Below are 72,089 nucleotides of genomic sequence, written 5' to 3'. Positions count from 1 at the left end.
CTTTCTGAATGTCTACCTTAGTATAACCCCTCTTTATAAAACGTTTACCAATGATCTCACATTGTTTATCGTATAGATTAGGCGTGGTACATGTTCTTTTTGCTCTTACAACCTCCCCTGTAGGTATATTGGCTATAACATGCCGTGGATGGCAGCTAGATGCGTGTAACAGTGAATTACCTGCCGTAGGTTTTCTAAAAATATCACAATCAATCTTTTTTTCTTCCAAATTTGCCGACAAAAGAATATCCAAAAACGAAATAATCCTGGCATCAAATTGATATGTGAAACTTATATTGCATGGATTATTATTAATATAGAACATGAAATTCTCAATATTAAATACATCACCATCCCACACAATTATAACATCATCAATGAATCTCAGAAAAAGAAAAGTATCAGAAGAAAAAGGATTTTTTTCAGAAAAAATATACTCCTCCTCCCACCAGGCCATAAAGATGTCAGCAAGAGACGGTGAAAACTTGGAACGCATGGAACAGCCTTGCACCTGTAAATAAAGATCATCCAAAAAAGAAAAAAAATTGTTTTTTAACAAAAAATAAGTCACTTCAATCAAATACATCTGTAAATCTTCTGAAAAATTACTGTATTTCTGTAAATAAGTAGTAAGAGCCAAAATAACCAAATCGTGTGGGATGGAAGTGTACAAACTTTGTACATCACAAGTGAGCCAACAAAAGGAACTTCGCCATTCCACCTGAGAAAAAATACTAAGAACATGCTTGGAATCCTGCACATAGCTAGGTGAAATAGTGGCTAGAGGTTTTAATCTTGCATCCAACCATTCCGATAAGTTTTCATTAAGAGATCCGATGCCCGATATGATAGGACGGAACAAAGGTGGAAAAACCTCCTTATGAACTTTTGGAAGTGCATGTAACAAAGGAACTCTGGGATATAAAGGACAGAAAAATTCACATTGTTTTTGATTAATAATTCCCAAACTAAAACCCCTAAGTAACAATTCCTGTAATTCCATTCTGATGTTATCTGTAGGGTTATAATTAATTCCCTTGTATACCTCACTATTAAAAAGCATAGTCCTCACCTCTCTTTCATACAGCCCAGTATCTAATATGGTCACAGATCCCCCCTTGTCAGAATTTCTTATCACGATATTGACATTGGCAGATAACAAATCAAGTGCCTGTTTCTCAGTACGAGAAATGTTAGAACGACCCTTCTGATTAGCATTATAGATTTTCATAAGTTCATCCTCAACAAGAAATTGAAAATCATCCATAACTTGTAATTTTGACTGCTCAGGATAATATCTAGGATTAGGGACTCTAGAGGAAAAATTAACATCAGTTAAATACATTAATTTAGAACCAGATTCAGACAAATCCCTCAAATTCTTTAGGGTAACTTGCTCCTGGAAAGAAGTAGGCATAAATTCCTCGGGAACTTTATCAACATATTCATCATTAAGGCTGGTTTCACATTAGCGCATTTTCAGCGCGCGCACGGCCGGGGTAGCTCCGCCCCCGAGCCGGCTCTCTGCCCGGCGTGCCCGCCCCTTGCTTGTAGCGCCGCCTACTAGCGGACAGCGGCGCCTGCGATCGGCGCACCCTATCTTTAGCATAGGGTGCGCAGATCGTGCGCAGGCCGTGCGCTAGTTGCGCTTTGACCTGCGCTGCGCACTTTTGACGGTGCGCCGTGCGCGCCAAAATCCGAAAAGTTTGATTTTGGCGCGCACGGCGCACCGTCAAAAGTGCGCAGCGCAGGTCAAAGCGCAACTAGCGCACGACCTGCGCACGATCTGCGCACCCTATGCTAAAGATAGGGTGCGCCGATCGCAGGCGCCGCTGTCCTTCAGTAGGCGGCGCTACAAGCAAGGGGCGGGCACGCCGGGCAGAGAGCCGGCTCGGGGGCGGAGCTACCCTCGGCCGTGCGCGCGCTGAAAATGCGCTAATGTGAAACCAGCCTAATATTGGAAATTTTTTCATGTTCCACATCCTCTGCAAAAAAATGTCTCCTAAGAGTCAATCTTCTCATAAAGTGATTAACATCAAGCATAGTGTTGAATGAATAAGTCCATTTTCACTGTAGGCACAAAATTAAGACCCCTTTCAAGGATATTAATTTGATCATTCGATAAAATCGATGCAGAAAGGTTCAGGACTGTAAAATTATCAGTTGTATCTAAGCATGCTTGTTCCGCACAAAACCTTACAAGCTTATATGAACAGCAATATGATTCCAAGAGGTTTGCGCATCAAGAAGCGCCCTACTACGGAATATGACCCTGAATTTGTAAAAGAATGGGACAATATTCTTAGTGACTGTTCTACTAAGCTGATGAATTTGGTTGTGAAGAGAGAGGAAGCCAAGATGTCAACTTTGGAGGAATCTATTAAAATGATTGAAAGTGATTTGGTGAAATATAAAGATTCTTCTTCTTTTATAATGACTAGAGATAAAATTAATGACAATCTGAGTAAAATGGAGGACTCTATTACAGTGATAAAGGAAAAGATAAAACTGATTACCAGAATAATCATATTTATGACTGGCATGATTATAGAAGAAAACGTAATAACATTCACCCTTCTATTCTCAAACGCAGAGATAATAGGGTAAGCTTTTTCTCAACGGATATGGATAATACGGATGTTAATACTGACACTTCTGATACTGAGAATTTACCATCTAACAGTTCCACGTATGCACGGGATGTGGGGCAGCGGATTCCACAAAGCAGTAGTTTTCCAAAAAACGGTTCAGGAAAAAGAAAAAACGTCAAAGGAGATCAGGGAGGAAACACTCCCATCATAAGAGAATTCAGGAGATCAGCGCGGAACAAGCATGCTTAGATACAACTGACGATTTTACAGTCCTGAACCTTTCTGCATCGATTTTATCGAATGATCAAATTAATATCCTTGAAAGGGGTCTTAATTTTGTGCCTACAGCGAAAATGGACTTATTCAACACTATGCTTGATGTTAATCACTTTATGAGAAGATTGACTCTTAGGAGACATTTTTTTGCAGAAGATGTGGAACATGAAAAAATTTCTAATATTAATGATGAATATGTTGATAAAGTTCCTGAGGAATTTATGCCTACTTCTTTCCAGGAGCAAGTTACCCTAAAGAATTTGAGGGACTTGTCTGATTCTGGTTCGAAGTTAATGTATTTAACTGATGTTAATTTTTCCTCTAGAGTCCCTGATCCTAGATATTATCCTGAGCAGTCAAAATTACGAGTTATGGATGATTTTCAATTTCTTGTTGAGGATGAACTTATGAAAATCTATAATGCTAATCAGAATGGTCGTTCTAACATTTCTCGTACTGAGAAACAGGCACTTGATTTGTTATCTGCCAATGTCAATATCGTGGTAAGAAATTCTGACAAGGGGGGATCTGTGACCATATTAGATACTGGGCTGTATGAAAGAGAGGTGAGGGCTATGCTTTTTAATAGTGAGGTATACAAGGGAATTAATTATAACCCTACAGATAACATCAGAATGGAATTACAGGAATTGTTACATAGGGGTTTTAGTTTGGGAATTATTAATCAAAAACAATGTGAATTTTTCTGTCCTTTATATCCCAGAGTTCCTTTGTTACATGCACTTCCAAAAGTTCATAAGGAGGTTTTTCCACCTTTGTTCCGTCCTATCATATCGGGCATCGGATCTCTTAATGAAAACTTATCGGAATGGTTGGATGCAAGATTAAAACCTCTAGCCACTATTTCACCTAGCTATGTGCGGGATTCCAAGCATGTTCTTAGTATTTTTTCTCAGGTGGAATGGTGAAGTTCCTTTTGTTGGCTTACTTGTGATGTACAAAGTTTGTACACTTCCCTCCCACACGATTTGGCCATTTTGGCTCTTACTACTTATTTACAGAAATACAGTAATTTTTCGGAAGATTTACAGATGTATTTGATTGAAGTGACTTATTTTTTGTTAAAAAACAATTTTTTTTCTTTTTTGGATGATCTTTATTTACAGGTGCAAGGCTGTTCCATGGGTTCCAAGTTTTCACCGTCTCTTGCTAACATCTTTATGGCCTGGTGGGAGGAGGAGTATATTTTTTCTGAAAAAATCCTTTTTCTTCTGATATTTTTCTTTTTCTGAGATTCATTGATGATGTTATAATTGTGTGGGATGGTGATGTATTTAATATTGAGAATTTCATGTTCTATATTAATAATAATCCATGCAATATACGTTTCACACATCAATTTGATGCCAAGACAATTTCGTTTTTGGATATTCTTTTGTCGGCAAATTTGGAAGAAAGAAAGATTGATTGTGATATTTTTAGAAAACCTACGGCAGGTAATTCACTGTTACACGCATCTAGCTGCCATCCACGGCATGTTATAGCCAATATACCTACAGGGGAGGTTGTAAGAGCAAAAAGAACATGTACCACGCCTAATCTATACGATAAACAATGTGAGATCATTGGTAAACGTTTTATAAAGAGGGGTTATACTAAGGTAGACATTCAGAAAGCTAAGCACAGAACGGATGAAAAAAGTAGAGAGGATTATTTGCAGAAGGAAAGCAGAAAAACACCAAATTCTGTGGAGGGTCGGTCACCTATTGTTTTTCAACTAATTTTAGTACTGACTACTACAGGATTGTTCATATTATTAAAAAATTCCTCCCTATTTTGTATGTTGATGATACATTGAAGAATATACTGAAGGATGGGATCAGATTTGTTTCAAGGAGGAATAAAACTATTGCTAATAAGGTATCTCCAAGTGATCATACTAGTGTCAATAGACATGCTAACAAATATTTTTCTGACAGTTCAGCAAGTATAACTAATTGGTTACCCACTTGTGGATCTTTTAAATGTGCTCAGAAAAACTGTGGGCTATGTAGGTTTATGTGCAACACAGAAAAAATAGTATCTTCTGTTAATGGAAAGGAATTTAAAATAAAATCTTTTTTGAACTGTGGTTCTACTGGTGTGATCTATGTCATAACATGCGTGGATTGTAATATTCAGTATGTGGGAAATACTTCACGCACCTTGAGACGTCGTATTTCCGAGCACGTTTATGACGTAGGTCACACTACCACACGCAGTTTGTCTGCTGCTTCTCGACATTTTTTGCATATACATAATGGAGATCTCAGCAACTTTAGGGTTAATGCCATAGAGAAGGTGCAGACAAAGAGGGTAGGTGGAAATTTAAATGATTTATTATTACGCCGAGAGGCAAAATGGATGTTATTGTTACAAAGCAGAGTTCCAACGGGTATGAATATTAGGAGTGAGATTTTGAGTGTTTTGTAAGTGTGATTGTGACTTACTACCCTCTATTAATCAGCTGGCTATGTTTAGTCTTGATTGTTCCTTGACTTCCTTTGTTTCCCTTTATAAGCATGTGTTCAGATGTATTATGTGTTGTCTTAGAATAAGGACTGGTTTTTTGTCCGAAACGCGTCCAACTACACGTCCTGATGCGTCTCTTATCATGATGGAGAATCTTATGATTTTTTTAAATTTTGGAATAAAGGAATAAAATTTTTTTTTATCTAATTACTGATCTGGATGCTGGAATTTTTTCCATATTACGCAGTGCGGAAAATAAGTATTTGATACGCTGCCGATTTTGCAAGTTTTCCCTCCTACAAGGAATGGAGAAGTCTGTAATATTTATCACAGGTACACTTCAACGGTGACAGAAAATCTAAAAATAAAAAAAACAGAAAATCACATTGTATGATTTTAAAATAATGAAATTGCATGTTATTGCATGAAATAAGTATATGATCACCAACCAACCACCAAGAATTCAGACTCTCACAGCCCTGTTAGTTTTTCTTTAAAAAGCCCTTCTACTCTGCTCTCACCTGTATTAATTGCATCCGGTTTGAAATTGTTGCCTATATAAAAGACACCTTTCCAGATAATCAGTCACATGCCAACCTCTCCACCATGGCCAAGACCAAAGAGCTGTCTAAGGACACCAGGGACAAAATTGTAGACCTGCACAAGGCTGGGGTGGGCTGCAGCACAATAGGCAAGCAGCTTGGTGAAAAGGCAACAATTGTTGACAAAATTATTAGAAAATGGAAGAAACACATGTTGACTGTCAGTCTTCTTCGGTCTGGGGCTACATGCAAGATCTCATCTCGTGGGGTAAGGAAGATTCTGAGAAAGGTCAGAAATCAGCCCAGAACTACATGGTAAGACTTGCTCAATGACCTGAAGAGAGCTGGGATCACAGGACCGGGCCTGCTCAGGAAGTGTGCATAGCTACCTAGTGTTCACTGGTGGATACAGACTGACCTGCAGGTAGCCGCCAGGTACCACTCCTGGGCAATATTGCAGCTGCAGACCCCAGGGGTCAGGTTCGCTGACATTGAATAGGGATATGTCTCTGTTCAGACTAGTAAGTTCTGGTACCTCTACAGAATGGTTACTGACACTGATTAGGGCAAGGTTAAGACACTCTGGTCTATGATACTGGAACAGGGTTTGGCCGAACACAGACCAGATGACAATGTTCAGCCACTGGCCACTCATGGACAAGCTTCAAGCACTGGCCGCTTCGGGAATGAGATTCAGGCCCTGGCCTTTCTGGATCCAGGGGACTATGGATACAGGACTTGCCACACTGGAATGAGTTTCAGACACTGGCTGCTCTGGGACCAGGGGATGACTGATTCAGGACTGGCCACACTGAGGCAAGGAATACAGGTTTAGGACACTGGCCAAACCAGGACCAGGGGACCTCATAACTCACTAGTAGTACACCTTACTGACTAATGATTCTACACGTTGCATGGCGAATCCCTAAGGGAGAGGGAGTCTTTTATATAGGATGACTCCCAGCAATTAGCTGGAAGCCATCTTCCAGGTGTAGTAATTATACTAAACATCTCTGAGCAACAAGCTAAGAGTATTTAGTATATACTTGCTCTGCCCCTTTAAGAATGGGGGAGTGCGCGCATGTGTGTACTAGGTGCATCGCTTGGAGCTGCGGCTTTCACACAACCAGGAAGCAGGAGAACGCTGAGGATTGTGCCGAGGGACTGAGGCAGTAAGCTGGCATCCCACCATGCAGGGGTGCCCGTAATAGAGCTACAGGCACACTATGCCATCATGGATTAAAATCTTTCCGGGCACACAAGGTCCTGCTACTCACACCAGCATATGTCAAGGCCCATTAGAAGTTTGCCAAAGGCCATCTGGATGATCCAGATAAGACCAAAATAGATAGTCAGATAAGACCAAAATAGAACTTTTAGCTATCATCACCACCTGCCATGTTTGGAGGAAGAAGAAGGATGAGTGCAAATCCAAGAACACCGTCCCAACCATGAAGCACGGTGAGGGGGAAACATCATACTTTAGGGGTGTCTGTCTGCAAAACAGACAAGATGACTTCACCGTATTTAAGGGAGGATGGATGGGTCAAGGATCGAGAGATTTTAGCCAAACACCTCCTTCCCTCAGTTGGAGCATAGAAAATGGGTCGTGGCTGGGTCCTCCAGCATGGCAATCACCCAAAACACACAAGAGGAACTAAGAAGCATTTCAAGGTCCTGGCGTGGCCTAGCCAAACTCTAATCCTGAACCCAATAGAAAATCTTTGGAGGGAGGTTAAAATCAATGTTGCCCAGCGACAGCCCTGAAACCTAAAGGATTAGGAGAAGATCTGTATGGAAGTATGGGCCAAAATCCCTGCTGCAGTGTGTGCAAACTTGGTCAAGAACTACAGGAAACGTCTGACCTCTGTAATTACAAACAAAGGTTTCTGTACCAAATATTAAAACAGTTATCCACTACCCTAATTCGTTTAATTTTGTATTCATTAATCTTACTATTATGTGCCAGTAATGGATCCATACTCTTATTATAGTAATATATACCTTTATAAGGCAGATAGCCTCACTTGGTGTCTGCCAGATGCAGCTCTGATGTTTATCAATCACTTCTTGTCCCCCGGCGTACTTGTCCTCCCTTCAGTGATTGGTCTCCCCAGGACTATGAGCTTCCATCTCAGTCTCCACAGGCTGCTGCTTTACCAGTGAGCCACAGCTCACAATGCTGGAGATGGGAGAATTTGGTCATATTGACCGCTATATTGCCGGCAATGAACTCAGAAGCAGAGTAAACATATCCATAGCAATACATTGTGTATAAGAATGTTTTTTATGGTGCCTGTATACTGAGGGGAAGAAAAATATATTTTTTTGTTCCTATAAAAGTATTAAAAATAATAAGCAATTACAAAAATGTATTTTTTAGCATTACACTCCCAGATCCCAAACCCACAGCCTCAACATTACTGACAGGCACTGTAAGCTGCTGAGCCACAAGCTCCGGTGAAGTGACTACAGGATTGTGTGCACTTGATCCATATTCCAGGCTCTGACTACAGGCAGATTATTCAGATAGAAATACACTGCTGTCTACAATGGATGTTTCTGTATTCTAGAGGAGAATAAGAGATTTTTTCATCCTATAAAATTACTAATAATAATGAAAAACACTTGATAATGAAAAAAATGTCATTGTTAGTTTTATTTAAAATAATAAGCATCACAGATCAGTGAATAACCCGGACATAGCTGTGTCAATATAACTGTAATGACCCGCAGAACACAGCGATCAGATTATTTACAGGAATCGGTAAATTACGGGAGAAACAAAATGGCGTAATGCGGAGGACGTGTTCACACGTAGCGTAAATGCTGCGTTCTTTCTTCTGTAAATGTCTGACCCAGATGACGTAGTGACAATCCTCCCTGATTATTGCGCGTTTGCTGCGTTTCTTCTTTTTTGCATTTTCCCCCATATTTGATGTTATTTGGCAGATATGAAGCCGCGTTTAACACTTGTATAATCGTACAGAAAAGCTTTGATTCTGCGCTTATAAATGTGACGGCGGTTTTCTCTTCATACATTTTTTCTCTTAATACGTTTTTTTCAGAAGAAGCCTATAAAGGGAAAATGCATCAAAGCCCCAGAGGTCCGCAGGGTCTTCAGACCACAGAGAGCGCAGATTTCATGAGAACTGCGGCGCTATCAGACTCCAACACTCAGTATCTTCCATGGTGTAACAGTCAGGATTCCTCTAGATTCTCGTCTCTCCGCCTGGTTACAGCTGTTCTTCCTTTCTCCCCTTTTCTTTCCTCGCCTTTCCCATTCCTTCTCTTCCCCTCCCGCCTCTTAAATGTTTTATATATAAGGTATTACATGTGTCCCGTAACCCCTTTCCCGGCCTATCCGGTGCAGACCAATCTTTTTCATTTTCTTTCTATCCCTTTCATTTTTCCCTTTTCGTCATGTTCCTTAACCCCTTTACGACCGTACTAGTACGGTGCAGGTAACTTCTCTCCCTTTGATGTCGGCTCCGGTGGTGAGCCCGCATCTTTCCCAGCACACGTCAGCTCAAGTGAGGTATTCTGCTACATAGAGGAGATCTGATCATCGCCTGTACGTAGCAGAGCCGACCGAGTTATGGCAGCTTCTAGTCTCCCATGGAAACTATTGAAGCAGGCCAAAAGTAAAAAAAAAGTTTTTAAAAATATATAAAATATATAAAAGTTCAAATCCCCCCCTTTCACCCCACTCAAAATAAAACAATAGAAAAACCAAACATACACAAATTTGGGATCGCCGCGTTCAGAATCGCCCGGTCTATCAATAAAGAAAGGAACAACCCGATCACTAGACGGCGTAGTGAGAAAAAAAGGCAAAATGCCAGAATTAAGGTTTTTTGGTCGCCGCGACATTGAATTAAAATGTAATAACGGATGATCAAAAGATCGTATCTGCACCAAAATGGTATCAATAAAAACCTCAGCTCAGCGCACAAACAATAAGCCCTCACCCAACCCGAGATCATGAAAAATGTAGATGCTACGGGCCTCAGAAAATGGTGCAATATTTTTTTCTCAACAAATTTTAGATTTTGTTTCACCACAAAGGAACTGAGACCTGTCTGGTGTCTATGAACCTGTAATGACTTGGAGAATCATAATGGCAGGGCAGTCTTAGCATTTGGGGAATATGGCAAAAAGAAAACCCCAAAAAAGTTGTGGAGTTGCACTGTGTTTGCAATTTCATTGCACTTGGAAATTTTTTTCCCATTTTTGAGTACACGATATGGTAAAACCAATGATGTCGTTCATTGTAAATACCCCCCTGTCCTCTGTATCTCCCCTCCTCATTGTAGAGTGTGAGCTCTCACCAGCAGGGGCGGCTGATTCTGCTTTATTATTGTATCAACGTTGCTACTTATGACTTGTGTTTTGAAACTGTAAGGCCGGGGTCACACTAACTGACGCAAAATACGGTCCGTAGTTTACATGCGTAATACGGATGAATGTCCCCTAAATAGTGCTCCGTTTGTCATCCGTAATCAAGGTGTGTTCCGTGTGTAATCCGTATTTTTTGCGCACCCATAGACTTGCATTGGCGTACTATGGCCGTAATACGCTGACAATCGCAGCATGCTGTGATTGGCACGGAGCGTAGAATACGGATGAGAAATATACGGCTGGTGCGAGTGACCCCATAGAGAATCATTGGTCCGTGTGTAATGCGTGCTTTTAGCGCCTCTCACTCGGCCGTATTCCTCGCCAGTGTGACCCCGGCCTTAGGCTGTGTGCCCACTCTGAGGATATCTAGCGGATCCGCAGCGGATTTTTCCGTGCAGAAACGTTACATATCCGCATTGTGATGTACAGTAGCATTAAAATCAATGTAAAAAAAACGCTGTGCAGACGGTGCGGATTTTTCCGCGCGGTTTTCCTGCGGTACAAAATCCGCAGCATGTCACTTCTTTTGTGCGGTTTTCCACCTCCCCTGTCTCCAAATCCGCAGGGGGGAATCCGCAGTGGAAAACCGCACAAAAACCGCAAGAAAACCGTATTAAAAATGGAAGAAATCCGCAGGAAAAATGCAGGTCATTCGTCCTGCGGATTTCTTCCAATCTGCGTGGAAAAATCCGCAGGGCAAAAAGTACGTGTGCACTCAGCCTTAGGCAGTGTGCGCACGCTGCGGATTCTGCTGCGGTGTACAGTAACATTATTCCCTATGGGAAATGGAAACCGCAGTGCAGACGCTGCGGAATTTTCCACGCGGATTATCTGCGGTTTCTAAACCGCAGAAAGAATTGACATGTCAATTCTTTCTGTGGATTCCTATCTCCTCCATTGTGGAGATGGTAAAACCGCAGAGCCAATCCGCAGGATAATCCGCAGATAAACCGCAGGTATTTTGACCTGCGGATTTATCTGCGAATTTTGAAAATCCGCGCAGATCAATCCGCAGCAGATTCCACAGCGTGTGCATGTACCCTTAAACTGTAAAGCGCTGCTGAATATGTTGCCGCTATATAAATAAATATATCAATGTTGTCCTTTAATAATTATTAGGCTCTGGCACTTTCAAGATACATATAATCACAACAATATTCCGGACTTACATATAACCCTTGCCGAAATGAAATAAAGAGATCCAGAAAAAATAATAAAATATCATATTTATTAAATACAATTAAAAATACAAACCACTAAAAACTGCCCAGTAGAAGGCACAGTGTACCCAGATAACAAATACAGGTAGTTTGAATTCAAAGCCACAAAAATCACAAATGACAAATTACATAAAGTCACATATAGCGGTAACATGATCTGCCAATCTAGGTCCCTATATCCATTTTATACCAAAAATATTAGAAAATACAAGAAATTTAATAATTACTAGGCCACAAAGCAGGTCATGAATCTCATATAGCTGAAAACATCATATGCCCATAGAGATGTAGCGGCAACATGACTGGCCAGTCTAAGTCCCCTAATCCATCCTAATGAGTAAACCGCTCCAATGTGATTGAAAAGTTAAATATGAATAAACAAGGTGACAATACCTGAATGAGGTAGATACAATAAGCGATGGGCACCGCAGCCTCCTCCACCCCAATGCGCGTTTTGCATTAAGCTTCTTCTGGGGGCGTGTCCCAATAACAGGCTGGCTGTGTTTAAATAACGCTGATAACAAATCATTAAGCACCATACAGAATTGAAAAAAGTGCGTGATCAGGTGAGGACTCTGCCTGATGACAAGCGGCGCATGCGCTGTTGGACACCGCCGCCAAACGTCACTTCCGGTGACGCGCTCACCGGCATCATGGGCAAACCCCAGGATACACAGCTGAGAACACTCACGGAAGTGAGTGGCATGACACAACTGCGCAAGCGCACCATCACAACAGAGATCAATAGTCCCGTGACAATAGTATTTACAGTCATATGTTAAAGTTTGGGCACCCCTATTAATGTTAACCTTTTTTCTTTCTAACAATTTTGGTTTTTGCAACAGCTATTTCAGTTTCATATATCTAATAACTGATGGACTCAGTTATATTTCTGGATTCAAATGAGGTTTATTGTACTAACAGAAAATGTGCAAGCTGCATTTAAACAAAATTTGACCGGTGCAAAAGTATGGGCACCCTTATCATTTTCTTGATTTGAACACTCCTAACTACTTTTTACTGACTTCCTGAAGCACTAAATTGGTTTTGTAACCTCATGGAGCTTTGAACTTCATAGCCAGGTGTATCAAATCATGAGGAAAGGTATTTAAGGTGGCCACTTGCAAGTAGTTCTCCTATTTGATTCTCCTATGAAGAGTGGCATCATGGGCTCCTCAAAACAACTCTCAAATGATCTGAAAACAAAGATTATTCAACATAGCTTTTCAGGGGAAGGATACAAAAAGTTGTCTCAGAGATTTAACCTGTCAGTTTCCACTGTGAGGAACATAGTAAGGAAATGGAAGAACACAGGTACAGTTCTTGTTAAGCCCAGAAGTGGCAGGCCAAGAAAAATATCAGAAAGGCAGAGAAGAAGAATGGTGAGAACAGTCAAGGACAGTCCACAGACCACCTCCAAAGACCCGCAGCATCATCTTGCTGCAGATGGTGTCACTGTGCATCGGTCAACAATACAGCGCACTTTGCACAAGGAGAAGCTGTATGGGAGAGTGATGCGAAAGAAGCCGTTTCTGCAAGCACGCCACAAACAGAGTCGCCTGAGGTATGCAAAAGCACATTTGGACAAGCCTGTTACATTTTGGAAGAAGGTCCTGTGGACTGATGAAACAAAGATTGAGTTGTTTGGTCATACAAAAAGGCGTTATGCATGGAGGCTAAAAAACACAGCATTCCAAGAAAAACACTTGCTACCCACAGTAAAATTTGGTGGAGGTTCCATCATGCTTTGGGGCTGTGTGGCCAATGCCGGCACCGGGAAACTTGTTAAAGTTGAGGGTCCCATGGATTCAACTCAGTATCAGCAGATTCTTGACAATAATGTGCAAGAATCAGTGACGAAGTTGAAGTTATGCAGGGGATGGATATTTCAGCAAGATAATGATCGAAAACACCGCTTCAAATCTACTCAGGCATTCATGCAGAGGAACAATTACAATGTTCTGGAATGGCCATCCCAGTCCCCAGACCTGAATATCATTGAACATCTGTGGGATGATTTGAAGCGGGCTGTCCATGCTCGGCGACCATCAAACTTAACTGAACTGGAATTGTTTTGTAAGCAGGAATGGCCACAAATACCTTCATCCAGGATCCAGGAACTCATTAATAGCTACAGGAAGCGACTAGAGGCTGTTATTTTTGCAAAAGGAGGATCTGCGAAATATTAATGTCACTTTTATGTTGAGGTGCCCATACTTTTGCACCGGTCAAATTTTGTTTGAATGCAGATTGCACATTTTCTGTTGGTACAATAAACCTCATTTGAATCCAGAAATATAACTGAGTCCATCAGTTATTAGATATATGAAACTGAAATAGCTGTTGCAAAAAACAAAATTGTTATAAAGAAAAAAGGTTAACATTAATAGGGGTGCCCAAACTTTAACATATGACTGTAAATATCAAAAAGTGAAAGTAATAAAATCTTTTAATGAGTGTAAAAGTGCATATATGAATACTTTAATCTAAATACCCGTTTATACAGTGAACAAGTGACTGGTATATATAGAAAAATATATATCTATAATACATAAATATGAGTACAGTGAAAAGAATACAATATAAATAGCTCAACACACTGAGCAAAAGTGCAAAAATGCAAGAGTGCAATGACACAGGCGCTTATGAAAAATTACATTTTTTAAAAAAAAACCTTCCATCAAATGAAAATATATCCAAATTTAAATCTAAAAAAGAAAGAAAAAGAAGAAGAGACATGCCCAGTATTTTCCCAAATATAAAAATATCTATACATGTCAATCATAAGATACTCTTGTTGAAGGTATTGCACAATGATCTAGGCATGCTCAAATCCCACTAATAAGCAAGCTCAAGGATACAGTACCCTACATTCATCCAAACATATTGATATTCTAGACATTTATATACTAGGTATTACATACTAATATAAGAGTGTGCATAACACATACATAGAATCCTCTAATGGTAAAAATTATCCCAATAAACCCTACGATGCATATCCCGGGCGTTTTAGGCCCGGGAACTTTTGTTTTGCAAAAATTCTGAAAGGTTTTTAAACTTAGAATTTTGAAACTCTAGGTACTCCTCAGGTCTGTAGTTGTGTGTAATTTCCAGTTGTTTATATATTTTTATGTGAGGGGGGTTTTTTATATAATTTTTTTTTTTGGAAAACTACAGCTTTACATATCCCGGGCCTTTTAAGCCCGTATTAGGTTTATCATATACTCATCAGTTTATTTGTCTTTTTTTGCTATTTTCTGCAAGATTATTTGCTGTACTTTAAAATTTTGAAACTCTAGGTATTTCTCAGGTTTTTAGTTGTTGGTAATTTCCTAGTTTCATGTGATCATCGTTTTTGTTATAAAAATGCTTTTTTGGAAGAACAAATATTTCCATGACACAGGCCTTTTAGTTTATGATATTGTCATGCCTTCTGCATGACATTTATGTTTTCAGACTAAAGGTCCTTTCACACAGCCAACTATGCGCAAACTCTGAAGGAAGACGTATTGCTTCTGGAAAGAAAAAAACTTGGAAAGATATCTCACGAGATGAGCTTTATGCTTATATTGGACTAACACTTCTGGCAGGGTGTCAAAAAGCATATGATGTACCTATCAGAGAATTATTTCTGGACCAACATTCTGATCCTTACTATAAAGCAACGATGTCGGTGAATAGATATGAGGATATTCGGAGAGTGCTTCGATTTGATGATAAGCGAAGTCGTCCTACGAGGTTGGAAACGGATCAACTAGCGCCTATTAGTTACATTTGGAATATTGTTATCGGGAATTGTACCAAGCTCTACAATCCTGGTGAAAATGTAACTGTGGATGAGTAACTTGTAGCCTTCAGAGGACGTTGTAAGTTCATTCAATATATGCCTAGTAAACCAGCCAAGTATGGACTGAAAATATTCTGGATGTGTGACTCTGCCACTTATTATGGGATAAATGGACTTATCTACTGTGGAAAAGAACTTGGCGCACCAGTGCACAGAGACCTTGGTGCCCACATTGTAAAAAACTTGCACTACCCATTTACAATTCTGGTAGAAACATAACAATGGACAATTACTTCACAAGTGTAGAACTTGGCAATTTTTTGCTTGCAAAAAAACTTACAGTGCTTGGTACTATGAGGCCAAATCGACGAGATATTCAACCGGTGATGAAGCACAGTCCACAGAGAGAACTTTATGACAGTGTATTTGGGTTCGGCGACAAATCAACAATGGTCTCTTACAAAGCTAAGAAGGACAAATCCGTTACATTACTCAGTACAATGCATCATGATGCCATTGTTGACATCAATACCCGGAAAAAAAAACATGAAATCATCATGTACTATAATAAAACTAAGGGAGGTGTGGACAAGATGGATGAAATGATTTGGGGAATACACATGCAAAAGGCAAACACAACGTTGGCCTGTAATCTTGTTTGCAAATATGCTTGATGTATCAGCCCTGAATGCCTACATTCTTTATTGTAAAATTCATCCCGATTTTCATGCTAAGAGGAGTGACAAGAGGCGCCTATTCTTGAAGGACCTTTGCCATGAACTTATAATGCCACACATGGTGCAGCGAAGGGACACACAGTTCATGCCAAAGCAAAGTAATACCGTCATAGAAGGAAATTAAATTAGTCTGACATGACTTATTAGTTACAAACCCATGCTGACTAATAAGTCATGTCAGACTAATTTAATTTCCTTCTATGACGGTATTACTGATTGGGTGGATCAAGGAAATGCTGTAGATATAGTATATCTTGACTTCAGCAAAGCATTTGACAAAGTCTCTCATACAATCCTTATTGAAAAAATGACTAAGTATGGAATGGACAAGGCAACTGTTAGGTGGATTCATAACTGGCTTAGTGATCGGACCCAAAGAGTGGTCGTAAATGGCTGCACATCCAGTTGGAAGAATGTCTCAAGTGGGGTACCACAGGACTCTGTCCTGGGCCCTGTATTGTTCAACATCTTTATCAATGATTTAGATGAAGGAATTGAGGGTAAACTGATTAAATTTGCTGATGACACAAAGCTAGGAGGGATAGCTAATACTAGAGAAGAGAGAGGATTCAAAAAGATTTAAATAAACTGGAGAAGTGGGCAGCAACTAACAGAATGGTTTTTAACAGGGAGAAATGCAAAGTACTACATCTGGGCAATAAAAATGAAAAAAGCATATACAGAATGGGAGGAATAGGGCTAAGTGACAGCACATGTGAAAAAGACTTGGGTATACTAATAGATCACAGACTGAATATGAGTCAACAGTGTGATGCAGCAGCAAAAAAGGCAAATGCAATTCTAGGATGTATTAACAGAAGCATACAGTCTAGATCACGTGAAGTAATTATTTCCCTCTACTCCTCTTTGGTCAGACCTCATCTGGAATATTGTGTCCAATTTTGGGCACCACATTTTAAAAAAGACATCAACAAACTGGAGCAAGTTCAGAAAAGAGCGACCAGAATGGTGACCGGTCTGCAAACCCTGTCTTATGAGGAAAGGTTGCAGGATTTGGGAATGTTTAGTTTGCAAAAGAGAAGACTGAGAGGAGACTTAAAAGCTGTCTACAAATATCTAAAGGGCTGTCACATTGTAGAAGGATCAACTTTATTCTCATTTGCACAAGGAAAGACTAGAAGCAATGGGATGAAACTGAATGGGAGGAGACACAGATTAGATATTAGAAAAAACTTTTTGACAGTTAGAGTGATCAATGAGTGGAACAAGCTGCCACGAGAAGCGGTGAGTTCTCCTTCAATGGAAGTCTTCAAACAGAGGCTGGACAGACATCTGACTGGGATGATTTAGCGAATCCTGCTTTGAGCAGGGGGTTGGACCAGATGGCCCAGGAGGTCCCTTCCAACTCTACCATTCTATGATTCTATGATTCTATGATTAAACGATTGAAGCTATGAAACGTTGTGGTGTAAGTTTTCCAAGAATTCAACATCGAGAAGAAAGAAAACGAAAGCGTTGCTTTATTTGTCCATCAGAAAAAGACAGGAAAACCGAGCGGTACTGCACCATTTGTGGAGAAAATGTTTGTAAAGAACATTCTTTAGAGAAGATAACATGTGAAAATTGTGATGGAGAGTAATAAAATTGAAAAGTAAAGGAAAAGTTAGAAACGAAAACTAGTTGCAGGTTTTGTTTACTTCAATTTACATGTTATTTCTCTTTATAACACTTATAATTGTGTGCATTTGTCATATCTGACTTTACAATTTTGAAATAAACTAAAAAAATGCTTTCTTATTTTTTTTTTGGTCAATTCCTTCCATATAAGTTGCAAACGGGCCTAAAAGGCCCGGGATATGTAAGAGTGAAGATTCCGAATGTCATGCATCGTAGGGTTAATCTTATCTAACAGTACATCTCTGTTATCTAAGCATGCTCAAATCCTAACTACAATCATAAAGATCTGAATATATATGTTATATAGTGAAGATTATCCCAATTAATCCTATTTAATAATACACCACTGTTATCTAAGCATGCTCAGATCCTAACTACAATCACAAAAAACCAGTGTATATCTGCACAGTTCCCTCAATATAGCAGAGTACAGTATATATCTATACAAATTTCTCAAGATATAACAACAAAAAAGGAAATAAATATGTATCATTACAAAAAGATCCATCAGGATACATAACAATGAATAGAATAGCCATTCCATGCGACCTTACAGAAATATAACAGCATATTCAACTACAAACATAAGAGACGCATTGAGAGGTATCTTGAATGAAGATATATCCATTAGTCTTAGAGAAATATCCCAACAGCTCTCCAGATGAAAGTAAGGAAGTATACAGGACAGGATTACCAAGGATATGAAATGATGGAAGCGACATAATCTAAATAAAACAAACAAAGTTAATGAATAAAACATTAAAACACAAACCCACCCATAAAAACTACCACTAAAGGACCTACATAGGAATATCAATGAACAAAATTATCACAAAAAGGAGGCAAATCCCAAGCGTTCATTGAGGCCTAATGGACTCATGGTACCTAAACCATAGATCCATTGACTTTCTTTTTGGGCCAAAATCCTACTTAGATCCCCACCTCTGATGTCCAGGGTGAGTAAATCGATTCCCTTGACTACCAACCCACTAGCATTACATTGATGATAGCGTCTAAAACGTCTGGGCAAGGTTTTGAGACTAGAATCATCTTCAGCATTAGCCGCCTTCTCAATGTCTCTCACATGTTCCCGTACTCTTTTTTTAAGTTCACGTGTGGTAAGACCAACATATATCCTACCACATGGACATTGTGCATAATAAATGACACCGTGTGATGAACAGGTAATGTGTTTCCTAATCTCAAAAGCTCTGGCTCCATCCTGACTAGAGAAGGAGTTACTTCTAGTCATATTCAAACATCCCTTACACACACCACATGGAAAGAAACCTGGTTTACCTGAGTTTTAATCATTTTCTTCTTATAGTCACTAGATATATAGTGACTGTGCACTAAGATATCTGTCAGGTTTCTGGATCTTTTAGCTACAAAAGCCGGAGCCGAAGGGAGTAATGTCTTCAAGATAGAATCAGCGAGAAGTGTATGCCAATGCTTCCGTACAATATCTGTCAAATGTTTCCATTGATTATGAAACGTTGATATAAAACGCACAGTACTTGTATTGACAGATTCTTCTTGTTTTTTAGACGGCCCATAAAGCAATTGATCTCTATTAACCTTGGAAGCGCTTAAGTATCCCCGTTTGATAGATTTATTGCTATAACCTCTTTCAGAAAATCTCCTAGACAAATCCACTGCTTGTTTCTCAAAAGTCTGGTTATCCGAACAAATCCTTTTAATTCGAAGAAACTGACCTATGGGTATCCCTTTTATCATAGATCTTGGATGAGATGATTGCGCCAAAAGAAAAGTATTGGTTGCCGTAGGTTTGCGAAAAACATCCGTGTTCAGATGACCATCAGGGGAGGCCGAAATGAGAATATCCAGCAATTCCAAACTTCTTCCATATTTGAACGTAAGTTTCACATTAATGTCATTTTTATTAAGCCTGTCAAAAAGAGCACATAGATCATCACACATGATTGGATAAGTTAACTACCTTAAAATGATCTTTCCCTCTCCGTCCACGTTGAGGTCTGTTAAACATATCAGGAAATTTTCTCTTCTGATTATTGCTTCTTAATGAAAAATCTCTCCTATATTCACCATCGCTACAGTTCGTCCAAATTTTGGTGCATAAAAATACTGTCTCATTACAAGAAATCGATGAAGAATTGGAGACTATACAGAGAAGTTTACAAAAAGATATCTCTAAGGAGAATTTTGAGAAATGGTTAAAGGAACTTGAGGAGGATTCTGCTAAATGGGATGAGGAGGTGAGCCTCAATAAATGAAAGAAATTTCAACGGGATTCGATTGATTTTCATACCGATAAGGTTTATAGATGGCAACAGAAAAAACGTTTGCCTCAAAGACATAGATCACGGGAGCCTTCAGAAACATCTGCCTCCGCTGCAAAGAGTAATGTTTCACTTAGTGATGGTGAATATAGGAGAGAGAAGCAATAATCAGAAGAGAACATTTCCTGATATGTTTAACAGACCTCAACGTGGACGGAGAGGGAAAGATCATTTTAAGGTAGTTAACTTATCCAATCATGAGTTATCTCCAGTTCAATTGAATGTATTGGAGAAAGGGTTAACGTTCTCACCATCTTCAAACATTGATTCATTTTCAGCGGTAAAGGACACACATTTGTTCTCAAGAAAATTGATATTGAAAAAACTACATTTCAAAAATCAAAGTAATGATATTTTTACTACTAAGGAGGAAGTTGAAGCTTTGGAGGTCCTTGAATCTCTTGAAGAAGAAAATTCCAGTAAACAAGTAAGTATGATACCTAGTCGCTTATTTGACAAATCCAAAAAGTTTCCAGCTTTGGGGATCTGTCCAGCTATTGGTATTTTTACACAACTAGTAACCAATGATATTGAAACCTTGTGTAAATCAAAGCAAGGGAAATCCAATCTTACCAGGAAAGATATGTTGGCTCTGGAGGAATTAAAAGAGTGGGATGACGTTGTTTTTAAAGCGGCAGATAAAGGCGGCAATTTAGTCATCTGGCCAGTTGATCTATATGAGAAACAGGCTAACTCACTTCTTAATGATACAAGATGTTACCGTAAGTTAACTTATAATCCATTGTCTTCATTTCAGGCTAAATTAGTCACTATTCTCGAGGAGGCCTTCTCACAGGGTATCATTTCTAAGAAACTTTTGGATAATATACGGAATTTACACCCTAAATTAGCTACCCTTTATCTCATCCTCAAATTGCACAAGGATTCACTTGATCCACCGGGACGTCCTATAGTGGCAGGTAACTCTAGCTTGTGTGAAATTATTTCTGACATTGTAGATTTTTTTCTAAAACCGCTGGCTGCAGAATTACCATCTTTTATTAGGGACACCACATCTGCATTACAAAGAATTGATCAGATTCAATTAGATGACAATATGCTGTTGGTAATGGCAGATGTGGAGTCCCTATATACGTCCATTAAACATCAGGATGGATTGGCAGCGGTCAAGTTATTTTTAGACTCCAGTAACATTGATTGTCTCATGGCCGATTTGATTTTGACTTTATTGGAATTTCTTTTGAATCATAATGTTTTCACTTTTAATGGAGGAACTTTTTTGCAATTACAGGGCACCGCCATGGGTGCTTCCTGTGCCCCGGCTTACGCTAATCTGTTTTTAGGGGCCTGGGAGCGGAGTATTTTTCAGGGTGACCTCATCCAGGATGTGGACCATGTCCATAACTGGATGAGGTACATTGATGATATTTTGTTTATATGGGAAGGCTCCGGTGATGATCTATGTGCTCTTTTTGACAGGCTTAATAAAAATGACATTAATGTGAAACTTACGTTCAAATATGGAAGAAGTTTGGAATTCCTGGATATTCTCATTTCGGCCTCCCCTGATGGTCATCTGAACACGGATGTTTTTCGCAAACCTACGGCAACCAATACTTTTCTTTTGGCGCAATCATCTCATGCAAGATCTATGATAAAAGGGATACCCATAGGTCAGTTTCTTTGAATTAAAAGGATTTGTTCGGATAACCAGACTTTTGAGAAACAAGCAGTGGATTTGTCTAGGAGATTTTCTGAAAGAGGTTATAGCAATAAATCTATCAAACAGGGATACTTAAGCGCTTCCAAGGTTAATAGAGATCAATTGCTTTATGGGCCGTCTAAAAAACAAGAAGAATCTGTCAATACAAGTACTGTGCGTTTTATATCAACGTTTAATAATCAATGGAAACATTTGACAGATATTGTACGGAAGCATTAGCATACACTTCTCGCTGATCCTATCTTGAAGAAATTACTCCCTTCGGCTCCGGCTTTTGTAGCTAAAAGATCCAGAAACCTGACAGATATCTTAGTGCACAGTCACTATATATCTAGTGACTATAAGAAGAAAATGATTAAAAACTCAGGTAAACCAGGTTTCTTTCCATGTGGTGTGTGTAAGGGATGTTTGAATATGACTAGAAGTAACTCCTTCTCTAGTCAGGATGGAGCCAGAGCTTTTGAGATTAGGAAACACATTACCTGTTCATCACACGGTGTCATTTATTATGCACAATGTCCATGTGGTAGGATATATGTTGGTCTTACCACACGTGAACTTAAAAAAAGAGTACGGGAACATGTGAGAGACATTGAGAAGGCAGCTAATGTTGAAGATGATTCTAGTCTCAAAACCTTGCCCAGACGTTTTAGACGCTATCATCAATGTAATGCTAGTGGGTTGGTAGTCAAGGGAATCGATTTACTCACCTTGGACATCAGAGGTGGGGATCTAAGTAGGATTTTGGCCCAAAAAGAAAGTCAATGGATCTATGGTTTAGGTACCATGAGTCCATTAGGCCTCAATGAAAGCTTGGGATTTGCCTCCTTTTTGTAATAATTTTGTTCATTGATATTCCTATGTAGGTCCTTTAGTGGTATTTTTTATGGGTGGGTGTATACTATGATTTATTTTTAATGGTTTCAACACTCCAATTAATTAATACCAACTATTAATATAGTTTCAATCAGTTATACTATATTCAGCTCTTTGAACCTTCCTAGAAGGTCATTGAAATTTGTTTCAACCACATGGTCAAATTGTCCAAGCAGAACAAATAACTGGCTTACACTTATCTACCAACAAAGGACCTTCATTGCCATAATTAGATTGGGTGTGTTAACTTTGCCCATGGATTGTCAACTGGTGAAATCTCATCTATTTGGCCTCAGGGGGTCATCTCACTGGCATCCAAGGATAGATACTGTTTAAGTCTCACACTTACTTTGGGACATCAAAGGCTTTAGAGAAGTTTTTACATAGAAAAGGAGGGTACTGATTAGCAGAGGGAGAGAGACAGAGAAAGAGATGTGACAGACCAGAGAGGACTGAGATGAGACTATCTGAATAATGTAATGTATGAATAATGCCTGTTTCTGATTAATGCATACGTATTTATAGTTTTATACTGTTTATTATTTGATCTTATCACTTTATATAGTAAATCAATTTAGTAAGTTCAATTCTATTGTGAGCATTTTCTTATTCATCACAATCCATTGGAACCCTTACAATACAAATTGGTGTCAGAAGTGGGATTGTTTTGAATAAAAATGTTTGCAAAATTGAATAAGTTTGTTAAGAGTAGGAAAGCCGTTGAGAGTAGTGTCAGATTTTTGCCAGAATGGGGGTTACCAGGAAAGTGGACCCCAATGGCACAGGAATGTAACAAGTATATGGAGGGACAGCGGTTATCAAATCCTCAGGATGTGGCTGCAAAATTTGATCTCCAAGGTATGATGCAAAAGAGCAGAAAGCTGCAGCAGCTGTTGGATGGATTTTTGTGCAAGTGTCTCAAAGCTTACAGGAGGAGATAGATGATTTGCGTTTAGAGCTGCATACAGCTATAGAGCAAAGGATTAGCTTGCAATCAGCCTTGAGAGACCAAATGAAACAGCATGACAATATGCAAAGGAATTTTGAAGCTTATGTAATGAAAAACGTGAATAAGAATAGGCGCAGGAGGAGACAGCGGCCAGTGTCAGATATTTGTACTGCACAGATTAGAACCATGATTGCACGTGAGAAATGGTCAGATTTGCTAGAATGTGATTTCTGTAACAGTGAGACAGATGAGGAAGAAAAGCAAGCCAGACCGATTGTGACTACTAAAACTAGGAGAGAAGTCACACAGCGTAGTGGAGATAGGATGGATGCAGGAAACGCAGCTACAGGAGCAGAAGCTTCAATGACCGAGGAAACTAGGAATTATACAGCCGGAGAATTAACAGAATTAGCTACCAGGTACAGGCAGCAAGCAGGAGAACCTCTGTTAGCATGGATTCTCAGATTATGGGATCAGGGAGCCGATACTGTAATCTTGAACCGTCTTGAGGCAATAGGACTTTGTAGTATTTGTACTGATCCTATGGTACGTCTAAAAATGAGACGTGCAAGGGACACTACAGAGACTTTCTCTTTGTTGCATTTGGTGAGGGATTCTGTGGCACAAGTGTATGACTCTCCCATGGAATTAATACCACAGACACGATGGGAGACTCTTGCAGATGGAGTTCAGAGATTGAGAGAAATCGCAGGTATAGGTGGCATAACTCGCAATCCTTTGCCTGATCTGAATGATCACTTTGCTGTTGTTGAGGATTGGAAGGGACCAGATGCTGCAATATTGACAGTGTTGATGAAGAATAAGTGCATAGAAGGTGCCCCAGCGTCACACAAAGCCCCATTATTCACTATGTTCAGTGCACTTATGGGAAATTCCACTACTGTCTACACAGCATGCAATTTAATCTCCCAGCTATCTGCTCTAGAGAGAGCAAAAGTATCAAAAAATAGTACAGTAGAGAGAGTAGATCAAGAAAGGAGAAAAGAGGATGATACTCAAATTAGAAAGAGCAGGACGGAGTTGTGACCTGATAGCTAGTGGAGTTCCATTCCAGGAGATAGATGGGATCTCTACAAGTGACCTGCTGAGGAGATGGCAAGATCTGAGGAGAAAAGGTAAATTGCAACTCGCCAGACCCAAGAGGGTGGCGACAAATGAGATAGGGGGTTGGAAAGATAGAGGTGGGACACCTGATGGAGGCATGCAAAGCCCCCACTGTAACCGCCCCTTGCACTCTTCCAATACCATGGCATACTACACCCCCAGCCAAGATTCCCTTATGGACTAAATATAAAAGTTGTGGAACATCTCTGAAAATTATTGTTTGAACAGTTTTGCCATGTTTTGATGTCTAATGATGTTGTTTTCATTCTAGAGTTTCTTAGAGAAATACTCCTGTGAGCATACTGTGACGTATGCGCTGGCTGATATATGATGATAAATACTCCTGTGAGCATACTGTGAAATATGCGCTGGCTGATATATGAAGAGAAATACTCCTGTGAGCATACTGTGACGTATGCGCTGGCTGATATATGAAGAGAAATACTCCTGTGAGCATACTGTGACGTGTGCGCTGGCTGATATATGAAGAGAAATACTCCTGTGAGCATACTGTGACGTATGCGCTGGCTGATATATGAAGAGAAATACTCCTGTGAGCATACTGTAACGTATGCGCTGGCTGATATATGAAGAGAAATACTCCTGTGAGCATACTGTGACGTATGCGCTGGCTGATATATGAAGAGAAATACTCCTGTGAGCATACTGTGACGTATGCGCTGGCTGATATATGAAGAGAAATACTCCTGTGAGCATACTGTGACGTATGCGCTGGCTGATATATGATGATAAATACTCCTGTGAGCATACTGTGACGTATGCGCTGGCTGATATATGAAGAGAAATACTCCTGTGAGCATACTGTGATGTATGCGCTGGCTGATATATGAAGAGAAATACTCCTGTGAGCATACTGTGACGTATGCGCTGGCTGATATATGAAGAGAAACACTCCTGTGAGCATACTGTGACGTATGCGCTGGCTGATATATGAAGAGAAATACTCCTGTGAGCATACTGTGACGTATGCGCTGGCTGATATATGAAGAGAAATACTCCTGTGAGCATACTGTGACGTATGCGCTGGCTGATATATGAAGAGAAATACTCCTGTGAGCATACTGTGACGTATGCGCTGTCTGATATATGATGATAAATACTCCTGTGAGCATACTGTGACGTATGCGCTGGCTGATATATGAAGAGAAATACTCCTGTGAGCATACTGTGACGTATGCGCTGGCTGATATATGAAGAGAAATACTCCTGTGAGCATACTGTGACGTATGCGCTGTCTGATATATGATGATAAATACTCCTGTGAGCATACTGTGACGTATGCGCTGGCTGATATATGAAGAGAAATACTCCTGTGAGCATACTGTGACGTATGCGCTGGCTGATATATGAAGAGAAATACTCCTGTGAGCATACTGTGACGTATGCGCTGGCTGATATATGATGAATTGGGTTTGGTCTTGGTGATGCATAAATGTGCATTCCTCACCTGAGGGTTTGTAATAGACCTTGATGTTTTAAAAGGCAAAAGACCACAGTAGATATAAGATGATTCTGTATGTGGGAGCCATTGTGAGAGGAACATACAAGGCAAAGAGGGAGTGGCAGTACAGACAATGAATGTAAGACTGACCTAAAGTTAGATGACTGATAATATACTGGGGGGTTGACAAGATAAATAGATGACTTATTTGTACTAAGTGTTTGTCTTTGTCACTGTATGTGCTTTGTGTATTTGTCATGGATATCCCTTGATTAAAATTGGTTCACAGCCAAAGAAAAAACCCACGTGGTATTTTTATTTTTACTTTTTATTTGGTATATTTTTTATTTTAAGAGCTCATTTTCTGAATTTTAATTGTACTGTGTTTAGCATTCTTGGTTTTTAAAGGAATTGTTTTTTCTCTTTTCAGTCCACTACATGTTGGATTGGGGGGTGTAATTAACCTTTCGTTTGTTTGCAGGAGTGAAAGTAGAAACCTTGGCCATTTAATTAACATGTAAATACAGTGCACAGTAAATAGTTCATTCCTGCAGTAGTGAAAAAGGAGTCCATCTGCCTAATATAAGATTATATTTTATGACTTATTTTTGAGTTTTAACTTTTTTTTATTTTTGGGAGCTCCCGTGCAAATTGGGTTTTGAAGAATATATATGTTAAATGATTTCAATGAATGCTAGTTTGTTAATGTCTTGATATAGCTTTGTTCACCTACACCTGAGTCATGCAATGCAAATGTGTGGGCACCCAAAGTGTGTGTCTATATGTAAATGAGAATCTCTCCTGCTTACTGAATGAGTGCAATAGGTGAAGCCAGAGTGTGTGTTGATGTAATGTGTATATTATGTAAAAATAATAATTTGCTAGGATTGGGTTAATAGCAAATTGGTGTGGGTTCTTTTTTCCTTAACATGTAATTGTACTGATTGTGATTAGTAGTAACATTATTTTCTGATCTCCATGAACATAATTGCACTGGTAATTATGATCATCGTTATTATGCAAATGTGATTGACATGAATTTGATGTGTTTGATCAGTGTATAAGTCCATACACATATGATATATATTTTATGTAGTATTATTATCTAGAGTAGAAATATTTGCTACAGTAGAAAATTTCAAAGGTCATTCTGGGCACAATTTGGACCAACAAACCTACGGTAATTTTGTTTGATTAATTTGATCAAGGGGTGGAAAACAAGCCACCAGGACTGAGTTATTTTGGACTGTTGCTTTGGACTGAGTTAGCTCTGCCAAGACTTTGGAACTTTCAAGTATGATTGTGAACTTCACTTTCCCTCAGTGCAGGCTGTGTCTTGTGTGTAGACTGAAGATGTCCAATTGAATGCTGAGACTGAGCCCAGATGATGCTGAACCGTCAACCAGGGTGAATCCACATGACTGCCAGCTGATGCAAATGGCATATAAAGTGAGGCCCTGAACAGCTGCAGCAATAGAAGATTAAAGGTACTCTTATGCTCAGCCATGGACACCTGCACTTCCCTCACCCATTGCATTGGAGAAACGAGGGGTTAATGTCATGAAGGGCAGGGACAGATTGCTCTTTAGAGTCTGTTCTTTTGCTAACCAGGGAAAGTAGTGAAGTCACCCCAAAGTGATGAGGGCATAATAATCCCCATGTTTCCCTGCAACAGAGACCCAGAGACCTCCTGGAGGATGACTGGTCGACGTCTATCTGAATAATGTAACATATGAATAATGCTTGTTTCTGATTAATGCATATGTATTTATAGTTTTATACTGTGTATTATTTGATCTTATCTCTTTATATAGTAAATCAATTTAGTAAATTCGATTCTTGTGTGAGCATTTTCTTATTCATCACAATCCATTGGAACCCTTACAATACACATGGGCAAAACGCTACTCAGACAACACAGGCTGAGGGTAAAACAGTGTGGCAATGCTTTATTGTACCACAAAACAGGCAGATAACACATGGAACAGTCCCAGCAAGTTCCCAAGATGGGGCACATTACAGAGTCTCACCCTTCCGCTGACCTGCTGGGATAATAGCTGCTGTGACTACAGATCTTCCAGGGTCACTACCCCAGCTGTGTCACACACACAGAGAGGAGGTAACAACAAGCGTAGGAAGATGACAGTCCATACAAGACCAGTTGATCCGAGGATCACAACCTGGCTTCATCTTCCAGGGTCGACTATTCCACCTGTGGCATGCACACAGAGAGGAGGTAACGACAAGTGTAGGAAGATGACAGTCCATTGAGTCCATACAAGGTACAAGGCCAGTTGATCCAAAGATCACAATCTGGCTTCTCCAAACATATCCATGGTTCAGTGACGGTCAATGGAGCAGATCTGTATTCTTCCAACCGATGCTGAAAACCCCTAGGTTGTTTCCTGTAGAATGATATATCCATGTCCCTTGTGATGATGTTGAGGCTGCTGTCCTGTCTCTTGTCCTTTGGATGTATAGATGTCTTGGCAGAATCTCTCTGGCTGTTTCTCTCTCAGTCTCTTTATACAGATGCATGTAACCCTTTTTTACACTTAACAAATGTCCCTCATTCAGTATTTACATAAAGGGTAAGAATGGAGATGAGATCAAGTAGCATTACTTGATTATTTAAACTATTTGCATAGTTTTTCCCTCTCTGCTTTAGAAGTCAACAAACTGGCTCCATAACACAATGTATAATTAGCATATCAGCAAACATCAGTAGTGATCAAGGATAAGCGCACAATAAAAGTCAATATTACCGGCTTACACAAACAAGTCTGTTTTCTTGACCAACTAGAAATCAACACTTAAATTTAAAGCCAACATACAGATAACATTCTATTATTCTTCATTTGCTAAAATATAGTCGTATGGTTATTTAAGATACAATGCTGCATGTCTTCACAATGCCAAAAGTAAAAATAAAATTTTTAAAAAATATAAAAAACAATATAAAAGTTCAAATCACCCCCTTTTCAAAATAAAACGATAAAAAAAATCAAACATACACATATTTGTTATAGCCGTGTTCAGAATCGCCCAATCTAGCAATATAAAAAAAGAATTAACCCGATCGCTAAATGGCGTAACGAGAAAAAAGGTCAAAACGCCAGAATTACTTTTTTTGATCGCCGCAACATTGCATTAAAATGCAATAAAGGATGACCAAAAGATCGTATCTGCACCAAAATGGTATCCATTAAAATCGTCCGCTTGGTACACAAAAAATAAGCCTTCACCCAACCCGAGATCATGAAAAATGGAGACGCGACGGGTATGGGAAAATGGTGCAATTCTTTTATGCTTTACCTAATAAAGATGAGTTATTTTTACTGATATAGTGGGTACGGAAAGTATTTAGACCCCTTTACATTTTTCACTCTTTATTTCATTGCAAACGTTTGGTAAATTCAAATTCATACTATCTATTCTTGACACGGGAGGGGCTTATAAACTTCCGAAGTATATCATTTGGTGTTTGAGATCTGCCAATATGTGGCTAGTTTTCTGTTTCTGTGTAAACACCACCTCACCCTATATACTGAGATGTGGGGTACATGTTTTTTCTATTAGTCACTTTCCAAGTAACCTTCAGGGGGTGAATTATGGGTATAGTTTTACATTTCCAATAAGGTTTAGTTTTATCCTTTCGTCAGCAAACATGCGGAATGACAAGAGACAACCCATTTAAGAAGATTCAATTTTGATTAAAGCTATTCCAACATTATAACATTATGAACATAAAAAAGGCTTCTCCCCTGTGTGGATTCTCTGGTGCTTAACACAATTGGATTTATTGTTAAAACATTTCCCACATTCTGAACAGGAAAAAGGCTTCTCCCCTGTGTGAGTTCTTTGGTGGGTAACAAAATGTGATTTATGTGCAAAACATTTCCCACATTCTGAACATGAAAAAGGCTTCTCCCCTGTGTGAGTTCTCTGGTGCTTAACACAATCTGATTTATTCATAAAACATTTCCCACATACTGAACATGAAAAAGGCTTCTCCCCTGTGTGAGTTCTCTTGTGGGTAAGAAAATGTGATTTCTGTACAAAACATTTCCCACATTCTAAACATGAAAAAGGCTTCTCTCCTGTGTGGATTCTCTGGTGCTTAACAAAATCTGATTTAGTGTTAAAACATTTTCCACATTCTGAACAGGAAAAAGGCTTCTCCCCTGTGTGAGTTCTCTGGTGGGTAACAAAATTTGATTTATGTTCAAAACATTTCCCACATTCTGAACAGGAAAAGGAAAAGGGCATCTCCCCTGTGTGTGCTCTCTGGTGTCTATCAAGAACCGATTTCAGATTAAAACATTTCCCACATTCTGAACAGGAAAAAGGCTTCTCTCCTGTGTGGATTCTCTGGTGCTTAACACAATCAGATTTATTATTAAAACATTTCCCACATTCTGAACAGGAAAAAGGCTTCTCCCCTGTGTGAGTTCTCTGGTGGATAACAAAATGTGATTTCTGTGCAAAATATTTCCCACATTCTGAACAGGAAAAAGGCTTCTCCCCTGTGTGAATTCTCTGGTGAGTAACAAAATGTGATTTCCATGTAAAATATTTCCCACATTCTGAACATGAAAATGACTTCTTTGCTTTAGGAGCAGTTTGTTTTTTAATGCCTCTTTTGTGACTTTGATTTTCCTTAGTAGTCAGTAATGAATCAGAAGATGGGACCTGTTTCATAGGATCAGGTGACAGATCTTTGCTTTGAATAGATGATATATCTGGAGTAACAGCAATCACTTCAGTTGTATCTTGCAAGATCTCAAGATCATCAGATTTAAAAATTGAAGATGTCAGCTGTCCCTCTGATCTCCTGGTACAGTCATCTGCTAAGATAAAAAAACTTTTTTAAATAAAATATCCTTGAGTTTTTTATATTTTTGAGCGTTTCTACTTATACCGTCCATAAAAATGGCAAGCTATGTAAAAAACTTTAATTATTTACCAAGACAATGACAGTTCACAGTCTAATAGGAAACCTTGTTGGATGAGCCAGTAGTGTGCGGTGTTCAACTGTTTGTTCATTTTGCCTCCCAAATATCAAATATAAAGAAACCAATCAATGTTATGTAGGCAAAAATAATACTAATTCTCATCTCTCAAAAAACAAGTCCCCATTCAGGTCTATCATCTCTCAATGGAAAAACAGAGGTTCCCACACTATTAGTGGCTTAAAGGCTGTTGAAAAGCAACAAGGTTTCCATAAACCAATCCAGCAAAATCCGCTCTCACTTCGGAGTCTTGCAGTGTGCGCAAACAACATTTAGGATCCCTGTATTTAGCAATATTATACTGAGAAGAACCCACTTAATTTGCGGTGTGTGTCTCCTGGAGCACAATCTGGGCACTATGTGCTGGGTAATAAAATGGCAAATGTGTAATTTTCACTCTCCAACATCCACTGCATGTTAATTTCCTGAAAGTGGCTGTGGAGTCAAAATATTCACTCCTCCTAAGGATTATAACCCTCAGTGAATTAATTTATAACATGGAATCACTTTATGGGGATTTCCACTGTTCTGGTTTTCTGTAATTTAGTTATATTAGGGCTTCTGCATATGGTGTGTCCAATCTCATCTGGGATCTGTTCCTGCTGTCCAGCTGGAGTAATTTGCTCCCTACTTCAGCCAATTGGAAAGTACCACACCCTACTAAAGCGCAAAGCACATGGCCGGAATCTGCCAGACACAGCGCTGTTCTCCTCTGGTTCAGTCCTCTGTGCTCAGCTTGCGGATTGTGTATTTGTTTCCTGCTTTGACTGTGGCCCGTTTACTGACTACTCTTGTGTCTTCTGATTCTGGCCTTCTGGTTCTGACCCAGCTACCTGACTATTCTTCCTGCCATCTAACACCACAGAATAGCAGGTAACACCATGGTCCAAGCCTAGGGGTCCCAGTGTAAGTCCATATTCCATGTAAGGGTGTTAAAGGGCGATGAGCAAGGCAATCCTTGGGATATGGAAAGCAAAGAAGATAGAGCCAAGCATGTTCATGGTGGACATCTTTTGAGCTGCCAGGTGACCATGAACAGTGCTCCCAATACATTGTGTCTTCAAACTATTCCAGCTAGATCTGCATTCAAATAGCTAAATGGCGCTCCTTCCCTTCTGAACACTGCCGTGTGCCCAGACAGTAGTGTACAACCGTATGTAGGGTATAGTGCGAAGCTGGAAAACAATTTCTAAGATCCATTTGTTTTCTATTATCCTTTGTGAAGAATTCCAAACTTACCACCACATAAAGTGACACACGTCAGATATTAAAAATGGGGCCTGATTAGGAACTACTGAAATGATCAAACTCCACAGTCTTCATCAGTAATAAATGAGTAACTAGGGGTGAAACCTCTCTGGAGTAATTAGAGTATGAAGCCATATAAACCATATGAAGCGCATCAATCCCTCTAATCTTCAATAAGGTCGCATCGCTATTATGACATGATCTATAATGTTGGGGAATGGTTTTCAGATCCCCAATATCGGACACTCTCTTGGCCGCGCCAATGTCCCACACATGCTCGCGCACTCGAATCCTGAGTTCTCTTGTTGTCAGACCCACATATATTTTGGGGCAAGGGCACGTGGCATAGTAAATCACGTTTGAAGTTCCACAGGAAATTCTCTGTCTAATCTGGAATTCCCTTGTCCCATCTGATGAGAAGAGAACTAGAGGGATGGATGCGCTTTATATGGGGATTAGGGGTGGTGACAAAATTTTTTTATCACAGATGGAACTCAGGTGGTTCATTCAACTGGACACCATGACCCCTAATGGACTCAATGAAGTTTTGAGCTTGGCCCCATTCCTATAGTCTTTGGAGATTTAACAATTATGCATCAATTGGTCCCGGATATTATTTTCTTTTTTGTTAATGGATTCCCAATGGGATGATTTGCATTATTCTCTTTATAGTATATTCCATATGGATATCTGGGTATATTTATAGGCATATAATATATAGGTAATGAGAATTCCTCCTGTCCTTTTTCCTCCACAGGTCTATATCACACTCCCTCCTTTTTTCTGGCAGTGTGTTGTTTTTATATTGTTTTTAATTTTTACTCTTTATTTTCACTAATCTTTTCTTGTATGTCAATAATTTATATTTAGTGACCTTGAGGACACCATATATCTCCTTGGACCCTCACCCTGTACCATATCTATGTGAACCGCATCCAGCAGTCTCTACAGTTGTGGGAATCATGACCATATATTGTATTCTATGTATTTTATGTGCTTAGTATGTGAGATTTTTTCACTGTTTATGCCATATACGATGTACATTTATATATATGTGATGACTTTTTTTACGGTCATGACCCGCTTAGGATTATTGTCTGCATGGACCTTAGGGTTCTTCCCATGTATGGGATATAATTATTAGCATATTATATCAAACATGTGAATCGGATCTAGTGGCCTTTATAGTTGTATGTGTCATGACCATATATTCGTTTTATGCATTTGATGTATTTAATATATGAGACTCTTTATCGCCTGGGCTATATGTGATGTATATCCATGTATGTATGTGATGATTCTTTTGTATGGCCATGACCCCTTTAAAAATCATTCATCTTCCCGGTATGGATTTTTGGGATTTCCATTTACCCTATATATGGGATACAATTATGGGCGGCTGTGTGCATCTCTCTGCGGTGGTAATTGTGCTGCTGACAGATGGGCGTCTTTATGTTGTACACGGGCGCCTTGGTCTTTTGACCAGTGTCCTGTGTTCAGCATGACGCCTGTTCTGTGTAGCGGTGCTTGCCGACCTCAGAGCGCGTGCGCCGATGAGGCCGTGCTGATTGGTTGATCCCGGTCACGTGACCGCGGTCACAGGGTACATGAAGGTCCTGTGGAGATATGGTTACTATCTCCTTGATAAAGCGGCCTTTCTGCACCGCGAAACGCGCGTCAGGGGTCACTGCCAGACGCTTCCCCTCTTCCTCCTGCATCCTCTGGTAAGATTTTGATCTGACATTTATTTCTGTCTTTCATTGGTGGTCGCCCTTGTTTATGTCCAGATTCATTGCACCCTAAGGACATTATATGTCTCTCCTCCTTACTTTTTGAGCTTTGCTCAGAGGATTTACTTGGAGTAATCTGGGCCATATGGCCATTGATTTTTGTAGGGCGGTATTATATTTTGGGCTTCCACTTTATAGGCATGATGTCTAAAATACATATATGAGGACATTATTTCCATCTTGGATGGATGAGGGGATGGTCGGGTATGTGTTCATCTGCTTTATATTGGCACCTCATCATGATTTTGTGCACTTCTTTGTACGATGTTTAATAAAAATTATTAATATTTTTGCAGTCGTCGTTTTGCTCCCTTTTTTCTCCGGTGTTTCCATGTTTATAGGAGCTGATGTGACTGGTGCCAAGGGTGAACAAATTGTTTTGGTATCATCCATAGGCATTTTAGCATTTTACATGGGATTCTTGTTATTAATCCCAGGGGGTAGGTGGATCCTCCAGGTTGTAAGTTCTATAGAAATGGGCTTTCAATGCCCAAAGTCACTTGAACAGTTTTGGGTGGAGGAGAATGTTGTGGTCTAGAGGCAAAATGGCGATCATGGTAATACGGCCGGACTACACCACCGATAAAGCAGCCACAGCCGGTGACTGAGAAGAATCTGTGACTTCTCTGCATTCAGTGGTTACTACTCACCTGGGTAGTCATATGTGGGAATCTCCTCTTTACACCACTCATCACCCCTCACATATGTCTCTGTAGTATTAATATGGGTCAGATCTTCACCCTGAAACAAATATTGTAAAAGTCACAGACAGATGGAGAAGTCCCATCTATGATCAGCTCTAATCCTGTCATCTCCACTGTTCTCATTACACAAGTATAAAACATATAATACTGGTGGATAAAACAAGACTGAGCACAAGACCTTCACAGCCGTCTACACATCATAGGGGAGATCTCCTGACACCTTCTCTCCATCTACCTGATGATCCTGAGGAGCACTGGGATCTTCTTGGTTACAGGCCTGTGGTGGAAGAAGAGGACGGGGACATCTTTCTGGTGTTGTCCTCTTACTGGATAGATCTGGAGGAGACACATACAGGGACTGAATTCATTCTCTACATACAGATAATTATAGGCCGTGTGTATTTAGTCCTGTCTATTACCTGGTGATGTGAGGGGCTGGGGAACCTCCATTATGACGTTCTTGTACAGATCTCTGTGTCCTTCTAAATACTCCCACTCCTCCATGGAGAAATAGACAGCGACATCCTGACACCTTATAGGAACCTGACACATACAATGATACCGTCATCCCCCGATCCCTTCATAGTGTTACTGTATAATGTCCCAGCATTCCCAGCAGTGTCACCTCTCCAGTCAGCAGCTCAATCATCTTGCAGATGAGTTCTAGGATCTTCTGGTCATTGATGTCCTCATGGATCAGAGGGTGAGGTGCAGACCCCGTGATTGGGCTCAGGGGTCTTCCCCATCCCTCAGACACAGGGTCCTGACAGCGATCACTAGAGGTCTTCTTCACCACTGTGTAATCCTGGTTATGGAGAGACACATTAATAAATCTCACTACAGACATTTCCAGAGTCCTCACCTCTCCAGTTCTGTCCATCTGTTATTCCCATAGATAAGAATGATGGAATGTGACGTCATCAGAATCTCTCACCTCTCCAGTGAGACGGAAGAGGATCTCTAGGGTGAGGTGTAATATCCTCTCCGCCATCTTGTCTCTGTCCATATCCATCCTTGATGGGTAAATCAGGAAAATTCTCTTCTATAGAAGATCTTCACTGAGAGGATCCGATTTTGTAGAGACCTGAATGAGAAGAAGATGAGCCGATGTTTCCAGGATTCTTCTTGTGGGAATTGGCTGTGATATCCCCTGTGCAATATATTTCTAGTATTAATGTGCTCAGTAATGGGGAATCTCCACATCCCTCCACCTGCAGAGCCGCACTCCACATATATGGCTGCTCTGTGCACAGGACCTGTGATGAGGTCACAGGAGGGGAGGAGTCAGGGGTCACATGATCTCCGGAGTGAAGACACTCCATGGAGACTTCTCCTCAGTCAGTGACATTCCCGCCATTATTTGCCCCTCACTACTGGCACAATTACCCCGTGCCGCCTTTTCTACACAGTGTTATGTGTGGAATGTAACGTGTGATTTCTCTGGAGGGAAATAGACCCCACACATGAGGGAATTATCCCCAGTTACCGGCCGTCTACTATATGGTGGCATATGATTATGCTTTCGACTCCAAACCAGGGGCTAAAATGCCCAAATCTCATTTATTTCCTCCCTTCCAGAGTCCGGCTGAGGCTCATATACGGCCATGCTCCTCTCCGGTCACCGTGGGGGGTTTGGTAGAAGGATGGAGGGTTGTGCCTGTGAGTCATGGGTCACCTTCCCTATCCTTTACCCCTTATACCTGACCTGATTATCCAATTATCTGGAGCTAAATGGTTTTACAAACTTACAGTGAGAGGGGAATATAACCTTATAAGTGTACGTCAGGGGGACGAATGGAAGACCGCATTCCATACACCTGAGGGGCAGATATAAAACCTGATGCTGCCATTCGGGGTAACCAATGCTCCGGCAGTCTGTGAAAATGTCATTAATTATATTTTTTCTCACTGATTGGTAGATTTATGGTAATTTTCCTGGATGATACAGTGAGTTACTCCCGTCCTCTGGAGGAGCATGCTGAGCATCTCAGACAGGTTCTCCAGGTTCTACGTGACAACTCTTTATTTAGTAACCTGGAGAAATGACAATTTGTGGTCCAGCAGGTCCAGTTCTCAGGACATTTGGCTTCTGCACTGGGGTCTCAGATGGACCCCGTTGCGGTCCCAGCAGTCCCTTCATTGGTTTTAACCAAGTAACCTGAAAGTGTTACAGAGATTTCTTGTAGTCGAGATACTGAGGAACAAACAAGCGAAAAATAGGGTCTTACCTGATAACCAGATATAATGGAAGTAGGGGAGTATTACACTCACCTGATGGAGTGGTGCCTTTATACCATGCTCAATGCATAAATCGGCTGCTGCAGGACCCGGGGCCAAAGACCGAGCAGAAGAGCTGATCCGGGTATAACGTGTCTGTACCTGCGCTGCTGATGGAGACGATCGGAGATGGAGATTTTCCTTAAAAACGTTTATTCTAATAGGTTTTTCAAAGTCAACGCGTTTCACAGTCACGCAGGACGTCTTCCTCAGGACGAAACCTGATAGCGGATAAACATGTCAAGCTTGGAACATTTTATATGCAGTCTTTTGGAAAAAAAAGCCAAACAAAGCACAATATGTCAAAGTTCATGAGAAAGTTCATCACACAAAGATAAATTATGGTTCATGAAAAAACAAAAAAAAATTTACACACATTAATAATATTAAAAAGTACTTATGAATTAAGTGAGGTCACCTAAAAGAATGAATAAACATGAATGTGAAATGAATGAAAAAGTTCTGGCCAGTAAATAAATCATTTATAAATGGCGTTATTTAGTTGTCAGTAGTTTCCTATATGAGATGTGAGCTGGTGTTCTGTAAGTTTCTGAAGTCACAGGTATAGTGGTGTAAAGCTGTGCACCACTAGTGAGCTTGATGGATCAGCATCGGACTGAAAACATAGGATTATTGGAAAAGAAACCATTGAACTAGAAGACAAATGCGTAACCCAATGGTTAATAAGGTCTCTTTCACACATCAGTTTTTTTGCCATCAGTCACAATCCGTCGCTTTTTAAAAAAAACGGATCCAGCAATTGATGCCACCGGATCCAGTTTTTTCTCATAGACTTGTATTAGCGACGGATGGCTGTCCGTTTCATCCGTCGTTCGACGGATCCGTCAGAAATTCTTTGTCCGTCGGTCGGAGAAAACAGACATAGGAAAGTTTTTTGTGTCAGTCGAAAAGTCGGACAGCGAATCCGTCGCTGGATTTTGTTTTTTAAACTGAGCATGCTCCAAGGATAATTTTTTTAGCCAAAAGTAGCATTTTTCTTTCTTGCACGCACAAAAAATCTCTCTCTCTCCTCCAGACCCACAATGTAAAACTAGACTAGTGGATTAATAATGGATACATGTCTTATTGACGTCTCTCTATTATTAACCAGGTTTAATGTCCCCTTACAATAGCAAGGTGACATTAATCTCTTATTACCCCATATGCCACCCGCTACAGGGCAATGGGAAGGGAGAGGGTAAGTGCCGGAATTGGCGCATCTTACAGATGCGCCTTTTCTGGGGTGGCTGGGGGCAGATTATTTTAAGCCAAGGGGGCCCAAAAACAATGGTCCCTCTCTAGGCTATTTATTTCTGCCCTCAGTCGCTGGCTTGCCCTCTCTGGCAATGAAAATTGTGCAGGACCCCATGCCAGTTTTTTCCGTGAATTAATCCTCTAATTTAACACCTACAGCTCCAAAATTTTACACACACACTACTAACATTATTAGTGAGGGACATATATAAATCTAATTCTTCTGCAATGATTTACTGTATGTAAACCAAGTCTCATGTCCTGTCGGGTTCTGTAATATTTTTACAGATGCCGATAATTGATTTTTCACCTATTCTGCTATCTATATCTCTATGAAATATAAATATATGTATATATATATATATATATATATGTGTGTGTCAATGATATATATATTATATATATATATACTGCTCAAAAAAATAAAGGGAACCCTGGACACTCTTTCTGAGCAGACACATGGATGTCAGTGACTTTCCTATCATTTCTAACTGTTGTTTATTCCATTGACACAACAGCAGGAGAAATTGAAATACAATCAGTGTTGATCTCACAGAAGTGTGGCTGACTTGGAGTTACATTTTGCTGTTTAAGTGTTCCCTTTAATTTTTTGAGCAGTATATATATATATATATAGTAAGGCAGAGCTCACTGAGTGCATTGGGGAACGCCCGCTTGACAGCGCTATAACATACAGGAAGACTCAATTTCCTTAAAAGTTCTCCTGGGTTTATTGCTCCATATCCCCAGCAGCACAAACACAGAGTAGTCAGCCTTTAGGTCCGGCAACATAAAATAATAATGTCCATAAACAGGGCTTTGTTTTCTCAGACCCTGATCACACACAGGCCAGGGAAATGTCCGTTAAACACTCAGTTCCATAGGACAGTACAGTCTTTTACTGACCGAGGTCAGTGCCACTCATGGTTGTTCGACCGTCCACTCTGAAGGTATCTCACAGGCCTCATTCCTCTGGTTCAGGAAAGCTAGCACTGCTTCCCTAGGCTGTGCAACATCCAGCAAGCAGGGTTGGCCTGGGGCCACACACACAGGGGGCCTTCTACCTTCCAGGTCACAGACAACTCTGTAGGTTTCCACCTGGACACATGGAAGTCTGTGCACAATCCAGACTCCCAAGCACTCTATCATGTGCTAAACACACCTTCATTATGTAGGCTGCAACCTCACCCCCAGGTGAGGTATGGATCACATGCAGGGCCAGTTTTAGGCAAAGTGGGGCCCTAGACAAAGTTTAAAATGGGCCCCAAATGCATGCTAACATATTGCACATCACACAGAGGCATTTTGGTTGTAGTTACATGCGCTGAGTTCAGGCCGCTAAATGAGTGTGATCAACAATATTGAAGTCATTCAACACTTGTTTCCCGGCTTCTTTCCACCATCTGAGAAAGAATGACGGTGACAGAACAATCATTAATGGATCACTAACAGATCACCATACAGTATCATGTTATCAGCAGCACATCTACAGTTTACACCACATAGTCCTCCATATAGTATAATACACTCCTCATAGAATCATAGAATCATAGAATCGTAGAGTTGGAAGGGACCTCCTGGGCCATCTGGTCCAACCCCCTGCTCAAAGCAGGATTCGCTAAATCATCCCAGTCAGATGTCTGTCCAGCCTCTGTTTGAAGACTTCCATTGAAGGAGAACTCACCACTTCTCGTGGAGCCTGTTCCACTCATTGATCACTCTAACTGTCAAAAAGTTTTTTCTAATATCTAATCTGTGTCTCCTCCCATTCAGTTTCATCCCATTGCTTCTAGTCTTTCCTTGTGCAAATGAGAATAAAGTTGATCCTTCTACAATGTGACAGCCCTTTAGATATTTGTAGACAGCTATTAAGTCTTCTCTCAGTCTTCTCTTTTGCAAACTAAACATTCCCAAATCCTGCAACCTTTCCTCATAAGACAGGGTTTGCAGACCGGTCACCATTCTGGTCGCTCTTTTCTGAACTTGTTCCAGTTTGTTGATGTCTTTTTTAAAATGTGGTGCCCAAAACTGGACACAATATTCCAGATGAGGTCTGACCAAAGAGGAGTAGAGGGAAATAATGACTTCACGTGATCTAGACTGTATGCTTCTGTTAATACATCCTAGAATTGCATTTGCCTTTTTTGCTGCTGCATCACACTGTTGACTCATATTCAGTCTGTGATCTATTAGTATAACCAAGTCTTTTTCACATGTGCTGTCACTTAGGCCTATTCCTCCCATTCTATATATGCTTTTTTCATTTTTATTGCCCAGATGTAGTACTTTGCATTTCTCCCTGTTAAAAACCATTCTGTTAGTTGCTGCCCACTTCTCCAGTTTATTTAAATCTTTTTGAATCCTCTCTCTCTCTTCTCTAGTATTAGCTATCCCTCCTAGCTTTGTGTCATCAGCAAATTTAAGTTTACCGTCAATTCCTTCATCTAAATCGTTGATAAAGATGTTGAACAATACAGGGCCCAGGACAGAACCCTGTGGTACCCCACTTGAGACATTCTTCCAACTGGATGTGCAGCCATTTACGACCACTCTTTGGGTCCGATCACTAAGCCAGTTATGAATCCACCTAACAGTTGCCTTGTCCATTCCATACTTAGTCATTTTTTCAATAAGGATTGTATGAGAGACTTTGTCAAATGCTTTGCTGAAGTCAAGATATACTATATCTACAGCATTTCCTTGATCCACCCAATCAGTAATACCGTCATAGAAGGAAATTAAATTAGTCTGACATGACTTATTAGTTACAAACCCATGCTGACTCTGTTTAATCACTTCATTCTTATCCAGGTATTGACATACATGTTGTTTAATAATTTGTTCAAAGATCTTTCCTGGTATAGAAGTCAGACTCACCGGCCTATAGTTGCCTGGGTCCACCTTCTTCCCCTTTTTGAAGATAGGAACAACATTTGCTCTTCTCCAGTCTTCTGGCACTTCTCCTGTTCTCCAAGAATTTTCAAAGATTATGGAGAGGGGTTCAAAAATTTCTTCTGCTATCTCCTTCAGTACTCTGGGGTGTAATTCATCTGGACCTGGAGACTTGAATTCATTTAGGTTAGCTAAGTGTTTCCTCACTATCTTTCTGTTTATAGATATCCTGGATTCTTCTATTCCCTTAATAGGACAGTGAATAACAGTTGATGTTACATTTCCTTTCTGAGAAAAAACAGATGCAAAATAGGAATTTAAAAGTTCAGCCTTCTCAACATCCTGTCTTACCATTTCATCATTTTCATCCTGTAAAAATCCTATAGCATCTTTGACTTTTCTTTTACTTTTGACATATCCCCAAAATCCTTTATTATTGCTTTTGACATCTCTTGCAAGGCTCAATTCATTTTCAGCTTTAGAGAATCTGATTTGTGCCCTGCAGGTTCTGCAGACCGCATTATATTTTCTTTAGATATGCCTCCCTCTTTCCATTTTATAAACATTTTTTTCTTCCTTTTTAGCATGTGCTTAAGTTCTGTGTTCACCCATCCTGGTTTCCTTAAATGCATCCTATTCTTCCCTCTTTTCGGAATTGTTAACAACTGTGCTTTGAGAATGTCATTTTTCAAGATTTCCCATCCTTCCTGGACATTTTGGTCTTTAAGGATATCCAGCCATTGGATCCCTCCAATTCTCTTTCTGAATCCCTTAAAATCTGCCTTTCTGAAATCTAACCTTGACGTCTGAGTCTTCACAGGTCTTCCGCCTCTAGTTATCCAAAATTCTAAAATAGCATGGTCGCTACCTCCTAGGGTCCCAGCCACTTTTACCTCCTCAACCATTTCCTCCCTGTTTAAAAGGATTAGATCCAAGGTAGCAGTTCCCCTTGTTTTCTCCCTTACCTTTTGGAAGATAAAGTTGTCAGCAAGAGAGGATAAGAATTTCCTTGACCTGTTAGTTTTGCCTGAGAGAGATTCCCAACAAATGTCTGGAGAGTTGAAATCTCCCATGACAACTATGTCATATTTTTTGGAGAACTTGGCCATTTGATGCATAAAGAGTTCATCCATATCTTCAGCTTGCGCAGGCGGCCTGTAGTAAATGCCTACAATGGTGTCCTTTCCATTGTTCTGTCCTTGTATTCTTACCCAAACAGTTTCCACAGAAATCCCTGTCTCTGAAGCTTCAATCTCTGTGCAGATAAACGCGTTTCTAACATACAATGCGACACCTCCTCCTCGTTTATCAAGTCTGTTTCTTGCAAATAAGTTGTATCCTTCTAGTCTTGTATTCCAATCATGTGTATTGTCCCACCAAGTTTCAGTGATTCCAATGACATCATATTTCTTTTCCTGTGTTAGTAGTTCAAATTCTCCTTGTTTGTTGCCCATGCTTTGTGCATTAGTATAGAAACATTTTAGTTTGAGATTGGTTTCTCTTTCTCCAATATTTTTATTAATTAGATTCTTTCGTCTTTGTTCTTTCTTTCCACTTCTAATAGCAGAGTTCTCAATAGCATTTGCCCTCCATATATTAATATACACTGCCTAATCCTCCATATAGTATAATACACTCCTCATAGTATAATACACTGCAATAGTCATCCATGTAGTACAATTCACTTCCCATAGTATAATGCACCCCATAGTTCTTCATATAATGTATTCCCCACGGTCCTTGATACAGTATAATGCAGCCCACATATAGTATAATGCAGCTACCCCATAGAGCATAATGCAGCCACCCCACAGAGTATAATGCAGCCTCGCCATACAATATAATATAACCCCCACAGAATATAATGCATCCCCCTCTTATAGTATAATGCAGCCACCCCTTAGAGCATAATGCAGCTACCCCAGAGAGTACAATGCAGCCACTCCACAGAATATAATGTAACCCCCCATAGAATATAATGCAGCCCCTCCTCATATCGTATAATGCAGCCCCTCCATAGAATATATAGCAGCCCCCTCATAGAGAATATTGCAGCCCCCCATAGAATATAATGCAGCACCTTATATAGTTAATGTAGCCCTTCCATAGAATACAATGTAGCCCTCCTCATATAGTATAATGCAGCCCTCATAGAATATAATGTAGCCCCCTCATAAAGTATAATGAAGCCTCCATACAATATAATCTAGCCCCCCACAGAATATAATGCAGCCCCCCATAGAATACAATGTAGTCTCCTCATATACTATAATGTAGCCCCCTCAGAGTATGATGCAATCACCCCCATAGAATATAATAAATATAATACAGCCCCCCATAGAATATAATACAGCCCACCTCCCCATAGAAAATAATGCAGCCCCCCATATTATACAACACAGCCTCCCCCATAGAATATAATGTAAAATGTACCCCCCATGGTATATAACACAGCCGCATAGTATATAGCCCAGCACCACATGGTATATACAGCCCAGCCCCACATGGTATATACAGCCCAGCCACACATGGTATATACAGCCCAGCCACACATGGTATTATATAGCCCAGCCACACATGGTATATACAGCCCAGACCCACATGGTATATACAGCCCAGACCCACATGGTATATACAGCTCAGCCCCACATGGTGTATGCAGCCCAGCCCCACATGGTATATACAGCCCAGCCACACATGGTATATACAGCCCAGCCCCACATGGTATATACAGCCCAGCCACACATGGTATATACAGCCCAGCCCCACATGGTGTATACAGCCCAGCCCCACATGGTATATATAGCCCAGCACCACATGGTGTATACAGGCCAGCACCACATGGTATATACAGCCCAGCCACACATGGTATATACAGCCCAGCCCCACATGGTATATATAGCCCAGCACCACATGATATATATAGCCCAGCCACACATGGTATATACAGCCCAGCCACACATGGTATATATAGCCCAGCCCCACATGGTATGTACAGCCCAGCACCACATGGTGTATACAGCCCAGCACCACATGGTGTATACAGCCCAGCCCCACATGGTATATATAGCCCAGCACCACATGATATATATAGCCCAGCCACACATGGTATATACAGCCCAGCCACACATGGTATATACAGCCCAGCCACACATGGTATATACAGCCCAGCCCCACATGGTATATATAGCCCAGCACCACATGGTGTATACAGGCCAACACCACATGGTATATAAAGCCCAGCCACACATGGTATATACAGCCCAGCCACACATGGTATATACAGCCCAGCCCCACATGGTATATATAGCCCAGCACCACATGATATATATAGCCCAGCCACACATGGTATATACAGCCCAGCCACACATGGTATATACAGCCCAGCCACACATGGTATATACAGCCCAGCCCCACATGGTATATATAGCCCAGCACCACATGATATATATAGCCCAGCCACACATGGTATATACAGCCCAGCCACACATGGTATATACAGCCCAGCCACACATGGTATATACAGCCCAGCCCCACATGGTATATATAGCCCAGCACCACATGGTATATATAGCCCAGCACCACATGATATATATAGCCCAGCCACACATGGTATATACAGCCCAGCCACACATGGTATATACAGCCCAGCCACACATGGTATATACAGCCCAGCCCCACATGGTATATATAGCCCAGCACCACATGGTGTATACAGGCCAACACCACATGGTATATAAAGCCCAGCCACACATGGTATATACAGCCCAGCCACACATGGTATATACAGCCCAGCCCCACATGGTATATATAGCCCAGCACCACATGATATATATAGCCCAGCCACACATGGTATATACAGCCCAGCCACACATGGTATATACAGCCCAGCCACACATGGTATATACAGCCCAGCCCCACATGGTATATATAGCCCAGCACCACATGGTGTATACAGGCCAACACCACATGGTATATAGAGCCCAGCCACACATGGTATATACAGCCCAGCCACACATGGTATATACAGCCCAGCCCCACATGGTATATATAGCCCAGCCACACATGGTATATACAGCCCAGCCACACATGGTATATACAGCCCAGCCACACATGGTATATATAGCCCAGCCCCACATGGTATGTACAGCCCAGCACCACATGGTCTATATAGCCCAGCCCCACGTGGTATATACAGCCCAGCCACACATAGTATATACAGCCCAGCCCCACATGGTATATAGCCCAGCCCCACATAGTATATATAGCCCAGCCGCACATAGCCCCCCTCCTCGAGAGTGGCCCCATAGTCCTGCACACCAAACGATTTATTAAAAAAAAAAAAAACAACACTCCTCACCTTCTCCTCGTGCTGCGCTGCTCCTGGCTCCTGTCTCCTGCTCTTCCTGGCACACAGTGAGAGCACGATGATGTCATCGCGCACCCACTGTGTCAGAGGCAGAGCAGGGAATGATGGGAGAGGGAGTGTCAGCTGACGCTCTCTCCTCCATCATTGCTGTGAACTCTACCGGGAGTGGGGGCCCTAGACAGCTGCCTGGTCTGCCTGCCCCTAACGCTGGCCCTGATCACATGGCTGGTCAGCTGGTCATGACCTCACAGCAGGTCCTGAAAATACCTGCAGGTCTTGAAGGAAAACAGGGGTACAGGCAGCACCCTCACCCAAAGGTAAGGTAATATGGGTAGCCTGACCCTCCCATCTCTCATAGCTATCCTCCACTCGGACTCAGGTGCACTAACCGTTATATTAATGCTCACGTGCACTAATAATAAAACACTCCGGGTTGCATCTCAGGGAGCATCCATCCCTGTGACATATATCGGCCATTCACAACCCAGCCAGTCACTGTTTCTGCATCACCACAGAGTGAACGCCTGCATGCATGACCTGGTGAGCCCACATAGCGCCCCCTAGCTGTCACAGGGGTCACTGCATTACAATATATACTGTAGACCTCTACTATGTGTATACATGTATTCTATCTATTCTATTGTAACCTTTCAGTGTGATTTTACTGTACACTGCACTGAATTCCCCTCTTTTCTCGAGGACACCGCTGCGTATTTCTTGAAAGTCACACGCATGGTCTGTGTGTAATCGTTTTTTTCTTGCACCCAGACTTGCATTGATGAGTCTCGGCCATAATAAGGTGCAGCATGCTGCGATTTCCTCCACATGTATAATACATGAGAGAAAAAAATGCTTGATGGGAGCTGCCCTAAAGATTAACATTGGTCCGAGTGCTATGCAATTTTTTCTCACATAGCACTGGTCCGTATTTCTCTCTAGTGTGACTCTGGCCTAAGGACTAATTCCAGAGTATATAGATTGCAGTGCTAGGTAGAGAGGGGAGTCTATGTGGCTCTATACATATCAGTGCAAGGCATTCAGGCACTGTATGTGGGTATATAGATCTCATTGCATACATCAAGATGCTCCATTCCATTACTGTCTGCTGCTACAGCCTATTACATATATCCCTAGCCCATGTACTAGTGGCTAGGAATGGTTTTTTTTGCATCGTAATTGTGACAAGTGATTGCGCGCCCTTCAGGCGCACGCTGTGATTACAAACCACGCAATGGGGTGTAACCATGCATCAGACTGACCTCGCAATGGGGTGTAACCACGCACCAGACTGGCGTATGTGCAGACTAACAGCAAACATAAATACCTGGTGTACCTCTCCAGTCACTCCTACCTTGTGCATGAAAAAGCTCTGTCATTAATACTGTTCGGGTAGAGCTATCCGATAGCGCTATCCATGAAGAAAGTGCACGGGTAGAACTATCCCATAGCTCTATTCCTAAAGGAAATGAACGGGTAGAGCTATCCGATAGCGCTATCCCTCAATGTTCCTGAGCGTAAGCTATTTCACATGGTTGAGCACACTTGGGATCTTCCCCCAAGGCCCTGCCCAATGTTTGGTCCATAGACAAACGGCTAGGAGTTAGTCCCGCTTTTGTGTACAAAATTTTTTGGCTTTTACAGTTGTTAAAATTCTTAATAAAAGACTTCATTGTACACACAGTTGACAGTAAACCATTTGGCAATGTTAGGAATAAGTTTACCTTGCTTCTGGGTCTCAAATATTTTGACCCTTACTTGTTGGCTTTTCTTTCCTCTGGAGAAAGCCACATATAACTGCCCGTGTGAAAACACTGGGAGAGGCAAATAAATTCCTACAATATCCAAGAACTGTCTCTGAGATTTATTGATGGTCATTGCAAAAGCCAACATGACAGGAAACTGACGCCATGGCATCTGGACTGGCAAGTGTTTTTCTTTGGAAATCAGGTCAATTCTTGGAATAAGAACTGCTTTTCCATCTAAAGCAATGGCATGAATAACGTTTGCTTTTAAGCTTTTCACATAAAGCCTTGTGCCATTTCAAAGGTTACGCTTTCTGTTAAGATTACGCAGGAGCATAATTACAGCTCCTGGTTTCAGCTTTAGTTCATGAGGGGGCATCCCAGTGGGATTCAAAGAGTTAAGAAACTGTACAGGGTAATCTGTGAGAATCACACCCTCCTTTTCTGCAATTGTGTCGATGGAGCGATGTTAAGTGCTCACCTTGAACTTGACTAAGAATTTTGTCATTCAAGGCGTGAACGTCATCATTCAATGGCACAAGAATTGCTTTATTGGCAATTGCTTCTACCGTTGCATCGGTAATCTCATTTGAGTCGCCAAAAATAGCTGTAATTAAATTAAAAGAATTCAGGATTTCAATTGTGTCTTCTGGTAGACCATATTCATTTGACAAGTCTAAGTAACCATGAATTGTACTCAACTTCGTCCTGAGACGTTCTCATATTCTGAAGTAACGTGGAACAGTGAAAACTGATTCCAGGATTTTGAATATTTAATGGTGGACTGTACAATTTGGCCTCTTTTTCCTTCCATTATTGGTAGGGTTTGACGAAAGTCACCAAAGTTTATGAAAACTTTTCCACCAAATGGTCTTTTTTTCCACATATGTCATGGAACAAATTATCCACAGCGTCGATATTAAAACACTGAGTCATTGTTACTTCATCCCAAATAACGACAGATGACTCCCTAAGCTCCTTTGCTTGAAGTGAGGCTGGCTTAATTTTTGACACATGTTGTCTTATTTGTTGTAATTCCAAGGCCAAACTTGGAATGGTAGGAGCTACCGTTTTGTAGTAATGTAGCCACCAAACCAGTGGAGGTTACAGATCAAATAGACTTCATTTCAGCTTGTAGTGTCTTGTGGAAGCAGTTGTACAAAAATGTCTTCCCACTGCCTCCTGGGCCGTCCAGAAAAAAAACAGTGTGAGCTAGTGTTGTCTGGCTGTGGTGCAGCATTGACTGCATCGAAAGCTGATTGCTGAGCTTCATTAAGCATAGCTTTCAATTGCTCAGCCTCCTGCTTTATTACAGCAGAATTCAGTTGGTTGGTCCAGTATTTCATCTGGAACATTTACTGGAGCAATCCATAGTCAGCACAGGACTTTTTATTGCTTAAGAGCACTTCATCAATATCATGAAGAGCCAGTTGCTCAGCAATTTCTGGAATATACTGCCTGGTGCAATCCTCCATAAATTCGGTTTTATATTTTTGCCATAATGCCAATGGTTTAGCTGGTTTCCCATATACACAAATTATAGCAAATAATTTGCAAAGTTGGTAGGGCATTTTGGAAGCGATTGCATCTGTTATACCTTCTTCCCATTCGGAATCGTCTTCCAAAAGATGCATTTTTATACATGTGATGTACGACTTCATTGACAGTCCTTAAGTCAGCATAAGACTTTGCTTCTCTTACGTGAAGTAAAAGGAGTCTTAGGTAACACAGCTCACCATCTGTTAAAGAGACTGTCTACATTCAGGCAATTGTTTTCCCAAATTGAGCCCGTCGTTTTTTCCATCCTTCTGGTACAGCTTTTCTATCCCAGACATAGTGTTCAGGGATGTCACTGTACAAATACTGACGGGCGGAAGCGTCAATTCTGCTTAGCTCAAAATAAGCCTGCAGTGTAGAGGCTTTTGAGTCTGAAATAGCCATATCCTCATTACCATCTTCAGAAAACACTTGCTGCATGTGTTCAAGGTGCACAGCCAGCCTTTTAATGGTATGTGAAGCATCATGCATTTTTTCTGATTCTCCACATACCCTCAGGGGAGCTTATATACCGAGCATCTAGGTACATGGCTGGTTCATTCCAGTTTAATGTATCAAACTTGATATTGGCACAGTCATGCCCTTTGTATACATATTTGAAAAGATATTTAACACTTTTTATTGAAGCACATATCTCAACATTGATATGGCAATTGTACTTGAGTAATAAATAAGGGTTGTATGGAACTACCCATCTATTGTCGATTTCTCGCTTTCCTCGTCTGGTTTTCCCAGTATTGCATAAATGGTAATCTGGGTAACCATCAACATTGGGGTTTGACTCTGTATTAAAATCCTTTGGGAACTTTTTTGCGCATTGACCATCTGTCATGCATATAGCACCAGGTTGATCCTTACCACATGGGCCATGAATCATGTGCTTCATCACTGCCTCATGTAGTTTTGGATTTGCTGTCTCATTTGGGATTTCAGCAGAGACCAATTCATCAATTCTTTCTTTGTCCCTCTTGTCTCCTCTCCGAGGATTAAGAGCATGTGAGCATGTTGTAGTCCACGCTTTTGAAATTCTATTACATGCACATAGTCAACTACACGCCCAAAAATGTGCTTTTTCAATATCTCATTAAGCACGGCTTGGAGTTTGATTTTAAATACTCGTTTAACCAAATCTGGTCTGAACTCCGGCCTCTTCCATGGTTCTAAGTTTTCAGTAATTTCTTTCAACTTTGGGTTACAGGTCATCATAACACAAAGATCTGGCTTTCCGAATTTTCAGACAATTGTCATGGTGTCTTGGTAATTTTGCTGCATAGCTCTTGGGCTTCCAAAGAAACTGGACGGTAAAATTACTGGTGTCCCAGCTTTTAGCCCTTGGTGTAACGCAATATTATGGATGTGATCCGTAACGCCAGCATAACTGTCGACGCGTAATGCCTTTTGATTTGGTTTTATGTATTTGATCCTGTCGGATTCAATTTTGACGTAACTGTCAACGATAAATTGTTGCGTCAACTTCCCAGCATTTAAAAGGGGATTGAACTCGTCACGAATGGCAAGCCTGTATGCACAGTACTGCAACAGGGTGACTTTTTCTTGTCAATCTTGATCCACTGGTATGGATGGTAGATCAATGTCACCAATTCCTTGATGTTGCACACTTAGGGTAATTGGAGTTGTCAAATTTATTGTCCATCCACTGTCCCCATATGGGAATAGAAGTGGATGTGTCATTGCATCACACTTTCTGTGAAGATTATATAGCGGGGGTGTCTCAAACCAATGTCAGATATTTAGAGGTAGCAAATTGGTATATCATATACAATAAAACATAACCTTTAATGATTCTTTAAAAACCATACATCAAATCAAAACAAACATGTGCCAAAGTGCAATTGTGCAGTGTTCTATTAAAAACAAACCGTTTTGTACTAAATAAGGTACCATATGGCCCTAGACATTAATGTATTTCTTGTCCAGGTGTTTCAAAACCTGGAATCTCCGACCATATGAGCCTTGTATATTTGTAATTGTGTGCAGACCAGGCCTTTATGTCATCAGAATTAATATTACTTAATAGACATATATCCAGCCCGTATATAAATTAGCACAGCATATGTACAGCATCGGTCAAATGCATAAGCATAAAATCACCTCATGAGCAAATTGTATCCATTTATGATACCACTATAGAAACTGAGACCGCTGTACTTATCTTTAAACGCTTCTATAAAGAACGGATGATGAGGTAAGGTCCATCTGAAAACCCAAAATCGTGACCCGATCTCCAGACTTGTCACCCAACGCGTTTCGTCGATGCCTAACTCATCAGGGGTATTGTGACACCTTCTTCTGGCGCATAGCACGCCCGTTGTAAGATAGCTGCCTTTTATAAATCGCGGCATACCGCGGCTTGTTGCCGTTTCCGGTTGCCCCGTACAGTACTTCCGGTTTGCGCATGACGCCGGCATCTGCTCAGGCAACTTGCCCCACTTCCTGGGTTTTCCTAAACAGGCGCCGCGCGTCATGTTGAGACAGGACCCGACCATACCCTGCCCCACTTCCTGGGCGTAACCGGGCATGTCAGTTTGCATATCAAGATATTGCGTGATTGGTCTAGGCAGTCACCTGACCATCACGTATCAGTAGGAGCCGCTCACTTTATTTTATTGCATCAATCTAATAGTGCGGCTTCATTTAATCAATCATAAATGTTGAATGCGTCCCCCTATCATTATTTATACGGGAACCGAATTGTTAAGTCATTTTATGATTGCATAGGCGTTATGAATCAGTACAAAACGCCAACACCCATATTGTGGACATTGTCAGGGATTATCTTGTGAATGAAAACAAATTCTTTACACTCCGTCATAGGAAAAGAAGCAGAAAAAAAGCAGAAAAAAGAGTCAGGATACCAACTGCAAAATATGTGTGATGTGGAAATTATTCAATTAATTTTGTTGCATGCTTAAGAAGGGGATACCACCAACCTCCATATATCTGTAGGAATTATAGAAAGGGTGCCCGCTAAATCTGGCCCTATAGGTCCCTAACTAGCTGTTCCCTACCTCACGCGGAGGTTGGCACCCTAAATTCCTGCGCAAATGGCGCCCCCACTCCTCGTCAGCTCTCCCTGAACTAAAAAGCCCTATTAAAACTCCCTACAAGAAGGAAGAAAAGGATAGTGTCTCATTCAGTCCTTTGGGATATACAGATTGTAATGAGAAAATCCAATAGGTTTCTCTTTGGAGTATGCGTTTATCCCAATCACCTCCTCTTGGATTTTGGGGGACCTTTTCTATGCCCATGAAACTGACTGCCTTCACGTCACCCTTATGTCTTTGATTGACATGGGTGGCTACCGGTGTATCACGTTTATGAATTATATCTCTATGGTGTTCGCCTACCCTAACCCTCAGCTCCCTCTTGGTCTTGCCGATGTATTCAAGGCCACAGCTACAGGTGATTTTATATACCACTCCTATTGATCTACAATTAATGAATTGACGAATAGGGTAGATCTTTCCTGTGACATTGCTCTGAAATTCTTTGCTCTGTTGAATAGAGGTACAATATTTACAGCTACCACATCTGTAACAGCCTTTCGGCTGTGTACCTAGCCATGTTGAGCTGTATGAGGTTTTCTGGGTATAATGGCTGCGGACCAACGTATCCCTCAAGGAGCGGCCCCTTCTAAATGTAATTTGTGGATTGTCCGAGATCAAGCCTCCAAGATCCTTGTCCATACATAGTATTGGCCAATGTCGGTTCATAATGGCTCTCAGCTCATTTGCCCCATTGGAAAAAGTGGTGATGAACCTTATGATATTGTCTTCATTGGTTTGCTGTTTGGGTATAAGTAGTTCTTTTCTTTCCTTCTCTACCGTAGACTTATAGGCCCCTTTAAGAATGTCATCTGGGTATCCTCGTTCATGAAAACGAGATCTAAGGTCATCTGCTTGTCTCTTAAAGTCTCTCTGATCAGTACAATTCCTTTTCATGCGTAGGTACTGACCTTTAGGAATACCTTTTTTCAAGGGGACTGGGTGACTAGATTCCCATCTTAAAAGGGAATTCGTAGAGGTAGGTTTCCTGTATGTTTCTGTGACTATGCGGTCATTTTCTCCCCTCTTAATGACTATGTCCAGGAAGGGTAGTCTGTTGGCACTAACCTCACATGTAAAGCTAAGACCAATATCATTTATATTAAGATCTTTCACAAAAGTTCTAAAACTGTTCTCATCACCTCTCCAAATAACAAATACGTCGTCGATGTAGCGGAGCCATAGCACTATTTTGTCCTCCGCCACATCGACCTGCTCACCAAAAACGACATTTTCCTCCCACCAGCCCAGGAGCAGATTTGCGTACGATGGCGCACAGGGGTTGCCCATCGCAGTGCCCCTGAGCTGATGGAAGAACCTGCCATCAAAGAGAAAATTTTTTTTCGTGAGACAGAATTCCAAGGCCTGCATAACGAACAGGTTATGTCTCGTACATTGGACGCCTCTTGTCTTAAGGAAATAGTCCGCAGCCATTAGACCTTTATCATGGGGAATGGATGAATACAAGGCTTCTACATCTATTGAACCCAATATCATATCGGTGTCCAATTCGATGTGGTCAAGTTTCAATAAAAGGTCGGTGGTATCCCTTGTGTAGGAACTAAGTGATATAACAAATGGTCTTAAAAGGGGATGTCTTTTGTCCCAACATCTGATTTTGAATGTTTTGAAACGATTAAGGATTTACAGCTCTTCATCCGTAAACTTAAGTGGAAAAAACACTTTATAAATATGGATAAAAAAGCTGCGCAGAATTGGGTATAGAGGCAGATTTACTTAATGATGTGAGATTTTTGTTCAATTTGGGGGATATGAATCCCAATGATTTGGGTGAGGGACCATTCACACAATTAAAAAATAAGAGTAAACAAATGCCACCTATTAGCAATGATATAGGGGCCCTTGACATATTTGCCAACTTGGTATCTAGAGATATCAAGGAACTGGGTAATGGGAAAAAAAGACGATTCCATAACCTCACCAAGTTTGAGATGGATGGGCTTCTGGAGCTGGAGAGAGACAATACTCTAATAGTGAAACCCGCAGATAAAGGGGGGAATATAGTGTTGATGGATGTAGCACAGTATAAAACCATGTGCTATTCACTGTTAGATAGATCTATGGGGTATGAAAGAATGGAACATAACCCCACAAACACTTTTTTAAATGATCTTAAGAAATTGGTGAATGGGGCCTTTCAAGCAAAACTCATTGATAAAAATGAGAAAGATTTTTTGATTCCACAACACCCGACTGTGGCAACATTCTATGCTCTGCCTAAGGTTCATAAAGGCCTTTCGCCTTTGAAAGGCCGACCGATTATATCGGGTATAGGAAGTCTAACCCAAAATCTGGGTATCTATGTAGACAAAATTTTAAGACCATTTGTTATATCACTTAGTTCCTACACAAGGGATACCACCGACCTTTTATTGAAACTTGACCACATCGAATTGGACACCGATATGATATTGGGTTCAATAGATGTAGAAGCCTTGTATTCATCCATTCCCCATGATAAAGGTCTAATGGCTGCGGACTATTTCCTTAAGACAAGAGGCGTCCAATGTACGAGACATAACCTGTTCGTTATGCAGGCCTTGGAATTCTGTCTCACGAAAAAAAATTTTCTCTTTGATGGCAGGTTCTTCCATCAGCTCAGGGGCACTGCGATAGGCAACCCCTGTGCGCCATCGTACGCAAATCTGCTCCTGGGCTGGTGGGAGGAAAATGTCGTTTTTGGTGAGCAGGTCGATGTGGCGGAGGACAAAATAGTGCTATGGCTCCGCTACATCGACGACGTATTTGTTATTTGGAGAGGTGATGAGAACAGTTTTAGAACTTTTGTGAAAGATCTTAATATAAATGATATTGGTCTTAGCTTTACATGTGAGGTTAGTGCCAACAGACTACCCTTCCTGGACATAGTCATTAAGAGGGGAGAAAATGACCGCATAGTCACAGAAACATACAGTAAACCTACCTCTACGAATTCCCTTTTAAGATGGGAATCTAGTCACCCAGTCCCCTTGAAAAAAGGTATTCCTAAAGGTCAGTACCTACGCATGAAAAGGAATTGTACTGATCAGAGAGACTTTAAGAGACAAGCAGATGACCTTAGATCTCGTTTTCATGAACGAGGATACCCAGATGACATTCTTAAAGGGGCCTATAAGTCTACGGTAGAGAAGGAAAGAAAAGAACTACTTATACCCAAACAGCAAACCAATGAAGACAATATCATAAGGTTCATCACCACTTTTTCCAATGGGGCAAATGAGCTGAGAGCCATTATGAACCGACATTGGCCAATACTATGTATGGACAAGGATCTTGGAGGCTTGATCTCGGACAATCCACAAATTACATTTAGAAGGGGCCGCTCCTTGAGGGATACGTTGGTCCGCAGCCATTATACCCAGAAAACCTCATACAGCTCAACATGGCTAGGTACACAGCCGAAAGGCTGTTACAGATGTGGTAGCTGTAAATATTGTACCTCTATTCAACAGAGCAAAGAATTTCAGAGCAATGTCACAGGAAAGATCTACCCTATTCGTCAATTCATTAATTGTAGATCAATAGGAGTGGTATATAAAATCACCTGTAGCTGTGGCCTTGAATACATCGGCAAGACCAAGAGGGAGCTGAGGGTTAGGGTAGGCGAACACCATAGAGATATAATCCATAAACGTGATACACCGGTAGCCACCCATGTCAATCAAAGACATAAGGGTGACGTGAAGGCAGTCAGTTTCATGGGCATAGAAAAGGTCCCCCAAAATCCAAGAGGAGGTGATTGGGATAAACGCATACTCCAAAGAGAAACCTATTGGATTTTCTCATTACAATCTGTATATCCCAAAGGACTGAATGAGACACTATCCTTTTCTTCCTTCTTGTAGGGAGTTTTAATAGGGCTTTTTAGTTCAGGGAGAGCTGACGAGGAGTGGGGGCGCCATTTGCGCAGGAATTTAGGGTGCCAACCTCCGCGTGAGGTAGGGAACAGCTAGTTAGGGACCTATAGGGCCAGATTTAGCGGGCACCCTTTCTATAATTCCTACAGATATATGGAGGTTGGTGGTATCCCCTTCTTAAGCATGCAACAAAATTAATTGAATAATTTCCACATCACACATATTTTGCAGTTGGTATCCTGACTCTTTTTTCTGCTTTTTTTCTGCTTCTTTTCCTATGACGGAGTGTAAAGAATTTGTTTTCATTCACAAGATAATCCCTGACAATGTCCACAATATGGGTGTTGGCGTTTTGTACTGATTCATAACGCCTATGCAATCATAAAATGACTTAACAATTCGGTTCCCGTATAAATAATGATAGGGGGACGCATTCAACATTTATGATTGATTAAATGAAGCCGCACTATTAGATTGATGCAATAAAATAAAGTGAGCGGCTCCTACTGATACGTGATGGTCAGGTGACTGCCTAGACCAATCACGCAATATCTTGATATGCAGACTGACATGCCCGGTTACGCCCAGGAAGTGGGGCAGGGTATGGTCGGGTCCTGTCTCAACATGACGCGCGGCGCCTGTTTAGGAAAACCCAGGAAGTGGGGCAAGTTGCCTGAGCAGATGCCGGCGTCATGTGCAAACCGGAAGTACTGTACGGGGCAACCGGAAACGGCAACAAGCCGCGGTATGCCGCGATTTATAAAAGGCAGCTATCTTACAACGGGCGTGCTATGCGCCAGAAGAAGGTGTCACAATACCCCTGATGAGTTAGGCATCGATGAAACGCGTTGGGTGACAAGTCTGGAGATCGGGTCACGATTTTGGGTTTTCAGATGGACCTTACCTGATCATCCGTTCTTTATAGAAGCGTTTAAAGATAAGTACAGCGGTCTCAGTTTCTATAGTGGTATCATAAATGGATACAATTTGCTCATGAGGTGATTTTATGCTTATGCATGTGACCGATGCTGTACATATGCTGTGCTAATTTATATACGGGCTGGATATATGTCTATTAAGTAATATTAATTCTGATGACATAAAGGCCTGGTCGGCACACAATTACAAATATACAAGGCTCATATGGTCGGAGATTCCAGGTTTTGAAACACCTGGACAAGAAATACGTTAATGTCTAGGGCCATATGGTACCTTATTTAGTACAAAACGGTTTGTTTTTAATAGAACACTGCACAATTGCACTTTGGCACATGTTTGTTTTGATTTGATGTATGGTTTTTAAAGAATCATTAAAGGTTATGTTTTATTGTATATGATATACCAATTTGCACTTTCTGTGAAGAAAGCTGATTTGAACTGTTTGGTTTTCACTTTTCAGGTGAACTCTGATGTTCCTATTAAATGGGGGTTCACCCATTGCATTTTGATAAATTATAGCTACTTCATTACACCTTGGTGCATTGTAGCGCCTCTGGTCATCATTGTAGTCATTTATAATTGACATTGTTATTTCGAGTGGATTGCGATTTTCTAATTCAGCAACCCTCTCTTCCTCTATTTCAAATTCCCTCATCATTGTGAAGGCTCTTGTGAGTGGGTTAATTGCTTTCATTTTCTCTCCAAGAGATGACAGCAGTGCTGGGAGGCACTTTTTATTTGCTTGACTTCTTGTACTTAATGCTTCTTCACTGTCCAAGATGTAAATCTGGGCAAACTTGGGAGTACTACCCACAGCGGGATGCCATAGGGCAGTTCTGTGGTAAATTTGTCCATGAATTCGAAAACAGTATGGACCATGCCCAGGAGGTGGCGCTACTTGTGCTCCCACTGATGCCAAAGCAAGCGAGCTATTGTACTGCCTTATATTAGCCATAAAGTTCTTGGAGTGCTGATGCTCTCCTTTCATCAACTTGACTAATTGGTCATCCATATGAATGGGACTTTATTGGATGCACCCTCTCTTGCAGCAGGAAGGAAATGTTTTGTCCTACGCCATTTCATCTTTAAAATTTTTAGATTGGCAGAACTAACATCGAAATGTCAGTATGCCAGCATGGTGCTCTTCAGTACGTGTCTCATCAATTTGATTGAAAAGTCCACTAGCGGCAAATGTAACTTGCTGTCGTCGAGTGGCTTTTGCATTTTGGACACGTCTTCTATCTTGTTCTCGAATTTGTGAAATTTGTTTATCACTTTGTGCATTGCGTGTTGCTCATTGTCGTGCAGCATTAGGTGCTCTACATGATTCAGTTACTTCATTCGTTTCTCTTGCTCTGGCCGCCCTCTGTCGGGCTGCATCAGCAGTTCTCCAACAATTTCTTTCTACTTCTGTTTCATTAAGATGCAGGTTACGCATCCGTATGTGATTCGCTTCTCTACGTGCAACAGTGTGCTCAATTTGATCCATCTTTGCAATGTTGCCTCACACTGTTGCCTCAGTGTTGCCTGAGTGTTGCCTCACAATGTTGCCTCACAGTGCTGCCTCACAGGCTAACGTTCAAAAAAGGCTTATGCCTTAACTCGCCACAAGGGAGAGCTCCTCTCCTTATTAGATATGTCACTTAACTCATATACAGGGCCTTACAGTACTTAGGTATCCATGGTTATGCCCACAGTTAGCTGCTAGTGGTAGTAACTATGGATACCTAAGTTACTGTTCAGCTGTGGATGACTCATTGTGCACAGACACACGGTTGAGCTGTGGATGACTCATTGTGCACAGACACATAGACACGTCCAAATTAGGTATATTGATTCTTTACTGTTAGGGCAGGGAGAATCTGGAATTCCTTGCATGAGGAAGTGGTGATGGCAAACTCAGTCGAGGGGTTCAAGATGTCTTCCTGGATGTCTGCTTGGATGTCTTCCTGGAGCTCAACAGTATTGTATCTTACAGTTATTAGGTTCTTTAGAAGGACGTAGATCTGGGGATTTATTCTGATGGAATATACGCTGAACTGAATGGACAAATATCTTTTTTTAACTATGTTAACATGCTTTACTGTGGGAACTCCACTGTGCAAAAAATGCGGACCAGCGTACATCAACAACCATCAGCCGCCCCATCAATCGCATCTGCTGCTTCCTCCTACCTCTGTTACCGTGCCAACTATTGAGACGCAGGTCTTTAACTGCAAAACCTTGTGTTCTTTACCCACTCCAGTCATGCTGACTGAGATGCCGCCTTCAGCTGTAATGGAATCGGACAAGCCTGCTTTTTTTGACTGATCAGAGAGAATGATCACATCACAAGTTTCTCAATCCACAGTAACATCTCCACCTGCAATTCTCTCAGTTTGTCTGGTTCACCGCACTCCGCCCTCTCTCAGCACTGCAGCCAGCCCATGGTTCCGCAGTTGTGATCACGATAAAGATAGCTTTGTCATGCATAGGAGGAAACAAAGAGGTTGAACTCCAACAGATCCAATTTGTTGGCCACGGAAATGCTGCCTTTCTGCCTGATAGATACAAACAGTTTCCGAAAGCAGATAGCCGTCGCAGTCCCCCAGCACCAATTACCCAGTTGCTATTACTTTTCTAAGAAAGCTGTGCCTGTGCTACACCAGCATGTCACAGACATCACCCTTTCCTTGACAAAATCGCTGCCTGCCAGAATGCATTTCACCACAGACACTTGGACGTGTAAGCATGGCCAAGGGTGTTACATCTCGCTGACTGGGCACTGGGTGACTCTGTTGGCTGTGGGGACAGGTGCTGCTCCACAAGTCTTGGAATCCCCAAGGCTTGCAGGACAAACCACTACATTTTACACTTCTTCCACTGCTTCTGCCTCCTCTATCACCTCTAGGGCCTCCACCTGTGCCCTCAACCTCTGCCTTAACAAGACACGCGTTTCAAGTGCGGAGCAAACCCCCACCACCTCCGTACTGCACAGCCAGGGCTCTCTGCAATCAGGCAGTCTTAAAATTGATATTGCCATGATCCCAGTGCAGGTTTTGACCTGCACGTCAGGGGTTAATGTCTTGAGCTTAGTGCAGGCTTTGACCTGCACTCCTGGGGTTAATTATTGTGGCCTCTCTTTGGTTCAGGCAGAGCTTTTTATAGCCCTGAGAAACTCGAATCTCTGTCAGTTATACTTTTGCCTTTGGCCGAGTGTTGTGACCCCTGTGTGCCTGTTCGTTGTCTTATAGCTTGCTTATATGGTTCTGATCCGGTTCTGTCCCCCCGTTGTGAGTTTGCCTGTTGATTCTGTACTGTATATCTGCTTCTCTGATTTCTGACTCCTTGGCTATGTCTTGACTATCCGTTCTGTATTGCCCATCGGTAATTGTCGTGCTATCTCGTGCTTTGACCCCGGCTTGATCTGGTTTATGTCCCTGTCTATGCCAATTAGTAACTTTGTTCCGTAGTTACCTTTCTAGGAGTTTTCCTGCAGCTCCTAGCTCTCTGGAGTTTAGGCCATGCCCCCAGCAGTCACATGCTTCAGGTCCTGTGGGTCTGAAGCATGCATCTTCTCTGCTGCTGCCCGCTCCACAGGTATCTCTGAGCACAGTTTGTCTTACTCAGGACACGCACACTGGCTCAGTGAGCAAGTGCAGTGCGGTGTTCCTGACAGATATTTCTTGGAGATCGCAGTCATACAGCTGAAGAGTTGCGGACAGTTCTCCAGGCTCAGTTTGATCAATGGCTGTCTCCACTGAACCTGCATGCAGGGAAGGTGGTAACGGTGCAAACCTGGTGGCGGCCCTATGGCAAGGCAAGCCCACACGTGCCTTGCATGGCTCATGTCCTCAACCTTGTGGTACAGCATTTTCTCACTATCCTGGCCTGGGTGAGCTGCTCCAGAGAGCACGTAAGCTGTGTGCTCATTTACGCCGTTCGCACCCCTCTCCTCATCAACTTGCATTGATACACGGTGGATTTTCACTCGCACATGTTGCAGTGACTGTGGCAGCAGCAACAAGCCCTGACGCAGTATGCCATGTCGTATAGCCTGGGCCAACGCAGTATGGACATGGCGCATGTCACATTTACAGAGTGCGCACAGATTAAGAACCTCTGCACCCTTCTGCAGTTTTGAAATGGCTACTGTCACGGGGTATATCAGGCGTCTCCAACATGGTGGAGATGCCTGGTTATCGTGTGCGTTTCCTACGGTATCCTGGCCAAGTGTTTAGGGGTTTTCCCCTTCTCACTCTCTGTCTCCGTCCTGTACTCCAGTGCCCAGTCCTGTACTCCGTGTCTCCGCCCTGTACTCCAGTGCCCAGTCCTGTACTCCGTGTCTCCGTCCTGTACTCCAGTGCCCCGTCCTGTACTCCGTGTCTCCGTCCTGCACCCCAGTGCCCAGTCCTGTACGCCCCTGCTAGCGCCTCGGTGGCCACCCAGAAAGAATTTCTCTTCTTGAGTGAAAATCAAACTAGGATAATGTCCTTTATGAAATCCATGGACACACGCCTTTTCCGCCTTGCAAACTACCGATCCGGGGAACACCCAGTTACTAGCGGGACTCCAGCAGGAGCTCGCGCAGCAGCGGAACGCCCAGTCACATATTCTGAGCTACATGGCGTCTGTGGACGACCGACTCCAATCCCTACAGTCCTCTGCGGCCGCCTCAGCCCTACCTCGGGACCCCCAATCCCATCCGCCACCACGCCTAGGGAAACCTCCCAGGTTTAGTGGCGACCCCAAGTTGTGTCAGGGGTTTTTAAACCAGTGTCGCTTGCACTTTGAGCTCCTGCCTCAGCAATACCCCTCTGATCGGGCCAAAGTAGCTTTCATTGCGTCCCATCTTGAGGAGGAGGCCTTAGCGTGGGTGAATCCCCTGTGGGAAAGAGATGACCCGGTGGTATCAAGTATCCATAACTTCTTGGATACTTTCCGCAGGGTATTTGATGAGCCTGGCCGTGTGGCCTCTACCACTGAGGCTCTTTTCAACCTTCGCCAGGGCTCCCTCACCGTGGGACAGTATGCTATCTGCTTCCGGACACTGTCCTCTGAACTGGGGTGGAATAATGAGGCTTTGGTTGGGGCGTTTTGGAGGGGCCTCTCCGGTAAAATAAAGGACAAGCTTGCCGGTCGAGACACTCCTACCATTCTGGAAGATCTCATATCTCTAGCTACCCGTATAGATTTATGGTTTCAGGAACGCACCCGGGAGTCAGTTAGGGAGAAGAGATCTTTTAGGCTATACCAAGTGCCCATCCCCCGCTCTCCGGCGTCTTCTAGTAATTCCACCTCTGAGCCCATGCAAGTAGACCGAGAAAGGTTGTCCGAGCAAGAAAGCAGGGAGAGAATGACGCAGGGCCTATGCCTTTATTGTGGTGGGGCTAATCATTTTGTGCGTACTTGCCCAGTGCGGCCGGGAAACGCCTCCGCCTAGGCCAGGTAAGACAGGCCTTCCTAGGTGACACCGATTCCTCTCTGCCCCTTACTATTTTGGCTCTAATTGTTTTAGGTCAGGAGCGCAGTTCTGTGGAGGCATATGTGGACTCGGGTTCGGCTGGTAACTTCATCCGGCTCAAAGAAGTGGACCAGCTCCGAATTCCGGTTGTTACGTTAGAGAATCATAGAATCATAGAATCATAGAATCGTAGAGTTGTAAGGGACCTCCTGGGCCATCTGGTCCAACCCCCTGCTCAAAGCAGGATTCGCTAAATCATCCCAGTCAGATGTCTGTCCAGCCTCTGTTTGAAGACTTCCAGTGAAGGAGAACTCACCACTTTTCGTGGCAGCTTGTTCCACTCATTGATCACTCTAACTGTCAAAAATTTTTTTCTAATAACTAATCTGTGTCTCCTCCCATTCAGTTTCATCCCATTGCTTCTAGTCTTTCCTTTTGCAAATGAGAATAAAGATGATCCTTCTACAATGTGACAGCCCTTTAGATATTTGTAGACAGCTATTAAGTCTCCTCTCAGTCTGCAATCCTGCAACCTTTCCTCATAAGACAGGGTTTGCAGACCGGTCACCATTCTGGTCGCTCTTTTCTGAACTTGCTCCAGTTTGTTGACTGGAGCATGCCATCCACGCTCTACCGCCTCCGTGGATGGCAAACCACTACCTGAACCCATCACCATGGTCACTGTCGAGGTGGAGATACAAGTTGGAGCTCTTCACCGAAAAAAAAAAAAAAATCGCCTTTTATGTTTTGCCCAGTTTGTCCTACGCCATGCTCCTCGGCTTACCCTGGCTTCGTCTACATGAGCTGTTCTAGACTGCCGTTCCGGGGAGATCCTCCTCTGGGGACACTTTTGCCATGAACGCTGCCTGTTGCCTGTATCTCGCCCAAGTCCGCAGCAAGCTCCTATCGATCTTCCTGGGCTTCCTATGGCTTACCACTTGTACGCCGACGTCTTCAGTAAGAAGGAGGCTGAATCTCTACCGCCGCATCGTGCCTACGACTGCCCAATTGAGCTTTTGCCAGGAGCGACTCCTCCCAGGGGAAGAATTTAGCCTTTGTCTCCGGCAGAAACCGCGGCCAAGTCCGAATATGTCCAGGAAAACTTGGCTCGGGGTGTTATTCGGAAGTCATCTTCTCCTGCTGGGGCAGGATTCTTTTTTGTCCGGAAAAAAGACGGGTCCCTTCGGCCATGTATTGACTACCGAGGCCTGAACAGTATCACGTTCAAAAATAGGTATCCCCTTCCGCTGATCCCAGAACTCTTTGACCGCTTGAGAGGGGCCCGGATCTTTACAAATTGGATCTGTGGGGAGCCTATAACTTGATCCGGATCCGCGCCGGGGATGAATGGAAGATGGCCTTCAATACTCGGGACAGCCATTACAAGTGTTTGGTTATGCCTTTTGGTCTCTGTAATGCTCCGGCGGTTTTTCAGGAGTTCGTTAACGAGATCTTTCGAGACCTACTCTACTCATGTGTCGTCGTATACCTAGATGACATTCTCATCTTTTCCCCTGACTTATCCACTCACAGAAGGAGTGTTCGGCTGGTTCTGCAATGTCTACGAGAGAACAGACTCTGCGCAAAACTAGAAAAATGTCTATTCGAGCAAACCTCACTGCCCTTCATAGGGTATATCATCACGGACTCCGGAGTAAAGATGGATCCCGAAAAGTTGTCTGCTGTGCTCAAATGGCCACGTCCAGTTGGAGTAAAATCCATCCAACGGTTCCTGGGTTTCGCGAATTACTACCGACAGTTCGTTCCCTTCTTCTCTTCGGTGACTAAGCCCATCTCTGTGTTGACCCGGAAAGGGACCAAACCAAATGCTTGGACTCCAGAGGCTGAAGAGGCCTTTCTCGCCTTGAAACAGTCCTTTGCTACCGCTCGGCCGTTAGTCAATAGGCCCTTCATCCTAGAGGTGGATGCCTCTTCTACTGGTGCGGGAGCGGTCCTTTCTCAGCGGACAACTTCGGGTCAAGTGGTGCCTTGTGGGTACTTCTCTAAATCATTCTCTCCCGCAGAATGCAATTATGCAATTGAGACCGGGAATTACTGGCCATTAAGATGGCTCTGGAGGAGTGGCGGTATCTTTTAGAAGGGGCAGTTCATCCCTTCATAATCTTCACGGACCACAAGAATTTGGCGTATCTTCAGTCTGCGCAAAGGCTCAACTCCAGGCAAGCCAGGTGGTCGCTATATTTCTCCCGGTTTGACTTCAAACTTCATTTTCGGCCTGGGGACAGAAACATCAAGGCAGACGCTCTATCCAGGTCCCTACAGTCACCTGAGGTTGAGGAGGGTTCGTTTCACATCATTGAGCCTGCCAAAGTTATCACCGTGGCGCCCGTGACGCTCTCTCCCATTCCGCCAGGCAAAACCTTCGTCCCGCAGAATAAGAGGTCGGAGGTCCTGTATTGGGGGCATTCCTCCAAGGTTGCGGGTCACGTTGGGGTCAAGAAAACCCTCAGCCTCCATTCGCGCTTCTACTGGTGGCCATCCCTTCGCCAAGATGTGACCGATTTTATAGCCTCCTGCACGACTTGTGCTCTGAACAAGGTACCAAGAAGTCTGCTGTCCGGTCTGCTCCACCCTCTGCCTCCTCCTGAAGCCTCTTGGTGACAGATTGGTATGGATTTCATCACCGATCTACCATGCTCTTCCGGGTGCACTACCATCTTAGTAGTGGTCGATCGCTTCTCCAAAATGGCCCATTTCATCCCGCTGCCCGGGTTGCCTACGGCCTCTGAGCTAGCCAAGGTCTTCATACACCAGATCTTTAGGCTTCAGGGGCTTCCTCAATGAATTGTCTCCGATCGAGGGGTCCAATTTACCTCCCGTTTCTGGAGAGCACTCAGCAAGCTCATGGGTATATCTCTGGACTTCTCCTCCGCTTATCACCCTCAGTCCAATGGGCAAGTGGAACGGATTAATCAGGTATTAATAGCCTACCTGCGTCACTTCTCTAACGCCCATCAAGACAACTGGGTGTCTCTTCTGCCGTGGGCAGAGTTCGCCCACAATAATCATCCCAATGAGTCCACCACTAAAATGCCATTCTTTGTGGTTTCCGACCAGAACCCTGGTGTTCCACTACCTCTCTCTACGTCCTCTGGTGTTCCCGCAGCAGATGCCCTCGCTACCGAATTTTCTCAAGTCTGGAAGGAGACCAGAGAGGCACTTGAAAGATCCAGTATCTGGATTAAGAGACATGCAGACAAGAGGTGCAGGGATCTTCCACCATACCAACCTGGCGACAAAGTTTGGCTGTCAACTAAGCATATCCGTTTGAAGATACCTTCTTACAAACTGGGTCCTCGGTACACCGGTCCGTTCGAGTTTTTGGGACGAATTAACAACGTGGCTTATAAATTGAAGTTGCCAGCTTTGCTTCGGGTCCCTAACGCCTTCCATGTCTCGCTCCTTAAGTCTGTTGTTCTGAATCGGTATCACTCAGTCCCACCTCCTTCTCCTCAGCCAGTAGGGGCCGATGACGTCTTTGAGGTGAAAGAAATTCTTGCCGTGAAAAAAGTTCGGGGGCGTACCATCTACCTCATTGATTGGAAGGGTTTTGGTCCCGAAGAGAGGTCCTGGGAACCCAAGGAGAATGTTAATGCTCCTCTTCTATTAAGGAGATTTTTGTCTAACCTCGGGAGAGGGAGACGTAACATGGTGGAGACGCCTGATTATCATGTGCCTTTCCTACGGTATCCTGGCCAAGTGTTTAGGGGTTTTCCCCTTCTCACTCTCTGTCTCCGTCCTGTACTCCAGTACCCAGTCCTGTACTCCGTGTCTCCGTCCTGTACTCCAGTGCCCAGTCCTGTACTCCATATCTCCGTCCTGTACTCCAGTGCCCTGTCCTGTACTCCGTGTCTCCGTCCTGCACCCCAGTGCCCAGTCCTGTACTCTGTGTCTCCGTCCCGTATTCCCCTCTCGGTGCCTGGTCCTATACTCCGTGTTTCCGTCCTGCCCCCACTCTGTACTTCCTACTACCTTCTGCATTCCGTGCTCAGTCCTGCACCCCTCACTCAGTCTTTTGAGCCGCCCCTTTTGGGTCTAGCAGTCGCGGCATCTGTCTTCCGAAGGCCTGCCCCTAACGGCACCTGTATAGGTGTCGGCACCACCTGGCACGCTCGCCCCTGGGAGCTCCAGTGTCGCGATGCAGAGAGTCCACTATTGGACGTAACCTACCCGTCGTCAGTATACGTCACAGATACTGAGATAGTTAGCACTGATGCCACCATCATCAGCATCACTATTCCGATCATCTATATGCTGGAGCAGACTTTGAATAGCCTGCGGGAAGAGATGGTGGTCCCAGAAGAAGAGGAGGAAGCACAGGAGGATGCAGAAGGGATACTGTCTCTAAGTTCAAGACTGTCACCACACAGTTGGGTGCCAGGGGAGGGTGGATAACTGTGATCAAGGAGGGCTGGTGATAACAGACAAGCTGTTATCGAAGGTGCAAGATCCGAGGAAGAAATGGAGGAGGAAGAGGTGATGGGCGAGCAACTGTCAGATGAAGAGGATAATACTTCCCTCTCTGTTGTTCGTGGTTGGCGGGATGGGATGGAGGAAACGAGCCTCATTGTTACTCAGCCACCAAAACAGCATGGGATTGGACCTCATGGTAGAGCCCTACATATGAGTGCCTTCTTTCTGCACTATCTGCAACAAGATCCCCATATAGTTATGATTAGGAATATTGCTGACTACTGGGTTGCCACTTTATTAGATCCATGTTATAAAACTAAATTTTGCCAGATGATTCCCACCTTAGAAAGGGAACAGCAAATGCTGGAGTATCGAAACACGCTTTTACACAACCCTAGGAGAGCTTTTCCCCAATACAGCAGTGAAGTGCACAGTTTGCATCGCAGCTGTAGACTTCCAACCTCCTGACCGTCAATTCCTCAATGACAAAACAGCAGCAGCAGCAGTGGTGGAAGTAGAAGAAGCAATTTCTGTGAGTCCTGTGACACTTTTTTAGGCCAACGCATGACGTGGGTTACTTGCTTACATATTTTGGCCAAAATATTAACTAATACCTCTCATATTTTTATATGTGTTTTTTGCACTTTATTTTTCAGGGTGCAGTTGGGCCCATTCGGTCTTGTAAACTGTGGTGTCTATTCACATTGGATGCATTTGGATGGCGCTAGGCAGCCTGCCTGATCTAATAGTATGGGTGTAACTAATAGGCTGCTAACCTGGATGCTGTGCATTACTGTTTTGTGATCAGCGCTGCATACAAGTCTTCATTGTGCATTAATATACCAAGCAAACTGCCCCTCCATACATTGGTAGGTTGTGAGCGGTTGTCTCATCTGTATTCTTGCACCTGTGTTGCCCCCATCCTAACTATATGGGCCCACTCACCCTGATAGTGCATTTGTTTGGAGGTCTGGGCAGGTCAGCATATCTGCCTTTTTGCTGTGTTTTTGAACATTTGACATTTGCCTGAATTTTTATATCTACACGATTTACAAAATTATATTTTCTTGTCTTAACTCTATACTATTCGCTCCTCACCCAACCGCCTCCAAGACTTCTCCCGAATATCCCCCATCCTCTGGAATTCTTTGCCCCAATACGTCTTACTACCAACCACACTCAGATCCTTCAGACGGAACCTGAAAACCCATCTCTTCAGGAAAGCTTACAGCCTGCAATGACCCCACTACCTCCCCACCACTACTGGAGCTACCGCCTCACCATCACTGGAGCTGCTGCAACCCCCCAACCTACTGTCTCCTTCCCCACCATCCTGTAGCATGTAAGCCCGAAAGGGCAGGGTCCTCTCTCCCCTCTGTATCAGTCTGTGATTGTTAGTTTGATTACTGTAAGTGATATCTGTAATCTGTATGTAACCCCTTCTCATGTACAGCACCATGGAACCAATGGTGCTATATAAATAATACTAAGCTTTGTATTTTTGTAATTATTTGTATGTATACATGATTGATTACCACTTCTGTCTCTGTAAAAACAATCCCCTTTAACCCCTTTCTGATATCAGGTGTAAATGTACGCGGATGTCGGACTCCGTTCTTTTGATGTGGGCTCCAGAGCTGAGCCCACATCTTTTCTCGCACATGATGGGACAGAAATCCCGCACATCGGTGACCCTGTCGTGTGATTGCGGGTCACTGATGGGTTGGCATGACAACCAGAGGTCTCCAGCAGACCTCTATGGTTGTCACTGCCGGATCCTATGAGCGCTGCCCAGTGGTCGGCGCTCATAGCAAGTGAGCAACTCTGCTACATACAGGTGATCTGATCATTGCCTGTATGTAGCAGAGCCGATCAGGTTATAGCAGCTTCTAGCCTCCCATTGAGACTATTGAAGCATGCCTGTGGACACATGGGGTTGTCAGCGGGCTGAAACCACATGGATCAGGGATCGCACCACCGAACGCCGGCTCTCCCTTTAACATGGGCACCGCACCCATTTAGCACTGCTGATCACACTGTTTCATAAACAATAATTATAAACAGAAAAAAAATGGAGCGCTGTATGGAGCACTGATGCCCCGCCGCCGCTTCTCTGTCCTCCTGCGGAGTCCCGAACGATTACCTCCTCCTGAGGTGACATGCTATAAGCTGACCGCCGGAAATGAGGTCAGCACGTCACTTCCAGTGGAACGTGATGTGCGGCTCAGAGTGCTGTATTTTGCGGGCATACACAGCGATCGCGGGATAGAAAGCTTCCCAGCCGGTACGGCGGGATACGGACCCGAAATCGGGACTGTCCCGCGGGGATCGGGAGGGTTGGGACCTATGCTGGTGTGTTCTCCACAGAGATTTATCGCGCCAACTCCACATTTATGAGGTGGATTTTGGACGTTTGCCTCTCAGTTCTGCTCCAAAAACCTCAGTGTGAACACACCCCATATTGAAGCTCCCATAGAGATGAATAGGAAGAGTTTTCCAAGCGGTTTTTGAGGAGGAATTTGGAGCTGATCCACCAAAAAAAGCCTAGCCTAAAGGGGCAGCCTGTGTGTAGCTCAGAACAGTGCACAAAGCCTGTGTGTGGGTTTCCCATGCAGTGAAACTATTTGCACAGAGGAGGAGGAGGACGGGGGTTGTTCGGCTTCTCCTCGTAGTGCACAGAGGAGGGGGCTGGAGTGTAACGTCTCTCTGCCAGTGAGTGGGCTGCTCCCATCTGGGCTGCCTGTGCCCGGCCCCCTCTGCGCCTGCGCACTCCCCGCATTCCAGCATGGCGCTGCAGCCTGGCAGTGGAGGAGCTGCGCACTGAGATTGCAGCGGCCCCTGGGGACACGGAGCAGAACACGGGAAGACACGGACACCGGGTGATCTCCTCTCCCCTCCCGGCACCTGGGCAGTGAGGAGACATGCTATAAGCTGACCGCCGGAAATGAGGTCAGCAGTCATTTCTGGCGGTCAGCTTACAGCACGTCACTTCCGGTGGAACGTGATGTGCGGCGCAGAGTGCATACACCGCGATTGCGGGATACATAGCACTGCGTTGAGAAACATGTGATGGTGTCTCCACAGTGTTGGATGTTGATCTCCATGAGTTCATTCATCCTCATTTTTCACAGTCTTTTACTAGGCATTGCTCCTACTAGCCAGTTTCCTACTCCACACTGATGAGGGGCAATACCCCGAAATAGCTGTCTGTGGATGGATACCATGTTTTGGCATAGGTGGTTTCCTTCATTGGAGACTGCCCTTCCCGTGGTTGCTCCTTCCCGGGGAAAGACCTGGCTAGTTATTGCTTGCGTTGAGAAACACGTGATAGTGTCTCCGCGGCTTGTGTTTTGCATGTTTTTGCATATTTCCCTTAAGGGATGGGGGCATTGCTCTAGAATCACTGCGTTGAGAAACATGTGATGGTGTCTCCGCAGTGTTGGATGTTGATCTCCATGAGTTCATTCATCTTCATTTTTCACATTTTCTGAGTCTGACGGTGACGTGATAGAACCACGGCGCCTCCCAGTGGCCGAGGCAGGAACAGCCATCCCTGAGTCTGACAGCAAAGTGGCGGTCCGGCGCCTCCTAGTGGCCGCGACCGGAACAGCAGGCCCCAAGTCTGATGGCGACGTGACAGTACTCCCCCTCCAAGAGGGGCCTCCGGACCCTCAAAACCCGGTTTGTCAGGGTGAAGGAGGTGAAACCTTCTAATCAACCCCTTGGCATGGATGTCACTATCGGGGACCCAGGACCTTTCCTCTGGACCGTAGCCCTTCCAATGCACCAAATATTGCACGGACTTTCTCACCAAACGGGAATCAAGGATACCCTGGACTTCGTACTCCAAGGCACCCTTGACCAAAACTGGAGGCGGAGGGGACTGGACGAGATGAATTGGGGAGCGGTACATCTTGAGGAGGGATTTGTGGAAAACATTAGGCATTTTAAAAGACTGAGGGAGCTTTAAACGAAATGCTACCTGGTTAATTACCTCTAATATCTCATAGGGACCAATAAACCTGGGACCCAGTTTGGCAGATGGAACCTTAAGCTTAATGTTCTTGGTAGACAGCCAAACTTTGTCCCCAACTCCTAGGTGCGGCCCCGTGGACCGCCGTTTATTTGCGGCCGAAGTCTGTTTGACCTGGGAGCCTTTCAAGTTTGTGTTCACCTCCGACCAGATTGTCCTTAAGTGATGTATGGAATTCTCTACTCCCGGTGTCATGATCCCAGTGCAGGTTTTTGAGCTGCACACCGGGGGTTAATGTCTGGAGCTCTGTGCAGGTTTTGACCTGCACACTTGGGGTTAATGATTGTGGCCTCTTTCTGGTTCTGGGAGAGCTTCATAAACCCCTGGGTAGCTTCAATCCCTGCCAGTTATACTTTTGCCTTTGGCCTAGTGTGCTGACCCCCGTGTGCCTGTTTGTTGCTATAGCTTGTTATATGGTTCTGACCCGATTCTGTTTCCCGTTGTGAGTTTGCCTGTTGATTTTGTACTGCGTTATTATCTGTGTATGACTCATTGCCTGTGATCTAACTACTCTCTGCTCGCCCCTCTGGTACCTTGCAGCTATCTCTGTGTGTGACTCATTGGCTATGTCCTGACTATTCTCACTGTCTATGCCTCATGGGTAACTTTGTCTTGCAGTTACTCTGCTAGGAATTGTCTTGCAGCTGCTAGCTCTGTGGAGTTTAGGCCACGCCTCTAGCAGTCACGTGCTTCAGGTCCTGCGGCTCTGAAGTACACATCTATTCGGTTGCTGCCCGCTCCACAGGTAGCTTTGAGCACTGTTCACTTTACTCAGGACACGCGCACTGGCTCAGTGAGCAAGTTCAGTGCGGTGTCTCTGACATTATAACTGGCCTACCATTTTTTTTTTTCTCTCCTCACTTCTGCAGCATGGACCCAATGTGTGCTTTATCTGAGCAGGTGAAAAGCTTGACTCAGTCACTGCAGAAGCTTAGTTTAGAACACCAAGCTCTGGCCCAGTCCCAACGGCGGGTTGAGGACTCAGTTCAGGGGGTACTTTCCACTGGCTTCCAGCAGGTGGGGAATAGAGATGTTATTTTAGTCCCACCTGAATCCCCGGTTAAATTGCCAGATATATTTTCTGGTAACAAGGATGAGTTCAGGGCATTTAAGGAGGGCAGTAAGCTTTTTTTTTCTTTGAGACCCCGCTCCTCTGGGGATGAGAAACAGAGGGTGGGGGTGGTGATGTCCCTGCTTAGGGGGTCCCCACAAGCCTGGGCATTCTCACTTTCCTCTTCTGCCCCTGATAGAATGTCTGTGGATGCATTTTTTGAAGCCTTAGGGCTTATTTATGATGAGCCTGATAGAGTGCGGTTGGCTGAGGACAAAGTAATGAGTGTCTGTCAGGGGGAGCACTCGGCCGAATGG

Source organism: Dendrobates tinctorius, unplaced genomic scaffold (assembly GCF_039654945.1).
Source record: "Dendrobates tinctorius isolate UK_male_01 unplaced genomic scaffold, ASM3965494v1 ptg000017l, whole genome shotgun sequence".
Lineage (NCBI taxonomy): Eukaryota > Metazoa > Chordata > Amphibia > Anura > Dendrobatidae > Dendrobates > Dendrobates tinctorius.
Note: the sequence above shows the minus strand (reverse complement) of the source record.